Here is a 72,089-nt window from a genome sequence, read left to right as displayed (position 1 = left end):
TTTTTGCTTGTTTTTATATATGATATACGATATCTAAATTCATACTGATACAGTGGAAATGAATTCATTTTATTATATATAAACATTTCCTGATGACATATAATATAGATGTATTTGACAACTCATTCGCTGTCAGATAACTTCTTCCAGCAAAGTCCAACAAGCAAATTCGATGAATTGGTATCCCCCGCCGAAAGGGTTTGTGGTGAGGAATGGCAAACAAATATATCCGGCAAAACGTTACTAAGAAGCATAATTTCATTAGTCAAAATCAATTTAACAGAAAATGAATGTTTTAAGTGTATATAATAAATGTATGTTATGTTGATCCCGAGTAATGAAATTATTTTGAATGGAATATGTGTACTATAATAAGCTAAGCTTTTAGAATTAAATGGAGTTATTTGAAATGTGAGCTTGAAGTGTAACTAGAATGAAATATTGTCTTCGTGTAGTTTGGCAACATGTGTTGCTGTTTAACATGTACATTTGAACATTTGAACTTAAAAGAACAGATGTCCTTAAGAGAGCACAATCAAGTAAGTTATCTTGAACATGGCTGGCGGCGGGATGGGTGGTGGAGACCGGGTGAGGGTACAAAACTTCACATGTTGATTATAAATATTGATGGAAAATAAAAAATGAAAGAAAAAAATGTTGGGGAGGGGGTGGGGGTTGATGCATGATCGTGGTGGTGGGCATGACTGGCTGTGAGTAGCCAGGTGGGGGAAAGGTACAACTTTGCATGTTGATAAATATTCATGGAAGGTTTGAAATAAATTTAAAATAAAGAATGATTTTTTTTTGTGGGGGGGGGGGTGGGGAAAGGGGGAGAGGGAGGGGATGTGACCAAGTCAAGGGGCTCCAGACGTGGAATTTTCATTAAATCAAGGGCAATAACTCTAAGGAAAATTGACCAATTAAAAAAAATGACGGGCATCATCGAAGTATGTTGGTTCATATTTATTTCAAGTTTCATGAAATTCTACCAGCTTGTTACTGAGAAATGGCTGCAGACGTGGATTTTTCATTAAATCAAGGGCAATAACTCTAAGGGAAATTGACCAATCCAAAAAAAACTTGACGGGCATCATCGCAGTATGTTGGTTCATGTTTATTTCAAGTTTCATGAAATTCTACCTGCTAGTTACTGAGAAATGGTTGCGGACGGACGCACGCACGCACGGACAACGCCATTTCATTAACCCCCTCCCGATTTCATCGGCAGGGGATAATAATAACTTAAGATCAAATATATATGAGTGACTTCACAGGATGGACTTTCTGCAAAAGTGGTCACACTGAAATTCATTGGGCAAATTCGTTGGGCAGACGCCGAACGTCCATGTTTTTTTTGTAAACAGCGATGTTTTTTCTAACGGCCTAAACTTTCTTAAAACAAAAATTATATCAATATTTGTTTGATCAATGGAAAAGTTATAAAACAAGCAATTTATCAATTACTTTTAATTATTATTTCGAAATAAAATGGGTTTACTATAAACGCTTAACTTAGTGTTGTTTTTTTTTCTAAAAGTTTTGAACATCGCTTCACCGCTATTAAAACGACATGTCATTTAAACGGTAATTCATATTTAAAAAAGATATTTGAATACGAAAAAATGTAAGTATTTTCAAAACATTTTGAATATCCATGAATTTAGTTAGCTCTTGACGTTAGTGTTTTAGCTGTTATTCGTACTTTAAAGAGAACTGTAATTTTATATATTGTATAAATATCATTATTATCTTATAGCTCACTAATAAAAGTGACAATGGTTAAATGCGTTTTCCTGTTTTTTCCCCAAAACAACAACAAGTCACACTACTGCTCAGACTATATTTGTATTTAGCGCCGTTCTTCAGCAATATTTCGATTATGTATCGGCAGGCAGGTACCGTAACCAGTGTTTTTATACTGTACCGGTACCGGTACTTACCTATTGTCTGCAGTAACAGTCATTTTAACCAAATTGAATCAAGAGTGCGAATCACTTCAGATACAATGTCTTCTATCAAATCGTCAAAGAGAACATACGCCTTGTCCAGTGCACTGGCACCAGATCAGAAAGAAAATGCCTCCGTACGTGTTATACCCTACCCCTAGGTATTCTATAAAAACCATGGTCATGAACGGGAAAGTGCACTAACCCGTTTCAATCGTACATTTCTCAACTTAAACGCGCAGTTCGGTGAATGGGTACCTAGTATATTGAACAAGCGATAATTTATCTTCCATCGTGCACCAGTCACATTGTCTCAATATTCCATATTGCTGAGATTATCAACATATTTTATGTTTTCGTCAACGTTACTGAAAAAACTTGTTTGACCTTCCCTAATGAAGATCCGGTCTAGAGGTCACGGCAGTGTGCACATGTTTGGCGAAACGTACACAAACAAAAACAGAATTAAAAAAAAATCACAATTTTACACTAAAACTCGAAATGATGAATGAAATTCATCTTGTATATGACCTTTAATTTGAAATCGTACATTGGTCTTCATCTGTTCTGTTTATTTTATTCATTTTGCACATTTATGCTGCATTTTCACATTTTAGCGAACACGTGTAGTAAAATGACGATTGACATACATTTTCACAACAGCCAATCAGAATGGTTTTGTAATCTAGAACGGAACTTCACCAGGGAAGTTCAAGCAAGATTTTTGTGTAACGTTGAAATAACTATAAACTACGCGTTGTTTTTCTAAGATTTGATGTATTGAAAAAATGTGACTGGTACACAATGGAAGATAAATTACCACTTTTTTGATACCCATTGTACACATTTACCGCACTGCGTGTTTTAGGTATGAAATGCGCGATTGAAACGGGTAGTATATTTTCCCGTTCATGACCATGGTTCTTATAGAATACCTAGGGGTAGGGTATAACACGTACGGAGACATTTTCTTTCTGATCTGGTGCCAGTGGTCCAGTGATTGAACCAAAGATCTGTAGATCTGCGCTCACCCTACTAAGAGGATGGCCACACATGTATCCTAATCACCAGAGAAAATCTAGATATTAGGGTGGTTGCAATTTCATATATGTGTGTACATCCCTATACATTATAGTTAGCGTATGCTAACATTGTGAAGTAACTTTGATCGTATAATCGTTCGACACCGTAAATCTATATATTTAAAACTGTGTCCGTTTATTTTTACATGTACAGCTGTGTTTCATGAATAACCTGCAATATCCTCAGATGCTTGTTAAAATAAAAGAAGGAAATCTCACACAGTGACGTATTCGTAAAGTATGAGTTCACATGCTCTCTTTGCCATAATCTGAACAAATCTGACAGCTGATCACCTCAAGGAAGTGAAAATTTGTCTCTCAGACAGTTCTGTTCAAGAAACAATAAAAAAAGATAAATACAGATTTTCATCACATTTTATTGGATGAGCTCAGAAATCAGTCAACAAAAATAAACAATATACATCAATACATAAATTTAGAAGATCTGAATTAAGCATTACTTTTTAAGTGAAAAAAAAAAATTCAAAATCAAAGATTACGCCCATTCTTAAAACATGATCAGAAAATAAAAACTTTGCAGCCATGATCAAAATTATGAAACATACGAACATGTCTTTTAATCAGTCAAAGATAAGTTTATAAAAAAAAAACTTACTGATTAACTGCTGACCAGCAGATATCTTATTCTAAGACTACCCACAGCATTAATAAATGGGGGGAAAATCTTTTTCTTAATCCTGTGGAACTGCAGTACAAACAAGAGCAGTTTGTAAAACACATATGCCCCAAGATGACCTCTCCCAGGTAACTACATAATTTTCAGTAACGAGCACCCTGTGACCCTGAAGTGCACTAACCCGTTTCAATCGTACATTTCTCAACTTAAACGCGCAGTTCGGTGAATGGGTACCTAGTATATTGAACAAGCGATAATTTATCTTCCATCGTGCACCAGTCACATTGTCTCAATATTCCATATTGCTGAGATTATCAACATATTTTATGTTTTCGTCAACGTTACTGAAAAAAACTTGTTTGACCTTCCCTAATGAAGATCCGGTCTAGAGGTCACGGCAGTGTGCACATGTTTGGCGAAACGTACACAAACAAAAACAGAATTAAAACAAGAGGACCATGATGGTCCTGAATCGCTCACCTCTTCCCACATGACCCAGTTTTGAGTATGACGTCGTTTTTTCTATTATTTGACATAGTGACCTAGTTTTTGAGCTCATGTGACCCAGTTTTGAACTTGACCTAGATATTATCAAGATAAAAATTCTGACCAATTTTCATGAAGATCCATTGAAAAATATGGTCTCTAGAGAGGTCACAAGGTTTTTCTATTATTTGACCTATTGACCTAATTTTCGAAGGTACATGATCCTGTTTTGAACTTTACCTAGATATCATCAAGGTGAACATTCTCACTAATTTTCATGAAGATCTCATGAAAAATATGGCCTCTAGAGAGGTCACAAGGTTTTTCTATTTTTATACCTACTGGCCTAGTTTTTGACTGCACGTGACCCAGTTTCTAAACTGACCTAGATATCATCAAGGTGAACATTCAGATCAAATTTTATAAAGATCCATTGAAAAATATGGCTTCTAGAGAGGTCAAAAGATTTTTCTAATTTTAGACCTACTGACCTAGTTTTTGACCGCAGTTGACCCAATTTCAAACTTGACCTAGATATCATCAAGATGAACATTCAGACCAACTTTCATACAGATCCCATGAAAAGTATGGCCTCTAGAGAGGTCACAAGGTTTTTTTTATTATCTGACCTACTGACCTAGTTTTTTAAGGCACGTGACCCATTTCAAACTTGACCTAGATATCATCAAGGTGAACATTTTTTAAGTGAAAAAAAAAATTCAAAATCAAAGATTACGCCCATTCTTAAAACATGATCAGAAAATAAAAACTTTGCAGCCATGATCAAAATTATGAAACATACGAACATGTCTTTTAATCAGTCAAAGATAAGTTTATAAAAAAAAAACTTACTGATTAACTGCTGACCAGCAGATATCTTATTCTAAGACTACCCACAGCATTAATAAATGGGGGGAAAATCTTTTTCTTAATCCTGTGGAACTGCAGTACAAACAAGAGCAGTTTGTAAAACACATATGCCCCAAGATGACCTCTCCCAGGTAACTACATAATTTTCAGTAACGAGCACCCTGTGACCCTGAAGTGCACTAACCCGTTTCAATCGTACATTTCTCAACTTAAACGCGCAGTTCGGTGAATGGGTACCTAGTATATTGAACAAGCGATAATTTATCTTCCATCGTGCACCAGTCACATTGTCTCAATATTCCATATTGCTGAGATTATCAACATATTTTATGTTTTCGTCAACGTTACTGAAAAAAACTTGTTTGACCTTCCCTAATGAAGATCCGGTCTAGAGGTCACGGCAGTGTGCACATGTTTGGCGAAACGTACACAAACAAAAACAGAATTAAAACAAGAGGACCATGATGGTCCTGAATCGCTCACCTCTTCCCACATGACCCAGTTTTGAGTATGACGTCGTTTTTTCTATTATTTGACATAGTGACCTAGTTTTTGAGCTCATGTGACCCAGTTTTGAACTTGACCTAGATATTATCAAGATAAAAATTCTGACCAATTTTCATGAAGATCCATTGAAAAATATGGTCTCTAGAGAGGTCACAAGGTTTTTCTATTATTTGACCTATTGACCTAATTTTCGAAGGTACATGATCCTGTTTTGAACTTTACCTAGATATCATCAAGGTGAACATTCTCACTAATTTTCATGAAGATCTCATGAAAAATATGGCCTCTAGAGAGGTCACAAGGTTTTTCTATTTTTATACCTACTGGCCTAGTTTTTGACTGCACGTGACCAGTTTCTAAACTGACCTAGATATCATCAAGGTGAACATTCAGATCAAATTTTATAAAGATCCATTGAAAAATATGGCTTCTAGAGAGGTCAAAAGATTTTTCTAATTTTAGACCTACTGACCTAGTTTTTGACCGCAGTTGACCCAATTTCAAACTTGACCTAGATATCATCAAGATGAACATTCAGACCAACTTTCATACAGATCCCATGAAAAGTATGGCCTCTAGAGAGGTCACAAGGTTTTTTTTATTATCTGACCTACTGACCTAGTTTTTTAAGGCACGTGACCCATTTCAAACTTGACCTAGATATCATCAAGGTGAACATTCTGACCAATTTTCATGAAGATCCATTCAAGGGTATGGCCTCTAGAGAGGTCACAAGGTTTTTCTATTTCAAGACCTACTGACCTAGTTTTTGATCGCAGTTGACCCAGTTTCAAACCTGACCTATATATCATCAAGATCAACATTCAGACCGACTTTCATACAGATCCCATGAAAAATATGGCCACTAGAGAGGTCACAACGTTTTTTCATTATTTGACCTACTGACCTACCTTTTTGAGGGCACGTAACCCACTTTCAAACCTGACCTAGATATCATCAAGATGAACATTCTGACCAATTTTTATGGAGATCCATTCACAAGTATGGCCTCTAGAGAGGTCACAAGGTTTTTCTATTTTTAGACCTACTGACCTAGTTTTTGACCGCACATGACCCTGTTTCGAACTTGACCTAGATATCATCAAGATGAACATTCAGACCAACTTTCATACAGATCCCATGAAAAATATGGCCTTTAGAGAGGTCATAAGGTTTTTCTATTATTTGACCTACTGACCTAGTTTTTGAAGGCACTTGAACCACTTTCGAACCTGACCTAGATATCATCAAGATGAACATTCAGACCAACTTTCATATAGATCCCATGAAAAATATGGCCCCTAGAGAGGTCACAAGGTTTTTCTATTATTTGACCTACTGACCTAGTTTTTGAAGGCACGTGACCCACTTTCGACCTTGAACTAGATATCATCAAGGTGAACATTCTGACCAATTTTCATGAAGATATCATGAAATATATGGCCTCTAGAGAGGTCACAAGGTTTTTCTATTTTTAGACCTACTGACCTAGTTTTTGAACGCACGTGACCCAGTTTCGAACTTGACCTAGATATCATCAAGATGAACATTCAGACCAACTTTCATACAGGTCCCATGAAAAATATGGCCTCTAGAGAGGTCACAAGGTTTTTCTATTATTTGACCTACTGACCTAGTTTTTGAAGGCACGTGACCCAGTTTCGAACTTGACCTAGATATCATCAAGGTGAACGTTCTGACCAATTTTCATGAAGATCTTGTGAAAAATATGGCCTCTAGAGAGGTCACAAGGTTTTTCTATTTTTAGACCTACTGACCTAGTTTTTGAAGGCACGGTGAACATTCTGACCAATTTTCATGAAGATCTTGTGAAATATATGGCCTCTAGAGAGGTCACAAGGTTTTTCTATTTTTAGACCTACTGACCTAGTTTTTGAAGGGACGTGACCCAGTTTCGAACTTGACCTAGATATCATCAAGATGAACATTCTGACCAACTTTCATAAAGATCCCACAAAAAATGTGACCTCTAGAGTGGTCACAAGCAAAGGTTTACGGACGCACGTACGCACGGACGGACGACGGACACCGCACGATCACAAAAGCTCACCTTGTCACTTTGTGACAGGTGAGCTAAAAAATCACAATTTTACACTAAAACTCGAAATGATGAATGAAATTCATCTTGTATATGACCTTTAATTTGAAATCGTACATTGGTCTTCATCTGTTCTGTTTATTTTATTCATTTTGCACATTTATGCTGCATTTTCACATTTTAGCGAACACGTGTAGTAAAATGACGATTGACATACATTTTCACAACAGCCAATCAGAATGGTTTTGTAATCTAGAAGGGAACTTCACCAGGGAAGTTCAAGCAAGATTTTGTGTAACGTTGAAGTAACTATAAACTACGCGTTGTTTTTCTAAGATAAGGTGTATTGAAAAAATGTGACTGGTACACAATGGAAGATAAATTACCACTTTTTTGATACCCATTGTACACTTTTACCGCACTGCGTGTTTTAGGTATGAAATGCGCGATTGAAACGGGTAGTATATTTTCCCGTTCATGACCATGGTTCTTATAGAATACCTAGGGGTAGGGTATAACACGTACGGAGACATTTTCTTTCTGATCTGGTGCCAGTGGTCCAGTGATTGAACCAAAGATCTGTAGATCTGCGCTCACCCTACTAAGAGGATGGCCACACATGTATCCTAATCACCAGAGAAAATCTAGATATTAGGGTGGTTGCAATTTCATATATGTGTGTACATCCCTATACATTATAGTTAGCGTATGCTAACATTGTGAAGTAACTTTGATCGTATAATCGTTCGACACCGTAAATCTATACATTTAAAACTGTGTCCGTTTATTTTTACATGTACAGCTGTGTTTCATGAATAACCTGCAATATCCTCAGATGCTTGTTAAAATAAAAGAAGGAAATCTCACACAGTGACGTATTCGTAAAGTATGAGTTCACATGCTCTCTTTGCCATAATCTGAACAAATCTGACAGCTGATCACCTCAAGGAAGTGAAAATTTGTCTCTCAGACAGTTCTGTTCAAGAAACAATAAAAAAAGATAAATACAGATTTTCATCACATTTTATTGGATGAGCTCAGAAATCAGTCAACAAAAATAAACAATATACATCAATACATAAATTTAGAAGATCTGAATTAAGCATAACTTTTTAAGTGAAAAAAAAAATTCAAAATCAGAGATTACGCCCATTCTTAAAACATGATCAGAAAATAAAAACTTTGCAGCCATGATCAAAATTATGAAACATACGAACATGTCTTTTAATCAGTCAAAGATAAGTTTATAAAAAAAAAAACTTACTGATTAACTGCTGACCAGCAGATATCTTATTCTAAGACTACCCACAGCATTAATAAATGGGGGGAAAATCTTTTTCTTAATCCTGTGGAACTGCAGTACAAACAAGAGCAGTTTGTAAAACACATATGCCCCAAGATGACCTCTCCCAGGTAACTACATAATTTTCAGTAACGAGCACCCTGTGACCCTGAAAAAGATCATCTATCTACTGTTCACAGACAATTATGCTGTTAAGTTAGATGGCCTATGACCAGGTATTCTCCAGTAATAGATCAAAAATATTTTCGTAGAGGTCAATGTGACCTTGACCATAAACATCCTGATTAAATACGTTTTTCCTCGTTTTGTTTTTTGTTGGGTTTAACGTCGCACCGACACAATTATAGGTCATATGGCGACTTTTCCAGCTTTGATGGTGGAGGAAGACCGCAGGTGCCCCTCCGTGCATTATTTCATCACAAGCGGGTACCTGGGTAGAACCACCGACCTTCCGTAAGCCAGCTGGATGGCTTTCTCACATGAAGAATTCAACGCCCCGAGTGAGGCTCAAACCCACATCGGTAAGGCGCAAGTGATTTGAAGTCAGCGACCTTAACCACTCGGCCACGGACTAAAGAAGTATAATGACCTCAAGTGTTCTATATAATAATTTTAGTTTCTAAGTCAATGTGGCCTTGAGTTTTGGCTTACTGATCATAAAAACAATGGGGTTATTTAGTGACCACAGGCACTAAACCTATGAAGTCTTACAATCCTAGGCCAAAGCATTCTCCAATTACTGATCAAAAGCTACTTTCAGTTTCATCATCACTGTAACATTGGACCATTTGTCTCTCAAAACAAAAAGTGGACATTTAGTGACCACAGACAATCACCTTACGAAGTTTGACTACATTATGCCCAAGCCTCTTTGAGTTTTTAAAATCCTTTCCTGTCTAAAAGTCACTGTGACCAGACATTTGACCTACTGACCCCAAAAGTACATGAAGTCTGACAGTGCTAGGGCAAATCATATTCCAGTTATTGGACAGAAACCCTTTTCAGTTTCAACGCCACTGTCCTTGACTTTTGACCTACTGATCCCCAAGACAACAGAGGTCGTCAAGTGACCATAGGTAATCATCCTATGAAGTTTGCTAAATATAGCTCAAAGCATTCTCTACTAATTGGCCAGAACTCAAATGGTCTACAGATGGATGGCAGCCTCTTAAGTTCTGCAAAATTACATACCTGATTTATTTTAATATGAAGGTAATGCCTTTAAAACAACATTTCCCGATTTATTTATTTGGGTTTTACTGCGCACCAACACAGTATAGGTTATATGGCGCCAAACAGGACTACAAATTTTGGTTTCACATCTCATTTACATCGAAATAAAAACATGAGGTATGGAATCAAAATTTGCATACCTGCTGGAATCACAGAGTTACAGCAAAACCAAGTGTTAAGACCCTATTAGTCGCCTCTTACGATCATCCTGAACTTGATTAAAGCCATCAATTCACTGGTCTATACTTTTAAAGACATACCACAATAATTTAGATTATTTCTTAAACTTGATCAGTTACATTAATTTACCACACAACAGTTCTTAACTTTCATTAACTGGCACACTATTTGTGACTGTATATACAGTATTTCAGCATTTAATTCTCGTAACGGAAGATAGATACTATAGAACCTTTTTAAGGTATACATAGTATACATTTTTCTGAAGGTTGTGTACCCTTGACAAATTGAAACACTTGTAATACACATTTTTCTGCAATCCTGCATGACCTCCCTTTACACAACTATACTGCAATACTTTTAACAACTTGTCGTAACAATAAGTATACCTCAATATACTTTTTAACATTAAATGCTGAAATACTGTATATACAATCACAAAACAACAAGTATGCTCATAAACAGAGCTATAGGACTTAAGGGTTAAAGCAACATACTCCCAGTTCAACTGTTTGAAATTCAGTACAGTTCAAACCAAATGATACTGTGAGTTTATAACACTACTCCTGCATTCTTTAAATCATAAACAGAGCTATGTAGCTGCAAAATAAATATTATATATACAAGAGCGCCAGTAGGTCCTTAATTGCTCACCTGACTCGTACCTTCTGACCTTGCTTCTGACCAAGTTTGGTGAACATTAATACAGCTTCATGAGAAGTCAGTTTTGAAAGATTTTCCATTCTTAGCTGTTGCCTCCCTTACAGCAGTCAAGTGGGACTGATCAAATATTTGAAAGGTCTATGCAAGGTTCATACAGACAAGTTTGGGGACCATCCATCAAAGCGATTCATGAGATAAAGTGGTTAAAAAGTTTTTCTATCCCTAAATTCAGTCAAGCAGAACCATTCAATGAAACTAAAAGAGGTCAATGCCTGGATGAAACAAACTAAGTTTGGTGTAATTCTGATCAGGAATTCCTGGGGAGAAGATAACTATACTGAACAGCAAAAGAAACTATCCAGATGTATAACTGGTATGTTTTGAAATAAAAGTTTATTTTTCAAATCTGAATTGTTTCTTTATACTAAAATTACATTTGAATATCTTCACGAGATAAATTTTTAAAAATCAATCAACCGTTAAGTCAGAAGTCCCAAAATAGCAGTTTGAAAGGCTATAACTTCTGTGCGTCAATTGCATTGTAACATCACAATTGGGCGCTCGTGCTAAAATTGATTCAGTCTTGCAGTGCAACCAACAGTATTTTTAAAACTTTATGCTGTTTTTCAAGTTAGACAATTATCAATATATCCAATGACAATAAAATTTCACAAAGAAAATCCGTGCATTTCGTGCAAAACGGCTATTGTGGGACTACTGACTTCACGGTTGACTGATTTTTTAAAATTTTACAGGTGAAGTTCTTCAAGTGTACTGCGATATGAAAAACACAAGTGACTTATAGATTAAAGTTTTTTTAATAAACAAGAGGACCATGATGGTCCTGAATCGCTCACCTGTCCCCACATGAACTGAGTATGACGTCGTTTTTTCTATTATTTGAAATAGTGACCTAGTTTTTGAGCTCATGTGACCTAGTTCTGAACTTGACCTAGATATCATCAAGATAAAAATTCTGACCAATTTTTATGAAGATCCATTGAAAAATATGGCCTCTAGAGAGGTCACAAGGTTTTGCTACTATTTTACATAATGACCTAGTTTTTAAAGGCATGTGACCCAGTTTTGTACTTGACCTAGATACCATCAAGGTGAACATTCTCACCAATTTTCATGAAGACCTCATGAAAAATATGGCCTCCGTAGAGGTCACAAAGTTTTTCTATTTTTAGACCTACTGACCTAGTTTTTGACCGCATGTGACCCAGTTTCGAACTTGACCTAGATATCATCAAGGTGAACATTCTCACCAATTTTCATGAAGATCCGTTGAAAAATATGGCCTTAGAGAGGTCAAAAGGTTTTTCTATGTTTAGACCTAGTGACCTAGTTTTGGACCGCAGTTGACCCGGTTTCAAACTTGACCTAGATATCATCAAGATGAACATTCAGTCCAACTTTCATACAGATCCCATGAAAAATATGGCCTCTAGAGTGGTCACAAGGTTTTTTATTATTTGACCTACTGACCTAGTTTATGACCGCATGTGACCCAGTTTCAAACCTGACCTAGATATTATCAAGATGAACATTCTGATCAATTTTCATGCAGATCCCATGAAAAATACGGCCTCTACAGAGGTCACAAGGATTTTCTATTATTTGACCTACTGACCTAGTTTTGGATTGGACGTGACCCAGTTTCGAGCTTGACCTAGATATCATCAAGATGAACATTCTGACCATTTTTCATGCAGATCCCATGAAAAATATGACCTCTAGAGAGGTCACAAGGATTTTCTATTATTTGACCTACTGACCTAGTTTTTGACCGCAGTTGACCCAGTTTCGAACTTGACCTAGATATTATCAAGATGAACATTCTGACCAATTTTCATGCGGATCCCAGAAAAATATGACCTCTAGAGAGGTCACAAGGTTTGCTATTATTTGACCTACTGACCTAGTTTTGGACCGGACGTGACCCAGTTTCGAACTTTATCTAGATATCATCAAGGTGAACATTCTCACTAATTTTCATGAAGATCCATTGAAAAATATGGCCTCTAGAGAGGTCACAAGGTTTTTCTATTTTTAGACCTACTGACCTAGTTTTTGACTGCACGTGACCCGTTTCGAACTTGACCTAGATATCATCAAGGTGAACATTCTGACCAACTTTCATAAAGATCCCATGAAAAATGTTACCTCTAGAGTGGTCACAAGCAAAAGTTTACGCACGCACGAACGCACGCACGCATGGACGGACAACGGACGACGGACGCTGCGCGATCACAAAAGCTCACCTTGTCACTATGTGACAGGTGAGCTAAAAATACCCCAGTTATAAAACTGGATAGTTTCTTTTGCTGTTCAGTATAGATGTGTATGCATCTAACACTGGTGCCCCTACTTCCTCTCACCATACAGTCATATGTTGACTGCTGCTAATAGAAGATTAAGTAAACTTTTATATAACCTTGGGTTAGGGGTTGCTGGTCATCAGAGGAATGGGATGGAGACATCTTGCTGGATGGAAATGTGTATGGACAAGGGTAAATCAAAAAGCCTCTACTACTGCCCCCTCTAAAACAAATAGGGAAAGTGAAGGGTGCAGGGGAGGGGGGCATAAACATGTTGATGTACGACCTACAACAATGGGCAACTTACACCGGACCATCCACCTACGCTGAGCACTCATTGTGAACCTTTGGTTCCAGTGATATACATATGTAAGGAAACTCATTAAATATCTACTTCAATGTGACCTGACCTTATTTATTTGAGAATATGATGTGTATAAGGAGACATGTCCTTTAAAGCTGGTCACCTGATTCAGTATCAAAAATAGATTTTTTTACAATAATCTACAGCTCCATAAATTTGACAACAAACAGACCCATTATAGTGCATGACAAATTCTCCTCCTCCTATTAGAATTAATTCATCTTTCAATTTTCAATAAAAGATGTACAAAATACAGAAGTAAATAACTGTTAAAACAGAAATAAGGTTTGTCTGCCAATGTTAGTTTGCTAGTGTTATAAGAACTTGGGTGCCCAATAGGCATAGGAAATAGAGATCAATATAATTGCACCTTTACTAATCCTACCAGGTGTTCTGTATTACAAAAGTGGATCTATTGTGACATTTTGATACAAGCAAAACTGTATTATCTGCACTATTATTTACCTACTGGTACTTCGTTTTATTATTGGCTTGTTAAAAGTTAATTTTTTACCATATGTAAGATGACAGAATCATAGGAACCATGTCTTGAGGGGTAAATCAAACACAAATGAATAAACCCTTAATGATTTTGTTGTGCAAAAAAGTATGATATTGTGTCTTAAACAGTTTTCATTTTCCACTCAATTGTGTAATTGCAAGGGAAGTAAACTAATAGATCTCTACTTATAAGTACTAGCCCAAGGCAAGAGTTGTCATTCTTTGTGGATCACAACTTTAAATTAAAAATTAAAACTTCTGTTATTGATATTAACAAAACTATCATAAACTTCACATTTGTGAAATCATTTTTGGTTATTTCAAGGACTTGGAAATTAATTTCTAGACTTTAATTAATGTAATTCTATCATTGAAAATTTTAGGGCCTATCTCTATGCCCAACACATTTGCTGTATATTTAATAATTTTACAACATATATGTATTTATATTACCATAACTATTTAAGTAAGTTTAAATGTTTCCATTATGGAATTTGGCATAAAATCTGTAAAAATATCCTTTGGCAGTACAGTCTGCAACCAAGCAAAATAACAGCAGACTTGGTTTGACCTAGTCTGTTCATGAAAGGTAACTGAAAGTGCAACCAGTACAAGTGCAACCAGAGGCTTATTAACGGAATTCTATTACACAATATGGAATGGACTCCCAAGATACCAAAGGACCAGAAAATACAACAACACTGAATCCTAGTGCAGGAAGACTTTTTTACCGCCAACACAAGGCACTGAAAGATTGCTGTTGTGATAGTTTACAAAATCTGTAAAAACTCCTTTGGAAGCAGAGAATACAACCAAGCATATAAGTCATGAACACAATGAGAGTGGGTGATGGCATTTTTGCCATAACAATCAGCCAGAAAAATCTTAATACAGGGATTTTGTGCAGATACAGACACATGCACCAAATAAGTATCACAGTTCTTGTCCATGGCATCTTTCTTAGCCCAATAAATACACAAAAATGGAAGTAGTCTGTAAGCTGCATCAAGTGTACCGGTCAGCCCGTCTTCTTCGTATTTCATCTAAATCTGGATATAGTCTGTCCTGTTGACTGTTTTGCCCTGAAAAACACAAAAATATCTATTTGTTCTAAAAATAATATGCAACATCATGACTGCAATATGAACAAGAGAGCTCATCTGAATTTCACAGCTTGTTTGAACAGTTTTGGCAGAGGGCCATGCAAGGAAAGTATCTGTGAAATTATGTTGAAATTGGGTCTGCAGTTTCTGACAAGAAGATTTTTGCACTTTACACATACAGGAACAACTATACATAAACAATATAAGAAAAAGTGACTTAAACCTCTGCATAATTTAAATGCTTCCAATAACATCTGCTGGAAACAACATCCACTGTTATCCAACATATCCTCTGCTTATTTAAACTGAGACCTCCTTTACACTCTATGGGTCTATTCAGGCATAACTTGTATTTCATCACACTGCTTTAGCTGACACATCAATCAAACTTCTAATTACTTAGAATAAATTAATTCAGTCTAAATTTACTGAAAAAAAAAGGTTCTGGAGAAGCTTAGTGGATAGGTAATTTTAGAAGTGTTACCTTAAGCAAAAGTCAATAAGAAATCAACAAAAGAACTCTTTTTATAAACAGTGCCATTTAGAGATTTTTTCTCAAGTGCACCATGTAATCAAGAATTCAACAATATTTTACAGGTTTAGTCACACATTTAATATTTACATAAATGCATACCTTTGTTTTAACAAACACTCCATATATTAAATACTTATTTTTAAAATATATATTCTAAATGATTTTGTATGCTTGTTTTTGTAATATGATAACAAAGCAAAGGCTTGCAATTTCAGCAAACATTTTTTTGACATTTTTCACTTTAGAGAATTTTAAGGAACCAAACGACCTCTTACATATAGTTAGATCCCTACTATGAAAGTTTGTGATTACACCCCTTTAATATGAAAGTATTAAAAAACAAGAGGACCATGATGGTCCTGAATCGCTCACCTCTTCCCACATGACCCAGTTTTGTGTATGACGTCGTTTTTTCTATTATTTGACATAGTGACCCAGTTTTTGAGCTCATGTGACCCAGTTTTGAACTGACCTAGATATTATCAAGATAAAAATTCTGACCAATTTTCATGAAGATCCATTGAAAAATATGGTCTCTAGAGAGGTCACAAGGTTTTTCTATTATTTGACCTATTGACCTAGTTTTCGAAGGTACATGACCTTGTTTTGAACTTTACCTCAATATCATCAAGGTGAACATTCTCACTAATTTTCATGAAGATCTCATGAAAAATATGGCCTCTAGAGAGGTCACAAGGTTTTTCTATTTTTATACCTACTGGCCTAGTTTTTGACCGCACGTGACCCAGTTTCGAAACTGACCTAGATATCATCAAGGTGAACATTCAGATCAATTTTCATGAAGATCCATTGAAAAATATGGCCTCTAGAGAGGTCAAAAGATTTTAATAATTTAAGACCTACTGACCTAGTTTTTGACCGCAGTTGACCCAGTTTCAAACTTGACCTAGATATCATCAAGATGAACATTCAGACCAACTTTCATACAGATCCCATGAAAAGTATGGCCTCTAGAGAGGTCACAAGGTTTTTTTATTATTTGACCTACTGACCTAGTTTTTTAAGGCACGTGACCCAGTTTCAAACCTGACCTAGATATCATCAAGGTGAACATTCTGACCAATTTTCATGAAGATCCATTCAAGGGTATGGCCTCTAGAGAGGTCACAATGTTTTTTCATTATTTGACATACTGACCTATTTTTTGAAGGCACTTGACCCACTTTCGAACTTGACCTAGATATCATCAAGATGAACATTCTGACCAATTTTTATGGAGATCCATTCACAAGTATGGCCTCTAGAGAGGTCACAAGGTTTTTCTATTTTTAGACCTACTGACCTAGTTTTTGACTGCACATGACCCTGTTTTGAACTTGACCTAGATATTAACAAGATGAACATTCAGACCAATTTTCATAAAGATCCCGTGAAAAATATGGCCTTTAGAGAGGTCACAAGGTTTTTCTATTATTTGACCTACTGACTTAGTTTTTGACGGCATGTGACCCATTTTCGAACTTGACCTAGATATCATCAAGATGAACATTCAGACCAACTTTCATACAGATCCCATGAAAAATATGGCCTTTAGAGAGGTCACAAGGTTTTTCTATTATTTGACCTACTGACCTAGTTTTTCAAGGCACATGACCCAGTTTCGAACTTGACCTAGATATCATCAAGGTGAACATTCTGACCAATTTTCATGAAGATCTTGTGTAATATATGGCCTCTAGAGAGGTCACAAGGTTTTTCTATTGTTAGACCTACTGACCTAGTTTTTGAGGGCACATGACCCAGTTTCAAACCTGACCTAGATATCATCAAGGTGAACATTCTGACCAATTTTCATGAAGATCTTGTGAAATATATGGCCTCTTGAGAGGTCACAAGGTTTTTCTGTTTTTAGACCTACTGACCTAGTTTTTACCGGCATGTGACCCAGTTTCGAACTTGACCTAGATATCATCAAGGTGAACATTCTGACCAACTTTCATAAAGATCCCATGAAAAATGTGACCTCTAGAGTGGTCACAAGCAAAAGTTTACGGACGGACGGACGGACGGATGGACGATGGACACCGCACTATCACAAAAGCTCACCTTGTCACTTTGTGACAGGTGAGCTAAAAACACAGCATTTCTTTCAATTTCAATATCATTTCTAGCTTTACATTTCCATTTGACAGATTTCTGGATGGAACAGTAGATATTCACTCAGTCAAGGACCTGTATTCCACATCAATATATCAGCTTCAGAAAATCTAAAACTAGATGTGTATCCACAGGACAATGGTGCCCCAACTTCCTGCTGTCACTGCTCGTGGTTTCATGACTTGAGTCGAAATATTTTTCAGACATATGCAACACAAACGTTCAAGCCCTTCATGTGTACTTTTCACTAAGTTAAGGACCATAACTTTGGTCTAGTTGAGTAAAATCCCAAACAGAACTGCAGATGCACAACTTTATATGCTATTTAATAATCCTCTTATGTTTTATGACTCTAGGTCAAATAAGTTTTGAGATACATGGGACAAAAACTTTTATGCCCTTAATGCATATTTTGACTAGATCAAGGGCCATAACTGCAAAGTGAAATCCAAAACAAAACTCAGAAGCACAGATTCACATGCTGAATATTATTACTACATGGCTTCATGACTTTAAGTCAAATATTTTTACGACATATGCAAAAATAACTTTAAAGCATTTTATCTGTATTTTTACTAAGTCAATGACGATAACTCTGGTCTGGCTGTGTGAGATCCCAAATAGAACACCATGTGCACAACTTCACATGCTATATAACAATCCTCCAATCCTAAAAAAACACAAGGTGCAAAACTTCATATGTTGAACAATATCCCTAAATGTTTCATGACTTTAAGTCAATTTTTTTAAGATACATGAGACACAAATTTTTATGCATATTTTGAACTAAGTTAAGGGCCATTACTCTGCAATAGTTGTTAGAAATTCTGATTAAAACACCCGATGCACAACTTCTAAAGATGAATGACAATCCTGTCAGGCTCTTGGTGCTCTGACTTCAGGCAAGTTGTTGAGAACACTAGTGTAATTATACCTAGATTGATTCTATTTAAATGTTTTACTTTAAATAATCTGGCATTTTGTCACTAATGTTAAAGCCTTTCTCAGCAAGAAGTTATTTTATTTACACTGTCTTGAGTAACTTGTTGAAAGTATGAGGTTGGCAAGCCCTTAAAGCATTTAATCCCCCAGTTTCCTTTTTTTAAAGGCTACTGACTGAACTGTTCAAAGGCAGTGCCCATATTTTCAACTTGTTTTTTGTTACTTGTGTATTTCATGTTATATCCATTGTCTCGTTTGTTGTTAAGTGTTTCTTTCTACACTCTCCACTACCTGTTGCCCTCTTCCATTTATGCCCCCTCTCCTTTTACTATGACTGAAGTTAGGTGCCCACCATAATTTTGGTCGCTGGTTATCCGTGGGTGTATTTTTGTACTCTGCTTATAATTAAAATGTACTTGGTGGATTTTCGAAGCAACGTATCTGCTATATTTTTCCGCAACAGTTTCTTTTTGTTGTGGGCCTGCTTTGCAATGCATGGCTCTATGGCTGTATTTGTGGTGCTCTTTTCTTCCATGAAATCTAACCTTACCTTTCAATTTTTTGATTACCCTGGGTCATATACTTTTTGAGATATGCACAACACAAATTTGAACAAATGGACAAACAGACATAAGGTCAAGGTCAACTCTAATCACCCCTAACATTTTTGGGGGTCACAAAAAAAGTTTTGATCCCACTGATTTAGCTCTTTTGCTTGTCTCAACTGTTCCTCTTCATTGACAACACATGTATATACATCCTGTCTTATACTTATATCCCTACAACTACTGTTTCTACAGTTACCATGTATTTTTCTTACCTCTGTTATCCCAATGACTTTGTTCTGTTGCTCGTCTCAACTGTTCCTCCTCACTGAGACCACCTGTATATTCATCATATCTATTATCTCTGTAATTATCATTCCTATTATCCTCATAATTGGCTCTGTACTCTGCCCGTCTTCCTCCTGTGAGTGATATAAATACACAGTGCGAGTGCTCTTGGATATAGTTGTATTTGAGTGGGATAATGAGGATATTTGTTCATTTCAGTGTACGATTGAAATATTTTTCACAGACTGAACACCAGTACTGATGCAATATCCAGAAAAGTGGCATAGCCACAAGTGAGAAAGTAAGATCTGGTGTTCACAAGTGAAAGCCATTTGATCTAACATGTAAAATATACATACTGTGAAAATATAGTATTTGTTGGGGACTATTTTTTTAGCTTTCCAAATGAACAAATTCCTTATATATCACCCTCACTGGCCTGAGTTATTCATATAATATTAACGCATTAAAAAACAGATAACAGTGAGTTTATCCGAATATAAGTATTGTTATTTATTATATACATACTAATGAAATACTGGAAAATGTTGATGAAATATAATTCATATTTTCACTACCGGTATATTTATCTTTCACTACAGTGAAACATATTTTTCTATATTTTCACTACAGTGAAACATATTTTTCTATATTTTCACTGCAGTGAACATATTTTCTATATTTTCACTGCTATTACGGAACTACTTTGGTATTCTTGGGCAGTTACTTTGGTAGATTTACCATTTGAAGGGGAAAAAATGTATATGAATAGTGAAGCAAACTATTTCAAGTCAAAATAATAGAATTTACAATGATCGCAGCCCGCCTATGGTACATTCTAACTGGTATTTGTACGAGTACACGGCAATTAATCCCACGCAAAGGGACATTACTCGGGAGAACATTTGAGAAATGCCAGAAAATGACAACACAACAAATATGTCGAAATTATTGGGAACTGCAAGTTGTATGCAACTCATACAACTACACTTTCATATTTAATGTCTTTGTGGATGCTGTAAAGGTAACGTTTTATGTTTATTTCTAAAAACCAGACTAAATTTCAGCTGTCTTGAAAATGCATTGTTGTTTCTGTCGCTCGTTCTAACTTCTAAATTTAAACAAACAAAGTTTTAAATCATTTGTGTATATAGTAAACAGAAAATTCAAGTTTTTTTTGCATGAATATGGGTTTTATTTTCATCTCTAGGTATGGTGGCCCTAGGTTGCTCACCTGAGAAACAAACCATAACAGTGTAAACATGTTTGACCTAGTGATATCATGGAAACAAATATTCTGGCCAATTTTCATTAGGATTGGACCAAAAATGTGGTCTCTTTAAACTCAAACAAGCATTTTCTTTGATATGACCTAGTGACCTAGTTTTTGACCCTAGATAACCCATACTTTGATTTGACCTAGAATTCATCAAGGCAATCATTCTGACCAGTTTCATGAAGATCAATTGAAAAATGCAGCCTCTATCGCATACACAAGGTTTTTCTTCGATTTGACCTAGTGACCTAATTTTTGACCCCAGATGACCCATATTCAAATTTGGCCTAGATTTCATCAAGGCAATCAATCTGACCAAATTTCATAAAGATGAATTGAAAAATACAGCCTCTATCGCATACACAAGGTTTTTCTTTGATTTGACCTAGTGAGCTACTGTTTGATCCAAGATGACCCATATTCGAACTCGACTAGAATTCATCAAGGCGATCATTCTGACCAAATTTCATGAAGATCAATTGAAAAATACAGCTTCTATCGCATACACAAGCTAAATGTTGACAGACGACAGACAGACAGACGCCGGACATCGAGCGATCACAATAACTCACCTGAGCATTAACATATTTCACTCGTGGCTATGCCACTCGTGAAATATTTTATTTTCATGCCACATGATGAAAATAAAAACCATATTCATGCAAAAAACTTCAATATCCTCTATATAAACCACTTAAAAGCAAGGAAATAAAACCACAATTAGTTTAAATATCCTTGCTTTCAATCTACATACCACAGCCTTGTGAAATATGAAAACTACCTATTTTAGACTTCTTTACATATGAATGCGAAACCATACAGCATGCAATCTGACCTTAATGTCTTAGTTTACAAACCTATAGTATATCCTCTAGTATTAGGCCTCTGATACCCAGCTGTCCCTGCTGTATATCTGTAGGATGGATCTAAAAGTAGAAATAATTAACATTGAAATCATTGAAATACAAGCAAAGAATCATGAAAGTATATAAATGTGTGTACATGTATCCAAAAATTCCTGGCAACCTGCGTATGTATATAATAAGTGATAGCAGAAAATAATTAACAAGTACTTATGCATGTTTGTATGTGAAATTTTGGCTTACGGATGCATTACTCTAGAATGGAGTCAGTGGTTAAGTGGCTGGCAGGTTGGACTACAATGCCAGTGGTCGAGTTTGATTCTCCATTAAAAGCAGTATTCTTACTAATGTTCTGTGTTGGGTGCTAACTGATACTGTTTTCAGCAGTATCCACCTAAACAGGATACCAAACAGGTTAATACAATACTGTGTCATGAAAACAAATTGTTCTGTTGGTTCCAAGTGGAGACTTTGGTAGACATCCACGCTAAATAAAAAACATTCCAAACTTTACAGTAAAAATCTGCACTTAGTAAATCAAAGGGTTCTCTCTGAATTTAAATAAGCACATTGCTTTTTTCATAATCTTACAAATATAGAATTTCTTTAGAAATAAACAATTAATATTAAGGAATTGTTTTATTAAAGCAAAAATGTCATACTTGTATTTCTGAGCCATTCAAGTCAAGAATTTTATGAAAATATAGAGGCTGCAATCTTATACTTGTACACATACGTGTTGGATTTCCTTCTTTATTCAATAAGTCTCTAAGTAAAATCCAGAACATTGCAATTTACCTTACAGGCATAACATGGCTGTACATGTTTAATTGTACTTGTAAAACTAAAATAACAAGTTTTGAAAGTGTAGACTTATTTGTCCCAGACACAACACAATTAAAGAATAGATTTATTTGTACCTGGCAACTTGATTAAACATTTGGACTATTTCAGCACAGGTTTGCTGTTATATGTAGAGACTGATACATATGCAAATACTGACACTACAACCTTTCTCATGAATGATTTCATCAAATTCTAGCTTGAAATAACACTAAATAGGGCACAGTGCCAAATAACGTCACCCGCTAGTAGTAATAAATAAATAATTTTATATATAATTATTACTCTAACTAATATTAGCTCAATATTTCAACCTTCTTTCCTAGTTTTAGCCAAAATTTTAATACTGCACAGAATTCTAAGCTAATCTTTCACAGCTGACATGAAAATATAAAGCCGGCATTGGACTACAGTAAAACAAACCACTTGCTTGAGCATCACCTGGGCTCAAGCAATTTATTCGGTTCAGGCTATTTTTCCTTATACTTTGTTTGGATCACTCGAAACATTAGATAACTCAAGCATTTTACTCAACTCCATTTAATGTTTGACTGTATGTCAAAAATACCAAACTAAAATAATGCACTTACCTGGTGGCCAAAAACTGTCCATAATGTGTTTAAGTGGACCTTTAATGTAGAGTAAACCAACCAGGATACCTGCTAAATGACCTGAAATATGTAGAGGTAAACACATATAATAATGTTAAATATGTTTAAATTTATAAAATTATCAATGTGCAATAAAATCTAAAGTGTTCATCTTCAGTGCAGCCTCTATACAGCAAAACCACTAAAAAAGTGGAATTGTAGGTCATATAAAAAACCGATGCTCTAATTTAGAGGTTAACAAATCATAATCAATGTTTGAACTTACAATAGCAGAAATGGAATTCCTGCATTTGTAAGGAAGTATGTGCTCTTTAGAGGTTTTGTTATGAAATAGTTACACTGTATTGTCAATCATCAACATTGCAACTGTGAATAACCTCCCTTGGAATGTTAAACTTAAGTTATCATTGTTAAATCTTTATCAGGTTCTATTCATGGAGTGCATATCTCAAGTATGCAACAATTGTGTCAATCAACAAAATTCAAATGCAGTGAACTATTTTCCTCAAATCTGAAATTTGTCCACATGCCCTTAGCATTTAGTAAGACTGAAAACAAACCAAATCAACTTTAAACTTTAACATAAATCTGAACATGCCCTTTAACATACAAAATGAGATAATTTTTGTTACCTGTAAATGAGGCATTGGGATAGATAAGCTGGATTAGGCCCAGCTCTACCCAGTAGATATATTTGGATGGAACAGGTATAAATCCTAGGGCATAGTGGAGCCCGGTGGGCGAGTAGTGTATTGTCAACACCTTCAGGGCAAATATAACACCTGCAAACATAAGATATAAGAACAAAATATATGGTAAAATTGTAAACAAATACATGAAGTTAATATATTGCGAAATTATTTTGGATAAGTTTGGTTTGATCAATTTGTAATTTTTAACTTAATTTGTACAAAGTTCAAAGGATCAATACGTTTAAGAATGACTAGGGACAAGTTCAGACAGCTCAAAATGGTACTGTATCATCGGTATATGTTTCATTTTACTGTTGCGTAATATTTGCATTATTATGTTAATGTAAGGAAATTTTTGGCATTCTCTTGTAAAACTACAGTCTACCTTATACAACCCTGGACAGAACAGCACTCTAAAACATGATCAGAATCTGTAAATTTATATATAACTACAATAGAGACAAAGGTGAAATAAAAATTCCTTAGAAATAGTTTCAGAATAAAATTTTTCATAAGTTTAGAATTCCAGTTAGCTGCAACTTTGTAGATGTCATACTAGTATCAAGTTTAGATACTACGCATTCCAAGAATAAAAGGCAATTTTTGATATGCAGCACAATGTTTAAAGTATAAATAGCATGAAATTTGATTTTCAGTGTAGATTTACTTTAAGCAATATATAAAATTCTCAACTAACATATAATATTTTATCATCATGTGTTTATGTTTATAATAAGTGTCAGTCTACTCTTAATATGGGCTGAATGCCAAATAAATACAATGTCACTGTCAATGATTAAGGTGATTTTGCACATTTGATCACAATACTTCCTACAATGTAGAATTCAACTTAACTCTGAATTTTCAAAAGCATTATGATGTTCATAGAAAATCCAGCCAATAAAAAAAGACAGGGCCATGTGCTTGATATTTTGCTAAACTGATTTAAACAATTTGGAACTAAAACATGTTTTCATATTGGAATTCACTAATTTGATGACATTTTTGATTATTGTAAAAATCATACAATGTAGATTTTAATGAATCATTTCACAGATGTTAATTAACACAATTTTGTTCCATCAAATGATAAAATGAAAGCGTATGTCAGTGCGCTTACTTTTGAGATATTTGCCCATTATGACAGAGGTCTGCAAACTTACTGCTGATTCTATGATCTAACTTCGAATTATTTCATATGTCAATTTTTTTCATATACTCGATCTTTAAAAAGATAGAAATAATGCTGTTTTTATTAATAAATATAAGGGGTGTTATCTATTCATGGACTGATTTAGATTTATGTATGCCAGATCTGGGCTTTAATCTTTTTTACTGATAAATGATGTTACCCCATCACATTCGGATTTTAAAACAATTTTTATCTACCTTAACATACATCTTGTTTCTATTTATTTATCATTCTATTACTTGATTATTAACTCATATTAATATACAAGAGCTGTCACAGGAGACAGTGCACTCGACTATTTCGATGCTGGATAGTGAAACTGGGCACATCTGAGGAAACTGGAGCTGTCACTGAAGTGTTTAATTACTCCAATGCGGATGAAGATATTGGACAAAAGCTTAAGTCTGTGTCAAATGTAACAGTCTGTGTCTAACAGGGATAGAGAAGTGTATCAAAACATTAAATAAGTATAAAAGGGACATAATTCATGGAAATTTCTGCAAAAGTAATGCACCAGGACATTGTGTAATATCATGTGGCTAATAATGTGGAGCATCTATTTAAGTTTCAATCAAATAAATGAGACAGAACAGAAGTGCATCACAACTTGAACCTGAAAGTCTAGTACAGGAGGGTCATGATGACCCTGGACCGCTCACCTGAGTATTATGTGCTACATGTTTCAAATGTCAAACGATGCTAAAATATTAAGAAAGTAGGTCAGTAGGTCACATTCATGGTCAGTAAAAGTCAGTTTTAAGATCGATGTGCAAAACTATATAATTTATGTCATCCAAATTTCAAAGCTGTATCTTAAACAAGAGGGTCATTGACCCTAAAGCGCTCACCTGTGTATAGATACAACTCATATAATAACTAAGTGACCCTTGGGGCGGGGCCTCTTTTTAACCCCAGGGGCATATTTGAAAAAATTTGGTAGAGGACTACTAGGCAATGCATCACACCAAATATCAAAAGCCTAGGCCTTGCAGTTTCAGGTAAAAAGATTTTTAAAGTTTTTTCCTATATAAGTCTATGTAAAAAATTGGGACCCCAGGGTGGGGCCTCTTTTCACCCCAGGGGTAAAATTTGAACAGTTTTGGTAGAGGACCATAAGACAATGCTACAAACCAAACATCAAAGGCCAATGTCTTGTAGTTTTAGATAAGAAGATTTTAAAACTTTTTCCCTATATAAGTCTATATAAACCATGTGACCCCCAGGGCGTGGCCACATTTGACCCTAGGGGGATAATTTGAACAATCTTGGTAGAGGTTTACTTGATGATGCTACATACCAGATATCAAAGCCCTAGGCTCTGTGGTTTTGGATAAGAAGATTTTTAAAGTTCTCCCTTTCGGTTGCCATGGCAACCAGAGTTCTCCATGGAATTCAATTCTTTGAACAATTTTGAAAGTGGGCCACCCAAGGATCATTCCTGTGAAGTTTGGTGTTGTTCTGCCCAGTGGTTTTCAAGAAGAAGATTTTTTTAGAAAATGTTGACGGATGCACAACACACGACGTACGACAGACATTAAGCGGTCACAAAAGCTTACCATGGGCCTTTGGCTCAGGCGAGCTAAAAAATTGCTACATCTTCCTTAAAGAAAGCAGCTCAATAGTTAGATTTCCTTTCACCTGTGAGTCCTTACCTGAAAATCCTACAGCACAGCCTAGCATGTATGACCTGTCACCAAACACCTCAGCCATCACCCAGTTGAGTCCAACCAGAATCACACTCGACAACACAGTAAATACAGCCAACAGGTATGCAAAATACTGACTTTTAAACCGTCTCTCTAAAAACACCCCCTTCCATAGTAAAGACACCATATTGAAATAAAGATGCATGTCACTGCCATGAACTAATGTTCCGAGAATGAGTCGACTCCACTGTTTCTGTGTTAATACATAATGAGTACTGATACACACGTCTTGAACAGATCCAAACCACCTGTCTAGGTCGCCAATGCGAAGGAATATTGCAACCTGCCCCAATATTGATACAAGTGTGACCGGTGGTATTCTGTCAAATCCGAACTGAAATAACTGCAGGGCCAGCAGCATAACTCCGAAGTTTTCTCGTCTCCTTGAACGAAACATCTTTCTTGTCTGTTAACTGCAAAGATAGACAAAAGATGGTAAGAGTAAGAGTCCTTGAACACAACAAATTTTCTACTGAACCACACCAGATGAATATTATGCAGCTTTAGCAAATGATGTCATTTGGAAGAAATTTTGCTCATTTCCCTGGAAAAACCCATGGGATTTTTTCAGTTTAAACCTCATTTATATACTAAATAAATCACTCAAATGTGTAGCGGTTCTTGTATCGGGTGGCCTCGGTAGCTCAATTGGTACTACGGTAGAGCGTAATTGGCACGGTAAGCCAAAGGTCCGAGGTTCGAGTCCTGGTCGAGGCTGCACATTTTTCTTAAGACTGTTACATTTGGGGGCTCGTCAGGGATGCTCACCCTTGGAGCCCATGCGGGTGAATCAGTTTGGCTGGGGTGTGCATCTGAATTCGGTTAACAGTCTGTGGCAGACATTGGCCCGGAGTGCCAATGTCTCGCAATAAGAGGGAATGTGTGTAGCGGTTCTCGTATCGGGTGGCCTCGGTAGCTCAATTGATAGAGCATTGGCATGGTAAGCCAAAGGTCCGAGGTTCGAGTCTTGGTCGAGGCTGCACATTTTTCCTGTGACTGTTACAAATGTAACATTAACTTTTTAAACATTTTGTTTCCATATAAATTTTACAGTGTGAACAAAGGGCATAACTGAAACTAAATCGGATGCAAAACTCAAGGCAAAATAGGCATCTCTACTTGATGCTTACAATATTATACAGTCTCATTTCGACTGGATGGAACTGTAGGAGAAATCGAGTACACAATATTCTGATCTAGTTGTAATATATCAAAGTCCCAAAAAGGGCCTGAATTCTGATAATACTGAATATGATAGCCCTAACAGTCTTGTCTAGAGGCATGGATCCGTACCGCTAAAATCAGATTCTACACTAGACTACAGGTACGGATCTGTACAGCTACTATGACCTAGTCACCTAGACACTTCCAACATTAAAACGGAGTTAGACACGGCAGATAAATATCATTTTTTCTTAAAGAACCGAAGGGCGAGTACAAAATGCTGCAGAACAAAGAGAAAAATCTAAACAAGTCGTCATGCAGGACGTTTTGCTTTCAAACAGTTTGTCAAGCTCTGGTTTGACAAGTTCGAAAGATATTAGGGACGAAAGTCGCAACAAATTTTAAGTGTGCACTGATGAAGAAACTAAGATACAGCAGCCATTTGAATTGTTTTCAAGAATGGGACATTTCGTACTATTATTAGAAATTAAAATTTTCTTACCTTTCACTACTGACAAGTCTTACGGTATTCGATATTTACTTGTTATATACAAAATGCGATCATTTTATGGAGGGCGCCATTACAATGACGTCACCGGATGTTTACGTGTAAATCGCAGAAAAAAGTGTATTTTTGCAAATGACTGAAGTACACTACGCATTGACATCATTTTCCTTAATCTGTTTTTTGCTCGAACGTTCGGGCTTGTTGTTATTATAAACCGGTGTACTATAAACCAGTGATATTTGTTCCATTATTCTACTTTCGTTTTGAGATTTCTACTTTCGGTTTGATTAGTAGCTCCAAGCCACAAATACTGTTTATAGTAGAAATAAAAGGAAATTCGACTAAATAAACGTTTAAGAAGAGTGCGTTACAGTTTGGAGAAAAAGAAAGCCAGTGATATTTCCTTACATCCTACTTAAAACCTGATTAAAAGTAACACGAGATGCAAAATACCTAGAAGTAACACAAGAGGCAAAATACAGGTCTAGTCAAAAATAATTCCACGTTCAGATTGTTCTATATTTGTGACTGGCAATCTAAACGTCAAAACTTTGAAGGATCAAAATAATGGAGGATGAAATGAATCACAGTACAGTTATTGCTTTTATCGCTTTGCGCATATTGGCGTGTATACTGGCAGGGTAAACGTTAATCGTATATACAGTACATATACATAGGTTTAAATCAACAGAAAATTCGTAACTGTGGATATTATTTGACAATTTTTACATAAATCAATGAGGAATTGAATACCCTTATGATACATGTACCGTAAGTTTTATTTGAATTTATGGCCAATTCGTGAAATAATCGGCATTTAAACCTAGAGCATGCAAAGCGTCGGCAGCGATGAAAATTTCATCGGAAATTGCTTCAACTATTTTAGTCTTCCGAGTGTTTGACGCGAGTTGGGATATTGCCCATATGAAAAAAAAATCTCAATATTTCCTAGGATCACGTCAAATTAGTTGGACTAAATACAGGTCTATAGGCATAAGCCGTAACTATATTATAAGTCATTACCGTGGACCTAGCATATTGAAAATGTAACTTCAAAAGCAAATAGTTCCCTTAGATTCATAAAAAGAAATGTAAAAACTTCAAATAAAAATGCACTGTTCGCATGCCAAGGAAACAGCTAGCGTAGGCTATACTATAGACTAAGGCCTACATATGACATGCACTAGTAGCATTCTAACGTTTGCCATCCTTAACTGGTGCAGATATATTTAGTGATGACAGTTCCAGACCACAGGTGGCAGTAACGTACCTAGGATACAGTACGAGTCCATGAGCCATATGCACTTAAATTTATTACAATATCAAAATGACTTTTTGTCATTTTTTTTCTCATAAAACATTATATTTGTAATAAATTTAATTGTATATGGCTCATGGACCCATACTGTATCCTAGGTACATTAATTACTGCCACCTGTGTTCCAGACCGTAGTACCAGAGCTGCTAGGCTACCAGTATAGCTTCTTGTACAAATTAAAAAAACCCACCATGTTTATGTTGACCAATCCACGCCTTATGCTCACCAGAGACTTGAACTATCTAATACCTTACTCATAGCCTTACTTATTTGGCTTATCGGGATGACTTATTTTATGATCTGATATTTTATAGTTGTCATCCCTCGGGACAGCGACAGTCAAAAATTATCACGAGGTCCCAAAACGTCCTATTATTTGGACTACCTTACTCAAGGACACTGTACCATTTAAATTCTTTCTTTTCCTATAACCAATCAGTCTAGAGCCGAGGCCTAAACATCCTAAACCATTCTACGAAGTCCAAGTTTGCATACAGTTTTTAACTAAAAGTATAATGCGCCGGAGATCTAACCTACGCCATTGCAGTGACGTATGAAATGCCAACATCGGACGTAGCTCAACGCGCTGGCGTCTTTTTGATCTATTTGAGCTTGTGTGGATGGAAACCAGACTTCGGAGCTATATTCCAGCTGCAACGTGGTGAGGAATTAAATCCAAATTCGCTAGTCCAACTTCCACTTTTTTAAATGTTATTTTGGAGGGTCTGCGAGTATCTGCATGACAGAAGTAAGTGACATATGTTTATGGCAGTGTCATCTGCAAATAGGCAAATTATAGACTTGACATTTTACTATTTTAACGAGAAGTATTTATGTATGCCAGGAAGAGCAGGGACCACAGCACGAACCCATGTGGAACTCCAGAAGAGACAGTTCTGGGTGTTTAGGATTACGGATTGAAGAGCTCTTAATCTATTTGAGGGGTTTGCAACGTTTACCATAGTTGTGGATTTTAATGCTTCAGTAATCAGGCCAGCTTACTGATTTGAAAAGGTCACTTACAAGCATGATTAGTTACGCGGGATCTTTTTTCTCTCGGAAACTATGTTGGAGATTGTACAGAGTGTCAATTTTTAAGGATTGTAAAATGTTTTGTAACGATGGGGATACTACATGCTTCAATGTTTTGCGACGTACACATGTAAGGGATATGCCAAAAACATGCTACTGATACATCATGTCCAATAATATACTACTGTTAACTACAGAATTGGAGCTGGACATCCATAGGGCATTTATAGAGTGTTTAATTGTGTATTAAATTTTAGGACAGCTTCTACCACTTACAGGGGCAGCAACAGGAGGGGTAGAGCAGCACCAGACAGCCATCATACATCCTCCTCCAGGTCTTTGAACCGCTTCATTAGCGCCTGCATTTATAAATGCCATAAGGGTATTAAAGGCGGTCAATCAGTTTTCAGTTTTCACTCGTGGTGCTGCTAACATTTGATTTTTCCTATCTTAGTTGAGTTATTTTAGCATAAATATAAATTTGATAAACATAGGGGCTGTGCCAAGAGAATTATATTAAAATAGGACCTGTTGTAGCCTCTATTATATTCGATATTTGTTAAAAATTTGAATTATGATATCAACTACATGTATATTTATTTAGTTGATATTCAGTCTGAAAAATTATAACTATCTTGGTTGTGCAACTGAGATAAATCAGAAAGAAGTGAATTCAAAGGCTATGTATACACAGTTTTAAAATTCAGATTGCTGAAATATCTATCAGAAGAAAAATGTATTATATTGAAATAAAAGTACAAAATTGCCTTTAAAAAAATATTTTCGCATTTAAAGAGTGGGGGTGGGCGGGTGTGTGGGTGGGGGGTGGGGGGGGGGGCGGTGGTCGGTTATTACAAAATTTCATGAGGGGGGGGGGGGCGGGGGCGGTTATTACAAAATTTCATGGGGGGGGGGGGGGGGGGGCGGTGGCGGTTAATACAAAATTTCATGGGGGGGTGGGGGGCGGTGGCGGTTATTACAAAAGTTCATGGGGGGGGGGGGGGGGTGGCGGTTATTACAAAATTTCATTTGGTAGTCTAAGACTATGTATAGGCCTTAAATCTCTAATTAATAGAACAGATGAAAAGTGAAAAACAACATGAAATGTTGCTTAAATGTGGTTGACAATCTTAAAACATACGGGAAGATCTGTCGCCTCGGAGACAGAGAGGGTGTGCGATATTGTTTGAAACGTACGCGAACAGCCGCACGAAAATGAATGATTCATTATTTTCGGAAAATACAGATGAAAATAGCTATAAATAGACCATTAGATAATAGCACGTAAATCGAAAGTACACAGATTGGGATTGCCATTTTCGAAAAAAAGTATATTGAGGAATCTCCAAGACTTGGGTAAAATTTCTCTCTTACTGAAATCTTAATATCAGGAAGAAGTTGATTGTACTTGGAATACTTAGCACTACACATGTAAGTAAAAATGCCTATATTTAGTGTTAATTACGTGCGAATAGCGTAAAGCTCTAGTTGTCTTCCAGTACTCATATTAGTTTAATCTTTGTCACAAATGCGTTAATACGTCTTCTTATAATCATAATAACATTGATAAATGGCTCGTACGAAAAATTACATTAAAACAACAATAAAAATCCACTTTCGTTTTCCTATACTGTATATATTACATATAGACCTTGACTACGACCTTCCGTATACAGTATATATGTATGTACCTTATTTATCGATGTTTTCATTTAATTGTTTTTTGTTTTTGTTTTGGTGGTGCGGGAAGGGGGTTACATCTTCTCCACAAGTATTGCCAGCTTTGCTACATGGATTAAAGGTGAAGGGTGATTCTTCGCGGAGACATGCATTGCCTGTGTGTTTGACTCTCGGCCATATATTGTAGGTAAATTCCCATTTCCCCGCCCTATGCGATTTCGGCATTTTTCGTTTTCTGTTTATTTCCCGGAAAGTTATGTGCTTTTTTAGCTACTTTACGTCCAAAGACTGCCTAGTTAACTAATTTAAATACGTAATCACACGGAAATTACGGAGTGTCAATTGTAAGAGATAAAGCAAGGACGTATTGATTCATGTTCTTTGATAAAGTAAGCGAAAATATACAGATAGTAAATTAATTATGCATTTGTATAAAGGTAATTCATGGACTGTATTGATCCATTTCAGATTGGAAATTATAATATTTTCTGCTGTGTGAGTTAAATATTTGACAAATGTATGAGGAAACAATGATCAAAAATATGATGTGAGAACAAATCAGTATATTGTATGTCCATTGCTAAAAAAGGCAAATATACGAAATGATCTTGACCCCTTTAAACCTGTAAGTTACTCTTCGAACCTCTGTTTTTCCATAAGCTGATATGATCACAGTTAGTTATTAGTTCACAAACTCGGTATAGATCTACAATAAAAATATTTTTAAGATATAAAGTGTTTCAGAAATGTTAGCTTCAAAGACTGTAGTTGCCATAACACCATGCAAACTTCACCAGCAACGTAACCATGCCAGTGAATAATGTAAAATTGTGAGTGCCAGAAGAGGAGCCCCCAAATGTCAGTCATCATCAACAGTTCAGTGAAACTGTTATAGATCTAATATACAAACTAAATGTCTTTAGAATCAATTAGATTGAAGCACTTAACGTCTTAATATTTCTAAAATTCTTTTCGGTGGCCTCCCAAAACACCCCCAGTATAAAAGGGCGACCCCCTTCCCACAACCTCACCTAGCCCTGTGCTGTTGTTCGATGACTCCTTGGTATTACTAATTACTTTCGACAAAAAGAAAGGGAAATTAGAGTGGAAATTTCAAAGAAGGAATCATTTATGCAACAGCTACAGAAATATATACTAGTGCATGCTTAATATTTCCGTTCGAATCATGTCTAAGGTGAAAATAGCATACAGTGCTTTAGGGTATAGCGGATAGCTAACTAATTTTTCCTGCATTCCAATTCAAAGAAATGACAATAATATTTTTTTTTAGTATATCAGACAGAAAACATCTATTCTTCTTAAAACAGTCAGCTTTTCATAGAAATTCATGTGTTTTTTTCTCTCCACGCCATTGTTTACATATAAGCTGATTTAGGGTGTACAGGATAGCTTTGGTCATTTTTTACATTATTAGTTTAAAATCCACATCTTAACAAACTTTCCAAGATTTCTTTACTATAAATCAGAATAATAATGTATTCTCTTTTCAAAAACATTCAGCTTTTTAAATTTCTATCAAACACTTTTCATTCACTGACGTTTTTTACATATGCACTGATTTAGTCTATAGGGGATAGCTTTATTTTATATTTGATGACATATGAAAAATAACACAACGAGCAAATATTTAAAATGTATGTCAGAATGTCTGTTTGCATGCCAGTAAAAGAATGATATGAAAATTTATACAATAATTCAAGTCTAAATATAAAATTTATCAACCTATCCTCTATACCCTAAAATCCGCTATACCCTAAAGCACTGTATTAGTTTGGGTTCAAATTTAAAATGTCCAAACTACAGCGATAACTTGATAGAAATAAAAATGTTTTGTTGTCGTTGTTTTTTTGCAGAAATTCAAAAATTTACACCATTGTCTACAGAAAATAGGACAGTATGGCTGATGGGCGGGATCGTGATGGGTAAGAACAAAATCAAATTTAATATTTTATGGCTTGGTTCCCAAACATATATCATGCATTTATAGTTATATAGTATGCTCTTAAACTATATAGAACACATACAATAATAAAATGTAAATAGGTAAATAGTTCACTTTTGAAAAATATAATTTCCGAAAATAATTGCAAATTAGTTAAACCTGCCAGTTTGTCTTACCGACATTTGATATTTGAACCATTTTGATTTTTTAAATAAATAATGAAATGTTCAATAACATCAAACAAATAAATCGGTATTTCCATTTAAACGAATGTTGTAAGGATATACACATGTGTATTTATTTCGATATTACAGGTTTTCAAGAAGTTAAGATACCGTCATTTTCGAAAAATGTGACATTAAAAAGATTAATTTCAACAAGATATTTCGAAAAACAAAGAAATCAGATGTAATATGCATGTATTATGTTTCAGCCCATCAAAATAAGTGATGCATTTTATGGTGTAGGATATGAGCCTCCTGAAAACTCAGAATATCCCAAGGGGACCCCTTTTCTGAAATTCAGGTTGAATCTAGACTATTCCTAAAAAAATTCACATAGTCACGTATTTTTGGTGATAGAAAAGGTCATCTTTACTTGATCGTAGCCGTGATTTAGTTTGAAAATGGTTGGATGATTTTTTTTAATATTCAGTCTATATTTTTTGTTTCTTAACACAAACGTTTGTCTCGATCGAAAAACCAAGGGCTGAATGTTCACATGTATGGATATAAATCATACAATTACGTATATATTATTAACGGTAGAACGTCTTTAGGGTCCGAGACTTATGAAAATATCAGAAATGTAGATTATTTTGTTTGTTCGCGAATACTGTAGAAATACAAAATATACAAATGTTAGTTTATTTATTTATTTATTTATTTGGGTTTTCACAGTATAGGTTATATGGCGCCAAACAGGACTACAAATTTTGGTTCCACATTTCATTTACATCGAAATAAAAACATGAGGTATGGAATCAAAATTTGCATACCTGCTAGAATCACAGAGTTACTGCAAAACCAAGTGTTAAGACCATATTAGTTGCCTCTTACGATCATGCAAGGGTAAGGCAGTGGTTCCAATTCTTTTCATACACAGATCGTCCCAGAACCACATGGGGCTAAATTTTAATTTATAGCAGTTTATACAAGAGCAGTTTATACAAGAGATCTAAGATCTAAGTAAGAAAAAGATCAATATATCTGTTTGAATAAAATATACATTAGATTTAAGAAAAACTAAACAATTATATCATAAAACAATGTAAAATTTGGGGTAAAATGTAATTATATCCCGCATGAGGAACTTCTTTACAAGACTCCATCTCAGGAACTAAAAATAACCAAAACAAAAAGAGAAACTGCATGCAATAGAATGATTAGCAACTGCAGAACGGAAAGATGTGATACTACATGCATCTTGTGCTTCTTACCTTGGGACTTAAGATGTGTTCATATCTTTAAAAGAAAGAAGTATTTTTTTTTTAATTTTAATTGTCTTGAAGATAAAATTTAATGGCGACTGCTTATTATTTAAAAAATTTCTACTGTCATATATCTTTATCTTCAAATTTCCAACGCTGGTAAATGAGACTGAATGAGAGTCTTAGGTTACTGTACGTTATTTATCGGATGTGCACTATCTTACCAGTGTCATTTTAAATCTTATAATCCTTGAAGACCATATACTGCATAGAAACAGTGTAAAACTATATGACGAAGGAACTGCAAATACATTGTTAAAAACAAAGTTATTTAAATTATAAACGACATAAGTTGTATTGAAAGTAATGATTCGTTATTTTCAGAAGAATTAAATGATAAGCAGTCCCCAAATTAAGAAGTATTTTAGTTACATTGCATGTAAATCTTTTCACACCCAAAGAGTAATTTTCTCGGAGTCTATTTATTGTATAAAGTAAGGTAGACAGTTGGATACAAAACCAGTTTAAAATACAAAAGTCGTGCATGCATATAATAGGGTATTACATTTTTGTAAAATAAAGTTACACAGACTTTAAATTGCAGCATTGATAATTTGAAATAACTGGGTAGGTCTAACCCAAAAAGTACTGGATAATATTGTAGGACAACAAGATAGTAAGTGTAGCACAGACCTGCATGAACTATACCAGTAAGTACTGCAAGGATGATGATAATGAAAATGAATGCGGAAACGAAAGCGACGACTCTGCTGTTGTCATATTTGAAGAACTGAATAAACACATTACTCAAAAAGAAATTGAAAATGCGCTCAAATATTGATAATATGTTTGTATTAAAGTGAAGGGCAAAGTTGTTCTTATGTTCATATAAATCATTCATGACAATGAAATAATTCTCAAAATAAGCTTTAAAAATGAGAGTTATGAACATTTCAATAATTGGTCATAGTGGCAGTAATTTTGTTTACATGGCGCCGTAAGATAAGTAGTAGTATAGGGGCCGGTTTGGGGCCACGACTGCGCATGCGTGAGAATGACGTTATGCGCAGCGGCCATTTTGAATTCTATTTTAAGAATGACATCATCTTTCTATTTTAAGAATGACTTCACTCTGCTATTTATATCTCCCAGAAGTATATAGAGCTGACTTATATACCTATCTAGGGCGTGATCGCGCACATTGAGGGTCAGGTGCTCAGCCCTAGACGGAGAGATACCATGAAAAAATATATAGATATATCCATAACCTTAATGAATAAATTTATTTGATAATAAAACGAACAGTATTAGTAAATAACGAACGAATAAATAATAGTTTAACAATATTAGTGAAAAATGAAAAAAAAATACTTTAAAACAAAATAATTGTAACATGTCTAATTAAATTACAGAGAAATTAAAAAGAACTATATATGAGTACTATTTAAATATCATATAGATTTATCCATCAACTAATTGAATTTATACATTTTATATAAAAAAAAGAACAATATTGATGCACAAATAAATAATTATTTAAAACGAAATATTTGTTCCATTTAAACTAAAACATAAAACATTCTTTAAAATAAATACATTATAACTGAAAATAAAGTATTACATTTTTGTCGACGATGTTTCCTCCTTGGCGTCCACTGACAAAATGACTCCAATCATAAGCGTATTTTCCCTAAATGCGCATGCTCGGACCTATTTTTCATAATGACTTCATAAGCTATATTTAGATAAGGTCATGAGTGCATCAAACGTGATCATGGTCAGAATGTCTAGCGTGTGTTGATTTAAGGCCGGATAGACGGACAATAAAAAGTAAACATGTCAAAGTTAATCCCTTTAAAGTCGCCACAATGACTGGCGTGTATTTATTTAAGAGCGGATACATTAACAAAAGCGTATTCAACTATCAAATTTAATCCCTTTAAAGTCGTCATAATGTCTAGCGTCTGTTGACTTATGGACGGATGCATTATCAATAGCCTATTGATCTGTCAAAGTTAATCCGTGTATTGAGTACGGGAAGGGAGGCGACATCAGGCCTGTGTTACATATGGACCGAAGTGTCTCTTCCATACCATCAATGATATGATGTTAAAGAATATTTTTCTTAAACAATTGCCAACATTTTTTATGACCATCCAGAGTTTTAGAACCAGTAAAGGACTTTTTAAAGAAAGTTGCTAAAATCATCAAAATAAGACGTTTTAGGGTCCATTTTAACATTTTGGTATCTGACATTTTGAAAAGCCCAAGAGTGCACTTTACCATAAACTAGGTGCCAACAGAAATGAAGTCATTAAAATTTCAAAGTCATCGTACAGACTCGGGACCGGTACCGTTAGAAAGATCTTTTCAAGTAGGTTCAGAAAATATGTACAATTACGTGTCTATCTCTATCCGTTTTCCAGATATTGAGGTTTAAACCAGAATCATTCATCCGGAAACACTCGGCTTCATGCCTTTATTATTAAGATAACCTAAGCATGTTGGGTATCTAACCGAAGGTTCGACTAGTACTATAAGTTGGTACACTCAAACGGAAGTGAAATCAATCACGCGAAAAATTCACATTTTCTGCACGTCCCTAGACTCGAACCTAAAACAAGCACAAGCAAAAGCACACGCGTACACACGAGAACACACACACACATACACGCACACGCACTATACACCCGACACACACACACACACCCCACACACGCGCAATCACACACACACAAGCACACCCACACGCGCATTCATGCATGCACGCACACACGTACGCGCCATTAAACAATATATGTAACATCATCAAAATATTCAAAATTATCAAAATCTTTCGTGCCTATTACCCTAGTACACAGATTGTGTCTGCAACTTCATTAACGGGTATCACAATAAAAACTTCCTTTGTAACTTTACATTTGTCATCTATAGTTATTACAACAACATCATAGTCTCCGAAATTGAACATGCCAGTTCCACTACGGTGTAGATACTCCAACACATCACAAAATATTTCATATATATAATTTAGAACATCCAGAATTTTGAATTAACAGAGTATACACTTAAATGTAAATCGTAAAAGTCTATGCATGAAATTAAAACTTCAGCGGTTTTTAAGTATTAATATTTTTGGACTTGAGATCGGCTTAGATAATGTATGAAGAGAACTGGCAATGTTGACACTAATACTTTGAAAACTGAAAAAAGCGGATTAAATTTCGGTCAATTTTTATGACTTTTAGGAGAAACTTATAGAAAAGAGTTTTTTGTGTTTATAAAACTTTTATAGTCCTTTAGGATACTGTCTTAAGTACAGATAGGTTCTAGAAAACATATTTCGACCATTCTAGGAAATCGTCAAGATTTTCAATGAACAGAAATACAGTTAACATTGAACAACCGGTTTTTCCCATTTCGTGACACACTTTCTATTCATCAGTTCTGAGATGTTAATTTCATGTGATAGAATTCGTAAAAATCTTTCATTTACATCCCCCATTGTCGATTCGATTTTCAACCGTTAACGAGTTATGACGTAACAGCGATTTTTAAACCTTCTTTCTTAAACTTTGCAATAAACTCTTGAAACAGGTAGCATTGGAAAGATCTCCTCGTATAGGTTCAGAAAATGTATACATATTTACCTCTATCTTGATCCGTTCTCAAGATATTGGCGTTTAAAGATAGAAGTGACGTCAACTTTTGGCGGTAAATTCAAATTTCGCAACCAAAATTTTCAAAATGTAATTTCTCCTCTATTTGTGGACCGATTTTGATGATCTTGGTGGCAAACCAAAACGCTTGGCGAGACCTAAGTGTTGGTAGTTTACAACCGGAATGAAATCACTCGTGCGTAAAATATCGATTTTCTCCTTTATTACTCAACCGACTCTACCCGTGTTTGGTATCCTACTAAAGGTTTTGACTAGTACTATTCCATTGTTTGCACTAAAAGAATATTGGGTCACTCACGCGTAAAATGCGTAAAAGTAAGCTTACCTGATCCTACACTTGAGATCAAAAATGACAATGAAACCCGAATTCACAGGGTCATTTAGAACTACTAGAAACGCTTATTGCGAAGCATGATATAAATTTGTGAAGCGATGTTGGAGAAATAAAAACAATAAACGAATATGTTGTTTTTTTTGTGTACACCGCAACACCTACTGCGCTTCTTCTTTTCTTTCAAATCAAATTCAAACGATGGGTTATAAATAACAAAGACATATTGTTCTTTCAATCTTTATTGCCAAAGCTTGTATCACTAATACAGGTTACATGTATCAACTAAAATAAGACAAAATAAAGTCATCATTCAACTTCTTGAAATACACATCAAACGTTTTACAATGTCCTTCATTTTCGTCCAGAACATGGGTTTTCATAATGAAATATACGCAATACAGCCCGCATATGTTTGAATCTGTATCCTGTATTTGACTGAAGTTCATCCAGTAACGCTTCTTTAACACTTGCTCAAAATGAACTTTGTAGTGCTCTGGTCTTTACCTAGTGAATCGAAAAATTCGTCGTGTCCCCTTTTTGGAAAATAAAGGCCACCCAATTTTTTTCCCTTTGATCCCTGGCTGTGTCTGTATTTGAGAGACGTATTGTCCTCTACGTATCTGAAGTTGATCCGCAGCACATATTGTCACAGGGTACTCTTTTAACATTTCCTCGAGTTCATAGTTATACATTTTAAAATGTATAGGTGTTCCAACCATAGTATCTTGGGTCATATTTTGGCGATTTTTCTTACGTCGGGGGCCCTGTCTAAATCACGACTCATAGGTGTGTCCGTGTATTCCTATGTCGCTTTGATCACTATGCTTTTGTGACCGTCTTAATTCCGACCTAGCAATATCAACCGCTTGGGCAAACGGGTGTCACAAGTTTTACTACGGGGAGATCTTCCCCTTTTTGTTCTTGGCTTCTTTTTCTTGTTTCTCTTTTAGTTCAGCCATTTTTCTAAGATGAGCACCGCACCCACGATGTAACGCCCCATATGATCAGGATACACATATCCGTCCCCCAAGTCTTTGAAGTGTTGTTTCCATTTTTCCGGGTCCGGTTTATCCGGTACCCATTTTTCTTGTTTATAATCGTATACCTCTATCGTACCCATTTTGCATGGGAAAAGTTAAAGCACGCCAATCCTTCTTACAACGTTCATTCATCATCATCCGATTCTTCATCGTCATCACTTTCTTTATTATCATCCATTAAATATTCTTCTTTGCTTTTATGATCGGGCCACAACTCATCAAATAGGTTTTTTTCTAAGGCAATGGCTTGCCGAACTGATTCTTTGACAGTCATGCCGTGCTGACTTCTTAGTTTTCTTAGCCGACTGTAGAATCTGCTGCTGAGTGGGGTCGTTTTGTAGCTCATAAAAGTCAATAGAAATCGGGCATAATTTTGTCTCAGTCTCTTTTTTAATTGAGGCAATTCATCATTAGCAGTGCGACGGTACGCTTCTTTAAAAAAGAGCCCTTGTTCTGTATAGTTGTTAACTTTAGCTTTAAATTGTTCTTTAATAGAAATTTCCTGAGAGGATCCTGAAAAACGCTTATCCCCTATCTCACGGCGTGATCGCTGTTCTATAATCTCAACTTTTCTACGTTTACCTGGAGGTCTCTTAATCAAAGATCGTTTCTTTACAAAAGTATCATTATTTCATTTTCGTTTCATCATCACTATCATCATCATCATGGTCATCAGAATCTTCCTCCTTTATTCCCAAACCCTTTTCACATTTTTATCAGATAAGTATCCTTCACCACTGAAATAGTCTTCTTGTTTATATTCATCATCTGTTCGTTTTCTCTTTTCTGGATTTTTTGCCTCAAAAATGTTTTCACGTAACGGTGTTGTTCTGGGGTGCTCGATTTTAAGTCTATTACTAAATAACCGTGAGGTCTTGATGTCGCTCGTTCAAACCGTTTCATAAAGATGTTACTAGACGAAGGATAATTCTTCTTGCCAATGTAGCTACTAGCTGTCTATCAATAGGATTATTAAATAGCACCAGATACTGCGTATTCAAAGCGATATCTCTGCAGGCTTTAAACCCTTTAGGAAACAAATTTTGGTGAGATATACGACAGATATGTTCTGTGGTGACTGCCCTTGGTAAAGAGATCAGCAATTCTTTTATTTGCATTTAGCTTCAGTCATCAAGTCGTCAAAGACCAGCAGGTTCCCTTTGACTAACATTTATATATTGGAATCATCCAAGTAGTCTGGAATACCTTGTTCAAATTCGACACCGGGATTTTCTCGCTGAAGTTCATCATACAATGGCTGCCATTGTCCAAAACACCATATGAACGCTGAGGCTGAGGTCTTACAAGATTTGATGATAGCAGTTTTTCTTGTCCATTCAGTTTTTCCCACTACCACTTGGTCCTGAAACGACCATAGAAAATGGATGTTGAAACGTCGTCTCTCTTGAGATGTCCATTTTTGTAATGGCGGTGAAAAATTGTCAAATGTGGTCGTCACTCCAATGCTTATTTCGTTGATGTCTCAGCTGGCGTCGCGGCTAGAGAATGACTGGTGACATAGAGGGGACTTATTCATTTGTGAAGTAATGTAAAATTATTTTCATACAACAAGACACTGCTTTGTGTTCTTACAAATTTTAAATGCCATTCTTACGCTTATTAAACATATTTTTGCTGTCAGAATTATTGTCGGTAATGGTGTGGTGTGTGGTGGTGGAGGACGTGTTGGGGGTGGTGGTGGTGGTGGTTTGGGGGAGGTGGGGGTGGAGGGGTGGTGGTGGTGGTGGTGGAGGTGGTGGTGGAGGTGGTGTTGGTGGTGGCGGAGCTGGAGGAGGAGGAGGTGGAGGTGGAGGAGGTGGAGGAGGAGGAGGAGGAGGAGGAGTGGAGGAGGAGGAGATGTGGAGGAGGAGGTGGAGGAGGAGGAGGAGGAGTGGAGGAGGTGGAGGAGGAGGAGGAGGGGGGAGAAGGTGGAGGAGGAGGAGGAGTGGAGGAAGAGAGGAGGAGGAGGGAAAAGATGTGGAGGAGGAGTTGTTGGTATATACAGTAACTCGTAACACCTTCAATCATGGTTTTAAAATTTTCTTTACGACTTATATATGACGTGTGATCCCTGAGTGATTAATCAGAATGCGTCATATCATTAGCCAATCAGAGCATTGCTATAAATTAATGACTAATCAGTACGTTGCTTTGGCTCTATTTATTTACTTTACCCTGTGAATTCGTTCATTGTCATTTTTGATTCAAAGTGTTTGGATCAGGTAAGCTTACTTTGACGCATTTTACGCTTTAGTGACCCCAATAAATTTTTTTAGTTTCAAACAATGGAATAGTACTAGTCAAAACCTTTCGTAGGATACCAAAACACGGCTAGAGTCGGTTGAGTAATAAAGGAGAAATCGATATTTTACGCACGAGTGATTTCATTCCGGTTGTAAATACCAACACTTAGGTCTCGCCAAGCGTTTTTTGGTTTTTCACCAAGATCATCAAAATCGGTCCACAAATAGAGGAAAAAATTTACATTTTGAAAATTTGGTTGCGAAATTTGAAATTTACGCCAAAAGTTACGTCACTTCTATCTTTAAACGCCAAAAAATCTTGAGAACGGATCAAGATAGAGGTAAATATGTATACATTTTCTGAACCTATACGAGGAGATCTTTCCAATGCTAACCTGTTTCAAGAGTTTATTGCAAAAGTTTAAGAAAGAAGGTTTAAAAATCGCCCGTTACGTCATAACTCGTTAACGGTTGAAAATCGAATCGACAATGGGGGGTGTAAATGAAAGATTTTTACGAATTCTATCACATGAAATTAACAAACTCAGAACTGATGAATAGAAAGTGTTCACGAAAATGGGAAAACCGGTTGTTCAAGTTAACTGTATTTCTGTTCATTGAAAATCTTGACGATTTCCTAGAATGGTCGAAATATGTTTTCTAGAACCTATCTGTACTTAAGACAGTTTTCCTAAAGGACTATAAAAATTTTATAACAAAAAAATACTCTTTTCTATAAGTTTCTCCTAAAAGTCATAAAATTGAAACCCAAATTTAATCCGCTTTTACAGTTTTCAAAGTATTAGTGTCAACATTGGCCAGTTCTCTTTCATACATTATCTTAAGCCGATCTCAAGTCAAAAAATATTAATACTTAATATCCGCTGAAGGTTGAATTTCATGCATAGACTTGTACGATTATATTTAAGTGTATACTCTGTTAATTCAAAATTTTTGGATGTTCTAAATTATATATATGAAATATTGTGTGATGTGTTGGAGTACTACACCGTAGTGGAACTGGCGTGGGTTCAATTTCGGGGACTATGATGTTGTTGTAATAACTAAAGATGACAAATGTAAAACTACAAAGGAATATATTATTGTAATACCTGTTAATGAAGTTGCAGACACAATCTGTGTACTAGGGTAATAGGCACGAAAGATTTTGATAATTTTGAATATTTTGATGATGTTACATATATTGTTTGCATGCATGTATGCGCGTGTGGGTGTGCTTGTGTGTGTGTGATTGTGCGTGTGCGTGTGTGTGTGTGTGCGTGTGCGTGTGCGTGTGCGTGTGTGTGTGTGTGCGTGTGTGTGTGGGCTGTGTGTGTATGTGCGTGTGCGTGTATGTGTGTGGTGTGTGTGTACGCTTGTGCTTGTCTTGTGTAAAGGTTCGAGTCTAGGGACGTGCAGAAAATGTGAATTTTACGCGTGATTGATTTCACTTCCGTTTGAGTTTTACCAACTTATAGTAATAGTCGAGACCTTCGGGTTTGATACCCAACATGCTTAGGTTATCTTTAATAATAAAGGCTAAGCCCGGGTTTTTCCGGATGAATGATTTGGTTTAAACCTCAATATCTGGAAAACGGATAGAGATAGACACGTAATTGTACATATTTCCCGAACCTACTCGAAAAGATCATTCTAACGGTACCGGTCCCGAGTCTGTTACGATGACTTTGAAATTTTAATGACTTCATTTCCGGTTGGCACCTTAGTTTATGGTAAAGTGCACTCTTTGGGCTTTTCAAAAATGTCAGATACCCAAAATGTAAAATGGACCCTAAAACGTTTTTATTTTGATGATTTTAGCAACTTTTCTTAAAAAGTCCTTACTGGTTCTAAAAAATTGGATGGTCATAAAAATGTTGGCAATTGTTTAAGAAAAATATTCTTTAACATCATATCATTGATGGTATGAAAGGGCACTTCGGTCCATATGTGACCCAGGCCTGATTAGCCTCCCTTCCCCTACTCAAAACATGGATTAACTTGGACAGATCAATAGGCCTTTGTTAATGCATCCGTCCATAAGTCAACATAAGCCAAAACACTACGGCGACTTTAAAGGGGTTAAATTTGATAGTTGATAGGCTATTTTAAAGTAAACCGCTCTTAAATAAATAAACGCCAGCATTTGTGGGGACTTTAAAGGGTGTTAATTTTGACATGTTTACTTTTATTGTCCGCCTATCCGGTCTTAAATCAACACACGCTAGACATTCTGACCATGATCACGTTTGATTCACTCATGATCTTATCTAAATATAGCATGTGAAGTCATCGTAAAAAATAAGTCCGAGCATGCGCATTTAGTACTATTACGCTTATGATTAGAGTCATTTTCTCAGTGGACGCCAAGGAGGAAACATCGTAAGAAAAATGTAGTCTTTAATTTTCAGTTAACGTTACTTCTAAAGTAGCTATCTTAAATAAAGCTTAATGGTTTTAATTAAAGATATAATAAATATATTGCTTTAAATTATCATTAATAAATTCTTTGTTTACCATGCAATGTATATTACGTTATAGATAAATCTATATGATTATTAATTCAACATTATTAATATATAGTTTTTGTTTTCGTGTATAATCTCCCTGTCTAGGGCTGAGCACCTGACCCTCAATGTGCGCGAACACGCCCTAGATAGGTATATAAGTCAGCTCTATATACATCTGGGAGATATAAATAGCAGAGTGAAGTCATTCTTAAAATAGAAAGATGATGTCATTCTTAAAATAGAATTCAAAATGGCCGCCGCGCATGACGTCATTCTCACGCATGCGCAGTCGTGGCCCCAAACCGGCCCCTATACTACTGTGGCGGATTTAATTTGTTTTTAAACATTTTTATGACTGCATCTTTTTAAATTCTGAAAAAAAATCGAACTAGAACAAAAGAAACTATAGAATAAGATACATTTTAAAGCGTATTTGCTATTTTTCTTTATAGGATATAACGTCACAGGTCTTTACTAAATGAATAACTTCTTAGAGTGGAAATGACATCATATACACTAAAATAGCTGCCTCTATGGTTAAACATTTTTGTTAAATGTCAAATAACATATCTTTCTTGATAGTGGTCGGATTAAAAAAAATCAGTCTGTGTTTTCATACAAAATCAGCCCGCTTAGCTTTATGGGGAGAGCGCAGATCTACAGATCACGGGGTCGCGGGTTCGAGCCCTGGGCGAGGCGTTTATTCTCCGTGACGATTTGATAAAAGACATTGTGTCTTAAATCATTCGTCCTCAACCTCTGATTCATCTGGGGGAAGTTGGCATTTACTTGCGGGAACAGGTTTGTACTGGTACAGAATCCAGGAACACTCACTGATTAGGTTAACTGCCTTCCGTTACATAACTGAAATACTGTTGAGAAACGGCGTTAAACCCGAAACAACCAACCAACTTATATTTAGGCATTCCTTCACCACTTACTGACTTATATATAAATAGTAGAAATAAATTGTTAATACTGATTTAAAAAGTGTCTTTGACAAAGTTTGTCAACCAATTGTTGTCAGAAAATATCAATGTAAAACTTATAAAGATTGTAAAAACATATATAAAAATGCAAAATTATGTGTTATGTACAAATGGAAATAGGTCATTGTATTTTGCATGTTATAAACTTGTACTACTGTTACACTGTATTGCTTTTTGTAATATTGAATGTATAGAAAGAATTCAGCTAGATGTTTTGAAATTATAGTAGGTTTAAAATTAAGTATACACCCAAATATATTGTGTACAACGTTGATGAAGTTATATAATGTTATCTATATTACACGTATTGAACACATTTTATTTGCTTTGTAATGCTATCTTCTGTCCCTCATATATATTTCCAGTCGCCGGCCAGAAGCTAGGAGAGGTATGCGAGCAGGTAGGCCGCTTGTCTTTGATCGTGATGACTGGGACGATGAAGGTGAAGGTCAGAATTTACCCCCGCGCAGAGAACCACGTGAAAACCGGGGAAGATATGATCGATACGACCGTGACGATAGAAGACATTATGATGACAGAGGACGTGGGGATAGAGACCATGATGATAGGGGCGGGCGATGGCGAGATGATCGTGACGATAGAGGAGGTGGTCGTGACGATAGGCGTGGCTATGGTAACAGAGATGGTCGTGATCAAAGATTTGGTGGTCGTAACGATAGGGGTATGTTTGTTGGAAGAGGCGGCCAAGGAGATAGGGAAAGGTTTGGTGAAAGAGGAGGTAATAACAACAGGGGTGGGCGCGGAGGAGGGGGGCGTAGAGACAAGCCGTTGGTTGTCGGCTTCAAGTTCCTAGAAAATCTTCAACAACGGGAACCGCCTGACATTGTGTTGACTCTATCAAATCCAAATACAGGATTCAGAGAAGGACTATTGCAGTGTGTTGAGAAACCGGAGATGCTTAGATTAATGCTTCATGTATTAGCTAAAGCATTTACGTGCAACTCAACGCCAGAACAGTTGCTCCGAGTCTATGTTATTATTAAGGAATGTCAATTCTTTGATACGTCTATGGCCTACTTCTTAGAAATGCAAAATGAAGATCGTATTTATGCGCAGAAGTCTTTCAGACAACCAATAAAAGATATGATCACGATCATGGAAGAACTGGCTCAGAAGTACCCAACGTCTGTAACCCAGTTTGTAGGTAAGCAACAAACGGACAGCAAAACGTATCTGCGACCCTAAACACGCATCATAAAAGACGAAAATAACTGACGTACATAGACATGAACATTTGATACCATACTTTTTGTATTGTTCAGTCGCGCTTTCTGTCATTAGGATTATAGTGTTTGAACTGTCCGTCCGTTGTGTATTCAACGCATCATACAGTTACCACCCAATTGATGTGGACGTGTGCATTTTATCGGGACTTTCATGTCTAATGTTTTTTAGGAGTTATGGCCCTGTTTTGGACTTTGAATTATTTCAACTGCATCAGAAAAATGTCCCCCCAACTCCATCCAATTCAAAGAAACTTGGTATACGCGGACAGGCGCATATTGTCGGGACCTATCTGTCCAGTCATTGTTCTGTTCAAACTTGTTTGTCTTTTCTTACATTTGAGATGTCACTCGAGAAAAGGCATCACGTGAAGAAAAGTGTATACGCGCACGAAAGGTGTCATTATTCACAATATTCCGTGTCAAGAATCTTACGTTTGCATCGATTAGTATATATGGATAATTCCAGACGTTTCTGGTCTGCGCTTTATTAGATCAGGTGGATCGGAAATGTGTCATTTCGTCCGCTCGTTCTGAGTGAAATGTATCACTTAACGTTTGGACCACCTGATCTGATAATGCTATGGCCAGTGTGATAATGGTTTATTTAACTTTGACTTTAAAGAATTAAAATGTATGTAGGTCTTCAGTTAGTGGTTTTAGACAGCATGAAGAAAGAAACTATGTTTTCTCTTTAGGAATACATGCGGTCTTGAAAATGGTAATTGACGATCTGAGAGAAAATTCGGATGACGTCATAGACGACGAACTTCTGAAAGGTTTTCGTGAATTTACGGAGCACAGAGACAGGTTGATAAAGCGTGGAACAAGGTTTGTTTGTTTATTTTCAGACGTATTTCAGTTTGTAACGTACGACGAACTCCAGGTCTCTTGTATTCTTAAACTATTCCACTTTTTAGCTCGACTATTCTAAGAATAGGTAGAGCTATTGGACTCACCCTTGCCTCGGCGTCGGCGTCCCGATTTGGTTAAGTTTTTGTATGTAAGCTGGTATCTCAGTAACCACTTGTGGGAATGGATTGAAACTTCACACACTTATTCACTGTGATAAACTGACTTACATTGCACAGTTGCCATAACTCTATTTTGCTTTCTTTTTTTACAAAATTATGTCCCTTTTTCGAAGGTTTTGTATGTAAGTTGGTATCTCAGTACCCACCAATGGGAATGGATTGAAACTTCACACACTTATTCACTGTCATGATCTGATATATAGTGCACAGGTTCAATAACTCTACTTTGTCTTAGAAGTTTTTTTGTAATCTGGTATCTCAGTACCCACTATGGGAATGGGTTGAACCTTCACACACTTGTTCACTGTCATGATCGGACATGCAATGCACATGTTTCATAACTGTACTTTGCATTTTTACAAAATTATGCGCCTTTTTATACTTAGCAGTTTTGTGTTAATTTTTTGTATGTTAGCTGGTATCTCAGTACTCACTTATGGGAATGGATTGAAACTTCACACACTTGTCCACTGTCATGAGCTGATTGGCTCTGTGCAGGTTACATAACCCTGTTTAGATTTTTCACTTTCACAATATTACAAAATATCAATAATTGAGCCGCGCCGTGTGAAAACCAACATAGTGGCTTTGCGACCAGCATGGATCCAGACCAGCCTGCGCATCCACGCAGTCTGGTCAGGATCCATGCTGTTCGCTTTCAAAGCCTATTGCAATGAGAGAAACCATTAGCGAACAGCATGGATCCTGACCAGACTGCGCGGATGCGCAGGGTGGTCTGGATTCATGCTGGTCGCAAACCCACTATGTTGGTTTTCTCATGGCACGGCTCATATCTTTATTGTCTTCCTATAGACGCCGGGAAGATACTGCTAGACACAGGCAAGATGATGTTGACGAACCTCCTGACGATTTTAGAGAGATACAGATATTTCCTCAGACAGCTGATATGCAGGTACATATTATTGTTTTATCATCTGTTACACATACAAAGTAAATGGTTTTTCATGTTCATGTATGATCCAATGTTAAGTACAGTGTATATTATGTATATCCATTTTCTAGTTGAATATTTTGTCAGGAGAGCTGTGACCTGCCGCGTCGATAATCAAAGTATATGAGGACAGACTGGGACAGACAAATGTACCAAATCTGAAATTGTTACCTAACATAATATTTGTTTAGGGTTATTTGTTTAAGTAAGGTGTATACATAGCGGCCCACGTCAACGACATCAACTTTGTTTAAGATATTTTTCGTAATCAGTCTATCTTTTTTATTCTATAAACGTACACTGAACAACTTTTTTCATTAAAACCAGTTTATTATTTGATAAATGATAATATTCATTTTCAACATGATATGAGTCTAGGTAATTGTTGAAAAAAAAACCATTTAACTGAAGCATGTAGATATGACAGTGTTGTCATTTATTTCTCTGTAAATCATGAAACAATCTTTATTTAGGTGTATTATGCCTTATCAAGTTATTAAATTATTGCCAACTGATAGTTTAGCTATCTTTCAAGATGTGTAAACTGAAACTCTTCTTTTCTACACAAAGTCAGAAGTTTCTGTCGCAGTTTACCCAAGTTCTTTCACTATTTAATGTCTTGATAACATTTCTAGATGTTCTTGTGTCGTCATTTTTATGACAGAACAAGTATGACTGCCCTAGAAAAAAAATGTTGTTTAATTCAAGCACGAATGACCGATGTTAAATTTGTAGGAGACCACTTAAATGTTATAGATTATATTAACGGAGTTGCGGTGATTTTCTGTAGCAAAAATGTATGTAATTTCTTTTTAAGTTACTGATGATTTTTGCATTTAAGACCTCATATGCGTTAACACATGAGTCAAGAAATTACATAACTTTAATGTTCGTCTTGACCCGAGTCAGTGATGTACCCATTGGCTGGATTACTGCCTTGATCTAAATGGTCAGCTTGAAAGCAGTCAGTGGTGGAATTTGCTCGAGATAGCGTTATATCACTGTTAAAGGGAAGTTAATTATTTATGAGCAGAATTCACACTGTTATGCCTTTGACCGGTGTGAATGGACTGTTTTGGTAGGTCATTGGTCACATGTCAAAATTAAAATATAGATAAATGGCTTTTCTTAAAGTTTAGTGTGATTTAGTAACTTGTTCAAGTTTAAGGCATAATACAGGTTCAAAATAACACAGAAAGTTTATGAATTTGCTACAAACACGAAGTTCTGAACGCTTTTCAAATGCTTAACGTTAAGTTAAAGGTGTTTTTAGGATGATTTTAACAGTAGATTTCGCTGTACTTTTGTTTGACTTCGATGAAAAATGTAACAATTATCACTGCTTGCTTTTTTCTTTAAATTTAAAGCAGAGTGACATAATCGAGATCCTATTTTGGTCTATGTTTTATTATATAGAATTATATTTATAATTATTACAATACAACAACCAGAGATTGACAGTACAATGTATCGTTTTGTTTTGTATGTCAAGGTTAATCAAACCATTAACGTTATGCATGAAGCACAAATTTTCACACTTGTCGTTTGCATTAACACTCAAAGTTTTCTCGAGTAAAAATTCGCACAAAGTGAAGGACGTTGAAGTCCGGTAAAATTACAAAAAGTACCGTACGGTGTATATGTATTTAGACACATTGATCAGTCAAGGCTTGAAAGCTAGTACAATGTATAACGAACTGCACATATGAATACTGTAGTATGTGACACATGCAATGGAATCTTCTGACATTTGCAAAATTGATAAATATGTTACTTTATTTCTTTTCGAAAGAACACGCATGCTAAACATCATTTATTATTTTCAGTAATTACATTTAACACCAAAATTGGTTCGTTACAAAAAAAAATCAAATATTGTATGCACTATTACATTTCATTTCAGCCAAATGATGATCGGTATCTTAGAGTTAATAAAATTGAGGGCCACTACAACGATCTTGATCATTACCTAGATGTCCAGTTCCGCCTTCTGCGTGAAGATTTCGTCGCACCTCTCAGAGAAGGTGTAAGCGATTACATTCAAGTGATGCAAGAAAGGGGAAAGAAGAAACGTAAAATACAGGATGTTCGTATTTACAACAATGTAAGATTAATCGCTCCTGATTGTGGCGAAAGTGGCCTCTGTCACGTACTACAGTTCGATGTTAGTGGGTTTAGTCATGTTCGTTGGAACTCGACAAAAAGACTTATATATGGGTCGTTAGTTTGTTTGTCCCCAGACAATTTTGCTTCGTTTTTCTTTGCAACTGTTGTGAACAGAGAACCAAAACAGTTGATGAAAGGATTGGTGAATGTTCGCTTTGAACACGACTACCAAACAGTGAGACACTTATTTGGACAAGTTTTCACAATGGCCGAAACAACAGCCTACTTTGAATCCTACCGACATGTTCTGACAGGTTTACAACGCACAAGGCAAGGTGATCTGCCTTTTGAAAGGTACATTATCCAGTGCGAAAGTAGAGTCCGTTCACCTGCATATCTCCAACGTGCACCGGATACAAGTTATGATCTGCGCCCTCTAGTAGACGAAGACATTATCTTAAAAGATGATAGAAGACTAGGTGAGAATATTGGAGAAATTGAAGCTGCCGATGCTCATTACCAATTCACTGATCGCTCAGATCCAGCCAAAGATATCAAGGTACTGGAACGTTCTACTTGGCCACCGGCAGACCTACTTCATTTGGATGATTCGCAATATAAAGCCATTCATACGGCACTCACAAAAGAGTTTGTCATCACTCAAGGGCCACCCGGTACGGGCAAAACTTACATTGGTCTAAAAATTGTCAAAGCACTTTTGCACAACAAGGAAGTTTGGTCCAGACATCCTGAAACTGGTGCAAAAGACCTCCGTCCAATGTTGATAGTTTGCTACACGAATCACGCACTAGACCAGTTCCTTGAGGGAATCGTACAGTTCTACAAAGGCGATGTTCTTCGTATTGGCGGTAGGAGCACCAGTGACGTACTGAAAGAGTACAACCTTTACAATTTTAGGCAAAGATTTCGACATGCTCAGAAAATACCAGTGGCTATATTCCAAGGAAGACGCGAAGCCAAGAATGAAATGGATGCAGTCACTGCTGAGATCAATAAAGTTAGTGCTAAAATACAGATTGCAACAACTTGCATACTTCGTGAAGACTTTTTGCAGCCTTTTATGGGTCAAGAGCATTTTTTACTTTTAACGCAACAATTTGATATGCTGATGCAAGTGTATCCGGAGGCTAGACAGTTTGTTGGAAAAAACCATTCGATTATAGTGGAATGGCTTGAACTTGGCAACCTTTCACCCATCGTGGAAATGGAGGGAAACTTAGCCCCAGAAATAGGGGCACAAGAAATTCCAAACGACGAAGAGCAAGATGAACTTATTGACGTGGAAGATGAACTTGACGCAATTCAGGCAAATAGACAGATAGATGCTGGTGACGATGAAGATGCAGATATGGATGATTTGTTTGATGAAATAATAAATGCAGATCATGAATTGACCAGAAAAGAACTCAACGAAATCAGAGTAAGACTAGCTGTTAGCGAACAACAAAAGGCAGTAGCATTAAGTGTAGAAAGAATGGGCGATAAACCTAAACATGTCCAAGAAGGGGAATGGCAGACAACAAAACAGCAACGAAAAAAGTTGAAACAGAAAGTTCTGAGAAACCTTGCATCAGGGGACAAAATGACTGAAGAAGAGGCTCAGAGAATTACTGACATGTGGAGACTGGCGATAAAAGACAAGTGGAGACTTTATAGAATGTGGGTACAGAAGTATTGTGACTATTTAATGACACAAATTGGAGCAAAACAGGAAGAGTTCGAAGCGGCGGCCGGTAGGTACAGAGAGGCTTTAATGCAAGAGGATAAAGAAATTATGAGACATTCAACTATAATTGGAATGACTACAACAGGAGCAGCAAGATATCAAGCAATACTTCAGGAGATAGGACCCAGAATTATTGTGGTTGAGGAAGCTGCCGAGGTCCTTGAAGCACATATTGTGACAACTCTTAGCAGAGGTTGCGAACATTTGATACTGATTGGAGATCACAAACAACTGAAACCTAACCCGACAGTGTACAAATTGGCCACTGATTATAGTTTAGACGTGTCTCTTTTTGAAAGGATGATAAAAAACGGAATAAAGTGTGACTGTCTAGAACTACAACACAGAATGAGACCAGAAATAGCAGAACTCATGCACCACATCTATACCAGTTTAAAAGACCACGATGATGTGAAACAGTATGCCAATATACAAGGAATATCTAAAAATATTTTTTTCGTCGATCATAAAAACGAAGAAACACATGATGAAGATCTCAGAAGTCATTCTAACAGGTACGAGGCAGAATATATTGTGGCCCTTTGCAAGTATCTTCTTTTGCAAGGGTACAAACCTACACAAATCACTGTCCTGACACTGTACTCAGGACAGTTGTTCTGTCTCAGAGAAATGATGCCAAAAGAGGATTTCGATGGGGTAAGGGTGACAGTTGTTGACAACTATCAGGGTGAAGAAAATGACATTATCCTTTTATCGCTCGTGAGAAGCAATGAAGAAGGGAATATAGGATTCTTGAAAATAGAAAACAGGGTCTGTGTTGCACTGTCGAGAGCAAAGAAAGGATTTTTTGCGATTGGAAATTTTGAACTATTAAGGGACAGATCGAAATTATGGAATGAAGTTGTGATTGATATGAAAACTAAAGGAAGGTTAGGAGATGGCCTTGTTCTGTACTGTCAGAATCACCCAGATGAAGACGGTTTAGTTGCCAGGCAACCTGGGGACTTTTTAAAAGCACCAGAAGGAGGATGTAACAAGAAATGCAACTACCGCTTAGACTGTGGTCATGTGTGTGAGATGTATTGTCACGTGATTGATCAGGAACACAAGGAATACATCTGTCGTAAAAGATGTGGTAAAGTGATCTGCCAGAATGGACACAGATGTAGAAAGATTTGTGATCAGAAATGCGGCCCTTGCTTGGAGAAGATTGCCAAGAAGATACCAAGATGTGGACACATTCAGCAAGTTCCTTGTTCTATGAATGCAAGCGAGTTTGAGTGCAAAGAAGAATGCAAAGATACTCTACCATGTGGCCACAAGTGCCAATCAAAATGCGGGATGGCACATACAGAGTATTGCAACGTCACTGTTGAGAACACCTGGCCTTGCGGGCATAAAGGAAACATTAAATGTTATCAGAGATACGAAGCCGCTTGTCCTAAACCATGCGATGCGATACTTGGTTGTGAACATCGTTGCCAGGGAACTTGCGGTAAATGTTTCCAAGGACGTCTACATATGCCTTGTAAAAATGATTGTATCCGAATTCTGGTTTGTGGACATGAATGCAGCGATACCTGTAATCAGTGTCCACCATGCAAAAGGAAATGCGAGAACAGATGTCAGCATAGTAAATGTAATAAAAGATGCGGAGAACTTTGTGTTCCTTGTATGGAACTATGTACTTGGAGATGTGAACATTACCGTTGTGAGAGACTTTGCAGTGAGCCTTGTGATAGACCAAGATGTGACCAACCATGTCGAAAAGTTTTACCTTGCAATCACCAGTGCATTGGACTTTGTGGTGAGCCATGCCCAACCGACTGCAGAATATGTGACAAGCAGAAGGTAACAGAACTTCTTTTTGGAGAAGAAGATGAACCATGGGCAAAGTTCGTTTTGCTTGAAGACTGTAAATTAAGATGCATCATAGAATCAAATGCAATGGATCGATATATGGACATGGGAGAAGACCGGGGAGAAATCAAGCTCAAGGATTGTCCGAAATGCAAGACACCAATTCGAAAAAGCAACCGATACAGAAAGATTATCAACAAGACACTTCAAGATATCGAAGCCGTAAAAAGAAATGTCCTTGTTAATAAAGACAGAATCACTAAAATGGAAACAGAACTAAAAGATGTTATTGCTGAAGAAACGAGTGCAGGGATTCGACTGTCAATGAAAAGACGGCTAAATGCGATGCATGAGCCAAAGGCCGAAAATGAATTAGCTGCTATGTTGAATCAAATGATGCTTCTTAAACATCTAACTAAAGTCGAAGAGAACTGGAAAGAACTACATGGAATAGCGTTTGCCCAAGATAAAGCCAAAGCAGTCAAGTTTCTCGACCAGTTCCGCGAGTGGATTCTTGTCGAAAGGACAATTATGACTCCACAGGAAACAAATGATGCTGAGTTAGAGCTGGCAAGATCAAAAGCTCACTTAAAGCTTTTATTGCATCAACAGAAGGCTCGGGAACTTGGAAAAACTATTGATCATAAACTAAAAGTAAAAATTACAGAAGCTGAAACACTTGTTACAGGAAGTAAAAAATACGAAGAGCGAATTAGAATTACTGTAGAAAAATGTTTGGCTGAGTTGAAAGAAGCCTTTCCGTTAAGTGCTCTTGGTATCTCCGACGATGAGCGCCTGATGATTGTCAAAGCAATGGCCCTTCCACAAGGACATTGGTTTAGATGCCCAAAAGGTTGGAAAATGTTTTAATTAAATTTCAGTTAGAACGTTAAATATTGAAGTAGTTTTTTAATACACTGAAAGAAACAAATATTGTGTTGATGCATATAACGACTTTGCATCTACTACTTTAAGACATTTGCAGAGAATATTTGTTTTACATAAAAATGTTTTATCAAGATTTTCAGTTTGATTAAATATTTTTCCGGAAGATATATTTCATATGACGTTCGAACTTGTTTGCAGGACACGTGTATGCAATAGCTGACTGTGGAGGGGCGACTGTAGAAGGACAATGTCCGGAGTGTGGAAGTACAATTGGAGGTAGTGGGCACCGCCTTAGGGACGATAACCGGTTCTTTGGAGAAATGGATGGCGCGCAGCATCCTGCTTGGTCGGAACAAGCAAATCTGGGAAATTATGGATTTGATGCCCAGTTTTAAATAATGAAACAGTGTTTTTTTTTTTAAACATTTATAGCAATGATTGTATTGTTATTGATCATTAATATTAACATTATTTTTTATATCTTAATATTTTAAGATATTCTGCTGAAATAGTTAAGGAGTTTGACATTTCAAGTTCCGGTTTACGTTAATGGAAAGTTTTTATATATACATAAGTCAAAATGTTGATTTTTTTGTTTTTATTGTTCAACTTCAACTTCATTGGGGGTACTCGACAACATCCACTACGTAGACATCGACGTCGAGGAAAGGTGACAGTACATCGGTGTAGAGCGAAGTGTTCCGACATTTTTTAAAACTATGCACACGTCCGCAGCTTCAGCTGTCCCTTCAAACTGATGTTACGCACTACACCATAAAATAGTCTAATGACCAACATGTATATACACTATATAATAATGCTGTGATCCTTTTAAACACTGGATGGCACAAGCGGGACGAGTTGGATGGAGGATTTGAACGCATCCAGACTCGTAGAAGTGACACAGGATTCCGGAATCATGTTCCATGTGATGACAATTCTTGGAAAGAATGAATTTTGATATATATTAATCCTTGATTGATAATGAATGAATTTCAAGCTGTGACTCCTTCTAGTAGATCGAAATATAGCAGTGGTGGGATGGTAGTTCACTGGTACAGCAATTAAACAGTTAACAACTTTATACATAAGTATGACATCCGCACAAGCTCTGTGTTGTTGAAGGCTTGGCCATTCTAATTTCTTAACCATTTCACTAACACTGGTCGGATTTTATGGTTTGTTCATCACCCATCTCGCAGCATTTCTTTGAATCTGTTCAATTTGTTTTGAGTTTTTTGGGAAGGGTTCCAAATAGGTGACGCATATTCTAACTTTGGCCGAATTAAACTTTTATATGCATTTTCTTTTACTTTTGGTGGACAGTACCTTAGATTTCTTTTCAGAAAACCAAGAACACTTGATGCCTTTTTCGTGATGGTGTCAATATGATCGTTATATTTCAGATTGTTACTAAGTCAACTCCTAAATATGGGTAGTGGTTTACAGTTTCCAAAGTATCACCTTTCATTTTGTATTCACATTTCCTTTACGAACAGAAGATGAGAATTGCCTGTATTTAATTGCACAGGCATCATTCTGCTAAATAAAACACGTTCGAATACAGCCTACAAGGTTACTTCTGGGCAAGTTATCAAACCCTGTAACCCATACGTTACTGGGTAATGAGTTCTAAAAAGAAGCGAACATAATTTATGATATTAGTGCTATAGTTAAGGATATTGTAAAAACGAGAAATCAATCTTTTAAGTGTGTAACAAATACATTTGAGTTAATTTAGTTATAGGATGAAAGTGTTAACGTGAAATTATGATAGCGGTCAATGATAAGAAACAACTATTTTAAATTTAAAGCAAGCCCATGGAGTATTTTCAACGTTTAGTGAAAGCGTTTGGGCAGTTAAACAGTAAATTTTAAATAAAACTGCGGAATAACTAAATTTCTGCGACGAATAAGAAAAAAAAATCAAATTACGCCTTGTCTGTATTCTATAGATAAATTTGACCTTTGAATTTTAGTATCACCGTACACGTTGACAGCTTTTCGATGACTTTTACGAACTTTTTGTGACATACAATTACTGACAATCAGATATGTCTTGTATTCGAACAGTGAAACACTTGTACACGTGATCTTCCACCTACCTCCTTATATTCTTAGAACCGATTATAATCAACTTGATGACAAACACATGATATGGTAGAAAACTAACTTACATGAGATTAAACTTGTATGTATTTATTTGAACCCCAAAGACGATCTGACATCAAGCTATAGAGAAAAAAAAGAAAAACGCCTGGTAAAAGAAAGGCGTCAAAAAGTTTTGTATACGATTTTTTCTTTAAATTCTTGTGACCTAGTTGTGCAGATCCCTTGTCCAACACCAGCAGTTTCTACACGAACACTACTTAATTCCATCAAGAAAGTCTATATGAAAAAGCGCCCGACTACTTGTTTTAAAAGACATTTTCCCCTTCATGATAATGCTTGGAGGCGCAATCCAACAGTGCAGAGGCAGACTGCTCTGACGCGTTTAGACAATGGGTATCGAGTCTGCAAAAAAAAGGATTTCTGTCAAGGGGTAATACGTTGAGTTGAGCCCAGTTACAGCCTCGTAGATGCGCACACTTCTGACACTTTGTAATATTTTAACAGGCCATATGTATAAATGTTGAAGTTACTTCCAAAATGTTTTTGGTTATAAATGACACCTGTTACTTGTGACGTCGCAGACTATTTACGTGCTTTTTAGTGTCAAAATTTGATAGAAATTGTTGTTGTTTTTTTGTTGTTTTTTATTTTGTTTTTTTTTAATTTTACTTGTTTAGCTTCTGTTATGAAACTATCATCAATTTAAGCGCAATAAAAGTTCTTACACATAGAAAAGTTTTGTTTCTTTTAAAATTGCAGTTTTGACGTTGAAATGGTACTTCGTACAGATATACACGCACAACATCTCTTTCATTCTAGAATTGTTTTTGAGAAACTTCCAAATATATCCATTAGGATTTCATAATATAGGATTTATTCGCTGTCAACGGAAAATTAAGAGTTTGAAATGAAGCGTTAGTTTCATGTTCATACATATCATTTGTGTCAGTAAGTTTGATGACACAAGTGGTTTATAGTTTGTGCTACTGACCGTACAATAGTCCAAAACTAAAAGTACAAAATTTAAAGATAGAAGATATAAAAATCCATTTCTGATATAATGTGAGAATACAGTGTATGGCTTACCGGTGCTAGGGGGCGTGAAAGGTGTTGCACATTTCATTACCTCTCATGAAGAGACTCAATCAAACCGAGTCTACTATTATTGCTCTTGGTTGCTTTCTATTGACCATCGGTATACTATATGATAAGTCAGTAGTTCTCAAATTCACTTGCACGGTAGGTATTCTTTTGAGCTTTTTTACGCAGACGGCAAAGAAACGATATGGACTAAACGATTTGCGGGAAAAGTTTTTTTTAAAGATACTGTTTTACAAAAACATAAATGGGAAGTGAGTAGAGACATTCAAATCTATGGAGATCGCTGAACACAAAATGACTTTAAAATACGTTTTTCTATTTTTGAAAAAAAAGTTTTGAGATGGGGTTTCATTTTATTGAAACATGTATTGAAGAGAGTCATTGTTGTTGATTTTCTTTTTCATCTAATAAACTGAATCAAACTTGGCACATGGCAAAAATTTGTTGGACTAAAGTTAAAATTTGAAGAAACCTCGGACCTCGATCAAGTACAACTATAGTCGGCGAGCAATGTTTTGTTGCAAGACAACTTTTCAAAGACTTTTGTTTAGATTTGACTTTACTGTATGGTCCACATAAGTTACCACGGTGTTAACGCGAACTCCGAATATAATAATATGGCCGAAATTATGCGTCCCCTCCCCTCGAAAAAGCAGGCAATGCTGATCAATCTAGCAAGTTCTTTTTTATTTGATTAACACAAAACTGGGTCATATGTTAGATGAGAGAATGATCTTAATGTTTTAACCTGTCCGATTGGTAATTGGCACCAGTTATGCGACCTTAAAGTAGCAGTAATTGCTAACTTTACAGATAACCAATGGCCATCTAAAATATTTCATCTTTAGGTACTTCTTTCAAAAGTATTAAATCCTCATCACATGTATTGAACTATATTGTATATATGAATTAAGTTTGCAAATAGAGCTATATTCATAATTAATGTCGCGAAATAACAGTTGGTAGAACTACGGTGTTCCGTTTGGACAATCGTGACTTTTTATTTAATACTAAACCGCGATGCACGATGGTACGATGACGAAAACGCCATGGCACGATGATGTAACAACGATGGTACGATGGTGAAAACGCCATGGCACGATGATGAAATCGCGATGGTACGATGGTGAAATGTCAATGTAATATCGCGTTTTCATCATCGTACCATCGCGCCATCGCGTTTTCACCATCGTACCATCGCGTTATCATCATCGTACCATCGTGGTTTCACCATCGTACCTTCGCGTTTTCACCATCGTACCATCGCGTTTTCACCATCGTACCATCGCCTTCCGGTTAGAAATGCGTAGTCCCGTACACTTGCTATTTTTGTCAACAATAGATGAATGTATCTCAATGTATTTTGAGAGACGAAATTTACCATTTAGATTCTGCTGTTTTACAAAATGTTCAGTGCTCAATTCATTAAAACTGTAAAATCTTCAAGGCCACGTCCTTTATATTTTATGTATGCATGAAAGTAAATAAAAAGCTGAGTGTACGTAATAGTCACATGGTATTATTCAAACTCAGCTTATTATCGTTAGGATGTAGAAGGTACATAGTGCAATGTGAAAATGAGATGGTATCAAGCCTGTATTTTACTGACACATATACTGTACCACTGCGCATGACCACCGGAAGGCGATGGTACGATGGTGAAAATGCGATGGTACGACGGTGATAACGCGATGGTACGATGGTAATAACGCGATGGTACGATGATGAAAACGCGATGGTACGATGATACGATGGTGAAAACGCGATGGCATGATGATGAAAACGCGATATTACATCGAAATTTCACCATCGTACCATCGTGCCATCGCGTTTTCACCATCATACCATCGTTGTTTCATCATTGCGCCATCGCGTTTTCGTCATCGTACCATCGTGCACGCGGTTTAGTCACGATTGTCCAAACGGAACACCGTACAGAACACATTTACCCTGTGTTTATCTATACGTGTAAACAGTGTGTACTACTTTAAGGGGACGCATATTGCTACATTCATAGTTCATACAGAAATGCGGAAGGGGTGCATATTCAAGAAATCGATGGTGGGAAAATAAAAAACATATTCCTAAACTGATATAATACTGATGGACACCTGTAATATTCAGTATTTTGTGGATAAGGATGTGGTACTATGAATGTTATAGGAAAACAGAGGTCTTTGTGAAAGTACATTCAACACAAAATATTAAGCTTTTGTATAAGGAAATAACAGGTTTTTTACAATAACAGTGTTCCAAATAATGTCGAAGGGATGAGATTTTCTTTCTAACACACCAGGTTTGCTTAAACATGTAAAAATTTAACGCCACGTCATTTCAGCTCGGGATGGACGCCATATTTCTCATTGAAAAATGTAAACAAAAAAAATCAGAGTGGGATTAGCATTGCAAGGGCATAACATGACATTCTACACAATGAATACCTTAGAACAGATATCTAAGATGCTACAAAGGTCAGGCGGGTTAAATGCATAATGGCGATCACTTGAAATTCATCTTGAAAAGGTGGTTAATTTTAGTTTATTTACATGGTTTTTAATTTTCCCACGACTTCTCGGCGATTCACTGCAAATGTATTACTGCGCCGGACGAAAGGTAACTCTAATAAACAACGGGAGACAACTTAGGTGTCAGCACGTGTACGATTTTTAAAAAAAACATGTCGATGATTATAATTTCTTATCAAATAATGAATCCTATTCAAATATTCGTCTTTAATATTAGAAAATTATTAATTTCTGTGGACATTTGTTGTTACAACATTATACATGTTCGTTACGTTATGAGATAAAGTTTATCTTGAACTGCATAATCCATTAATTACGTTTAGATGATATTGCATTTACAACTTATTTGACCCCATTTTTTACGTGAATGACAGCATTCTCGTGCAACTCGTGCAAACAGAGTTATGAAAAGTATGGTGGAGAATTCAAGGACAAATTATAAATGACATTAAAGTGAGGATAACTGTATATTCGTCCAGTTTTGATCATTGACATGCCTGCTGTGTATTAGTAACTTTTGTGAACAAGATTAGAATGTTACTTTTGCACATATACACATTGATTGGACCTCTCAACCAAATTTCATACCTTATTTTAGGGATTTTTAAGACAATACATTTTCAAAAGTTTGTTGAATGTGTTTTGATATTTAAGTGCATTGTAGTTCATGAATACCAAGTTAAAAATTAATAATGGCAACATTTCTAGGCCCTTATTTTAAGCCACTAGACTTCTGTAACGATAATTGTTTAATGTATTAAGGGGAATATACTCTTTTAGTTTTGGAATGTGGCATTCCTTGACCACCGTATCTTTTCTTATGCACTACTTTGTAAACAAACTAAATAATGTGTTTTAGCTTACATATGCGAAATGAAAAGCAAGACAGTGACCATATTTTACATTCTTTCTTTAAATTAGAATCTGTAGGACATTGATAAATGTTTGGACAAGGTGAAGCACTATTATTTTCGCACCAAAAAGTCTTAATTGTTGACTTTGAATGTACACAATAAGTCTTATGTATTTCAACAATAACTTTCTTGTTTCAGTTTTCTCATTTTTATTTTAGTGAGCAATCCTTTATGTACTTATAACAGTTGAAACAATACCCATTTCATGTACCAAAACCTTGTACTTTTTTGCAGGTAAATTTTATCATACCCCACCCACTTTTTTCTAATTTCAAAGTATGCGTCCCCTTAAACCTAATTCATGGTAAACTTTTTAATGTTATGTTTACATAAACTATATGAAGGAACCGTTTATGTTTTTAAATATGAAATTTGGATCTAATATACCTTTTAAGCTTATGTGCAGCCTAGATAATTTTTATCAGCTGGGTGAAAGATACAGGTTCCTTTAGCCAATAAAACACATTTAACCACGGATGTAGGAGTTGTTGCCCGTTAAATATCAAATACTTGTTTGCACACTCAGTAGAATCTCAGTCGGAAAACATGAGCTAGATAAGTTTTTGCACGAAGAAATAAACCATTGTGAGGTGCCAGATCTGCATATCTTTTATTCTGCAGCAATGTTGGTAAAATGGTTAACCCATGGAAATTGCAGACTTTATTAGAAAAATGTCAGTACAAAAAGAAGTAACGGCACTGATGTTCTAGATGGGTAGCTAAATAGCAGACTGTTACTGGTGTGTTGGATTAAGTTTTTTTTCTGCAGTGAACGGCTGACATCATCATCGAAACCCAACTAGTATGCTCAATAGATCATAGGTTTGATCCCCAGGTGGGATGCACCCCTTGTGTCGGGATTCGCTACGAATCTTTTTATACAGCCATTTTCACTCTACTTCGGTCTATGAAACAAAACAAAATGGTGCTGTCATGTTTACATTTGCAATATGATAATGTGTTAGGTTAAAAGACCACTTCTTGGTTGTAAAAGCTGAAAGCCGTATGTACATGTGTAACAAAATTATGCTGTTGGCGACAAGTAGTATATTGTCCAGAAAACGCTTACGAAGAAGGCGCCCTCGCTAAAAACAGCACCGACGGATGTCTACCGAATTTTACATCAAAGGCATGCACTGTTTACTTTCTCTATTCCTTTTTCGTCGAATGTATTGTTTTACGTCTTTCTTGGTCTGTGCATTTATAATTCAGTGTGCTGCCGCAATGTTTTGTATTGTGCAGGCTGCGTTCTTGGACTGTGTCTGTTTCTAAAAAAAAACAGACCATTTGTTCTTCTTTGTTTACGGATTTATGAAACATGACAAAACAGGACTTGTTTACATCGTCTGGTGTTATGGCGACTTTGAAGTCAAAACCTAAGGTATTTGCTGTCTTGTCTTCTGTAGGCAATGAATATTTAAAATGATCTTTGAAAGGAGGCAGTATTCGCTGGTATAACAGCTAGATCTCTGTAAATCTATACCCTTGCCAATAAAATCTACTGGGCTACGGTATACCAGCTAGATCTCTGTAAATATATACCCTTGCCAATAACATCTGCTGGGCTAAAATAACCAGTATATGCAGTTAATACGTTCCACACGCAAGCTTTGCAAAGCAGACAACAGATTTTATAAATTGCTTTTTTTTTATAAACGCATCGAATGTCATTGCTGCTCAATAATAAGTATTAGATTATTGAATTATAATAATGTAATATTATGTTCTACAGAATGCGTAATAAGCGAGTCGTCTGCTAAATACTAGGCAGTACATATACTCTGCATTTATAATTATACCGTTACTCTGCATTTATAATCACAGTCAAGTGTTTTTGTTTGGAAACTTATCCGTTGGCCACATCTAGTCGTTTTCTTTAACTGATGATTTATTTGTTGGTCTTTGTTATGTTATGCCCGAGGGGAGTAGCCGATTTAATGCAACTGAACAGAACGTTTTCGACCGCTTGTTAGATTCTATTGCTTTTATTCACAATAGTACCAACAGCAAGTGCAATATAGTGTTATCTGGCGATTGTAACAGCCGTACATCCGATAATCTTGACTATATATCTTTTGATACAAATGAACCTTTTCTTTCTCTACCAGAAGATTATACAACTGATGTTTTTTATCCAAGATTTTCGCAGGATAAAGGCCATTTGAACAGTAATGGGACTGCATTTATTGAGTTTTGCAAACAGACTGGTCTTCGTATCTTAAACGGTCGTGTAGGTGATGACGCCGGCATTGGAAAATATACATTTGTGGGTCACAGAGGCTGTAGTCTAGTAGATTAATTTATTGTATCCGAATCATTGTATCCTTACATTACATCCTTTACAGTCCATGACCCCAATCCGTTATCAGATCACTGTGTTATTGAATTTGCTTATGAAAACATTGTTATTCGTCAGCATGAAAATGGATCTGATGATAGTGATTATTTAACGCTAGACAGTAAATATGTGTGGAATAGTGTACTAAAAGATGATTATGTTAATGCTTTAAATGATACAGTTGTAACTGAAAAGCTAAACGATCTGATTTTGAATACTGGACGAGCTGAAAATTGTGTTGACATTGAATCAAGTTTGAACGATTTTGGAAGTATTATGAATAGTGTAACTGATAAATTGTTTAAGAAAAAAATTAATAAAAACTTTTATAATGTTACATCACAAAACAATAAAGCATGGTTTGATGATAATTGTGAAGTAAAAAGAAATGAATTTTATGTGTTTTTAAATCGCTATAGAAATTGTAAAACTGACGAAAACAGAGTTTTGCTTTCTAAATCACGCTCAGATTATAAAGCAGCTTTGAAATTTGCTAAAAGAAAATACGACGATGAACGTACACGAAAGCTTGAAACTTATCGTCAAACAAACGCCAAATTGTACTGGAAGTTGTTAAAAGCTGCCTCACATGTAAAAGATCCAAATATACCATTGTCTGATTTTGAAATATATTTCAAAGCTGTAAATAATCCTGACGATCACTTTTTTAATCCTGATGAAGACGTTTTGTACTTTAATGAACGTTTTCTTAATAATGAATTTCAGGTTATGTTCAATGAGCTTGATGTACCTTTAAGTAATGTCGAAATCACATCTGCCATTAAGGAGCTAAAGACTGGAAAGAGTGCGGGCCCCGATAATTTATTAAATGAATTTTTTACGCATGGTGCTTTTCGATTATTACCTTACCTTAACACATTGTTTAACGCGATTTTTAACACTGGATGTTTCCCTGAATCTTGGTCTGAAGGATATATCATTCCATTGCATAAAAAAGGTGCAGTAAATGTTCCTGATAACTACAGAGGAATCACATTACTTAGTGTTTTAGGAAAACTGTTCACTAGAATTTTAAATAATCGGTTAACAAATTGGGCAGAGTACTATAATATATATATAGAAGCACAAGCAGGTTTTCGAAGTGGCATGAGTACCACAGATAATATTTTTGTATTGCATGGTCTTATAACTCATATTATCAACAATGGAAAGAAGCTGTACTGTAGTTTTATTGATTTTAGTAAAGCATTTGATTATGTAGAAAGAAATAATTTATGGTATAAGCTGATTAAAATTGGTGTTCGAGGTAAGATGTTAACTGTTATTAAAAGTATGTACACTGGTTTGAAATCTCGTGTGAAATATAATAATACACTTAGTAATGAATTTACATGTATGCTTGGTGTACGTCAAGGTGAATGTTTGTCGCCTTTTCTTTTTTCTATGTTTTTGAATGATATTGAAGAATATCTCATTTTGAACAATTTCGAGGGTGTAGATACATATATGACAAAATTATTTCTTTTGCTATATGCCGACGACATTGTCATCTTCTCTGAAACAGCAGACGGACTACAAAAAGGATTAGATTTACTTCAAGAATATTGTTACAGATGGAAACTGAAAATCAGTGTTAAGAAAACTAAAGTTATTGTTTTCAGAAAATCGGGAATGTTACCGAGGAACTTGAATTTTGTTTTTGATAATGAACAGATTGAAATAGTTAAGTCTTTTTCGTATCTTGGTATAGTATTTACACAAGGTGGAATATTTAGCGAAACCCAAATTACGTTGGCTAGTAAAGCACAGAAGGCGATTTTCAAATTAAATAGATACTTACTGAATTTTTCAAATGTTTCTGTTAATCACAGACTAGAATTGTTTGATAAACTCGTTTTACCAATTCTTAACTACTCTTGTGAAATTTGGGGATTTCATAATGCTGTTAACATAGAACGAGTACATACTTTGTATTCTAAACGAGTTTTAAAAGTTAAGCGCACAACACAGAACGATTTTGTATATGGTATCTTAGGAAGATTTAGTCTTATTAATCATAGATACATTAGAATTATTAGATATTGGTTTAAACTTATATGTAGCAGTGATAATAAGTATAATAAAATTGTATATAACATGTTAATGGCTGATGCAGATATACATCCAAATAAGACTTCCTGGGTTACTTTAGTCCGAGACTTACTGTCTTCAATGGGATTCCATGATGTATGGCTTGCACAGGGAGTTGGTAATTTCGATGTTTTCCTACATATTTTCAAGCAACGCCTCCATGACAATAGTCTTCAGTTATGGCACGGTCGTTTAGAAAATTCAACTCGAGCAATTTTCTTCAGGGAGATTATTGATTTTGATTTTCAATTTTTTCTAAAATGTTTAAACGTACAGAAATTTAGGATAGCGTTCAGCAGGTTAGTTGTTTCCTCTCACAACCTTAAGATTGAGTCTGGCAGGTGGCATAGACCAAGAAGTATTCCAATAGCAGATAGAAAATGCACAGTTTGTGATAAACTTGAAGATGAGTTTCACTTCATTTTAGAATGTTCATCCTTTTACGATTTACGTAAACAATACATCAACAGGTACTTTTGGATTAGACCAAGTATGTTTAAATTGAAACAATTGTTTCAGTGTAAAAATGAAAATGTAATTAAGCGTTTAAGTATATACATATTTAAATCGTTTGAAATTAGAAACACTATAAATGGCACATAATATATTTTGTCATTATACCTTGTCTCTACATATGTTGAGTACGATATATGTGTAAGATAGCGATGCAGTATTGTATATTCATATGTTGTACAAATATGTAAATTTGTGTTGATATAATCTCATACTCAGCTAGTCAAAACAAAATAAGAAATGACACCTTCTCCGCATACAGTAAATTACTTGACGATCAGTTGAACCCTTAATCTTTCTTACTTTTGCTAGTTAAGAATGTCCCGTTGCTATTTATTTTGAGCAGAACGTTGTGTTTATACATGCACTTTTTAAAGCTGGTTTATATCAACACAATTTTTGTCACGTGACTTGCTATTGTTATGTAATTGTAATTCATGTATATGTTCACATGGGCCTATGGCCTATTGAATCTGAAATAAAATCTTCTTCTTCTTCTTCTTCATCTCACGAGGAAATTGATATAAAAGGTTTCCCCTAACATGTTTAAAATGTTTTCTCAATGTCGTCTTTGCAAAATATCACACAATTAGATTTTAGAAAAACTTTTGTGAACATTCACAATCTACAGGTATGGCAGTATTTTTCAGAAACATTATTTCTACTGTTTTAAGACAATTTTTAAAAAGGGCCCTGGTCCCTGCTGTTTATAAATAGTAAAGCCTGTCCCAGTTCCAACATGTAACTTGTATACTCAGTTCGCCCATTAAGGATATGATATTTCATCATCGCTTACATTTGCTGCAGGCATTATCACATATGCAAAGTTGTCTTAATGTTTGTTTTTACGTCCTATCAGATTCTAGCATTTTCATGGAGTAAAATGTGGTCGCGTGGTGAGCCCCTATATTTCTGTGGAGGGTCGTCGTTCTAGGCTATTAATGAGTGGTCGATAAAACAAACGAATTACAGGGTTTGTTAGTGACCGTCAATGAAAATATGTGGGGTCAGTATGATCATGTGGGGATTTTGCTAGAGCATCGCCTACTCAAAACACATACACCTCCCCTTTTATCATAGTGGTCCCACATATTTCATGGAGGGTCACTAACAAACCCAATAATTAATCATACTATGTACATTATTAAGGGGGCCTAAATGAACCCGCATTATTCAAGATGCATAGAGATTTTGCGCTACAAAGTCGAGAATTTTCAGAATGATCGAAAGTCGATTATTATACATTGAAAGGACCGTTTTTCTAAACTATCTTAGACTACAACGTACACAATAATGGTTTTAACTTTTAGTGATCAGTGTTTCACAAAAATAATATTTGTAAGGATCATATCAAAAATAGCTTGGGTAATTGTGACATTTTATGTTCTGAAAATGATCAACAGACAGAAAACTGTTATAAAATGATAAAACTCTCATACTTTACAAGTGAGCTTCTTTGCATATAAGTATATAAACAGACCATATATGCATATCTCAAATGGATTGCTTGGCGGTTATTCAATAGTGGAAATAAATATTTCATTGCATACACCAATGTTAGAAATTTGAGAAAACAAATAAAATAGTTCCAGAAATGTTAACAGTATAGCGGTGTTACATGATTATACTATCGCAGTTATAACGTATTAAAGGTAGGACAAAATTACAAAGTTACAAATTGTACATACAAATAGATTTACAGTTGAACAAAAGTATTGAACATTATCATCTGTGTTTCCCTTGAATAGAAAAAGTTGAAAACCACAAGGTCATGCCAAATCACAAAATTTAAATAATATATAATCAACGACGGAATCAAAGTGGTCTGAAACATTTTCTACGTTTGTTCTGAGACCTTTTAGCGAAATCGATAATTTCAACGTTGCAAACAAACTTCAAATGGTGTTTTGAAAATTGCTTCAGAATAAAGTATACTAAGTGTTACTTTTAATAATAAGAATATAAGCTTTCACAAAATATTTTCATCATATCATTTTAATTCTTATGTTACTGTAATATCACGATCCAGTTGAAATACCCCGATCCTATGGTGGCTGATTAAGGGCATTTTCGATGGTTTTTTTTTTTTTTTTTTTTTCCCTTGTTTTTTTGACGGGGTGGGGTGTGCAGGGGCGTTAACGTCGCATCGACACAATTAAAGCTCATATGGCGACTGTCCAGCTTTGATGGTGGAGGAAGACCCCAGGTGCCCCTCCATGTATTATTTCGGGCGGGCACCTGGGTAGAACTATCGACCTTCCGTAAGGTAGTTGTATGGCTTTCTCATATGACGAATTCAACGCCCCGAGTAAGGCTCGAACCCACATCAGTGAGGGGCAATTGATTTGAAGTCGAAGTCAGCACTTTAACAAGTCGGCCAAGGAGGCCCCGTTTCGATGATGTGCACCCAGTTGTTTTAGCACATTTAAGCACATTTCGTTTTGTCGTCTTGACGCACACCTGATCGGAATATTTTACCCTGGTCATTATTTTGCCCGGATAGAAGAAATACAAGAACAATAGAAAGATCACAAGAATTTCAGTATCTTTAGAAAAGTGCTAACATTTATATTTTATATAGTTTATATTTTTATTTAGTTTACCTATATATCATCAATAAAAACACACATGTGTACAATTTAATGAACTTTTATGCATGTATCTTACAAAGTTGTCATGATGGTATGAGCATTAGCAATTTCTTAATAAAAAATTATCAAAACTTTTTTGTTTTTCTATTGTTCTTATGTTACCACCATTACACCGATCGGTGTATACTATTTATCCCGATCGAGATGATATGATAAACCCCTGGGAGAAATGCCCAGCCTGCTAAGACCATTTTACAAAAAACAACAACAAAAGAACACCAAAGAACCCAATTATGCTGTTTGTGTGTAACGTCATGGCCACGCGCCACTAACGTGATTCGGATGACACGCATTTATTTTAATAGTGTAATTATATATATGTATAAATACATTTATACAACAATGTATATTTAAGCAGCAAATTAAAGAACTAAATAAAACTTACAGTTTCTTCGAATACCGGGTATGTCAGAAACTGATAAAATGCCATTCGCGTCAAATCTGACCAACTGACAAGACACACATTGCTAACCTCATGCAGAGGCTGAGTTCTCGAGGAAGCACTGGGGTTGAGTAGAGACCGACACAATGTGCGGGAAAAAAAAGGTTTACATATTTCCAGGGCCCAGTTTCTGATTGGTCAGTTACTTTACAGGTGGGAGTACGTATCATTTACACAAGAGCCTACTCTTCCCTAGGGCTTCGACGCGAAGTCAGCCAGAAAGAATAGATCTTCTTAATGTTTGCCAAATGTGCACGTATTTTTCATTCATTCAGACAATATTAAATTGATGTCATGTCCTAATTGCTGACAAATATATTTACAGGTGCGTAACAAGTTAGACATTTTCTTATATTATTGTTTGTTGGGTTTAACGTCGCACCGACACGATTATAGGTCATATGGCAACTTTCCAGTTTTGATGGTGGAGGAAGACCCCAGGTGCCCCTCCGTGAATTATTTGTTATCACGAACGGGCACTGGGTAGAACCACCGACTTTCCGTAAGGCAGCTGGATGACTTTCTCACACGAAGAGTTAAACACCACGAGTAAGGCTCTAATCCACATCGGTGAGGGGCAAGTGATTTGAAGTCGGCGGCCTTAACCACTCGGATGCCCCTTTATATTAAGGGTATCCGATAAATTGTAGCATACATCGTCTTTTTCTTTCTTTCAATTTTATTTTAACTTGGGAAGCATATAATGCAACCACGCTTACTTCTTTATTATACATGTATATTATATACCCTTCTCAAATAAGCTCATTTGATTGGTCGGAAGGGTCCGCAAAAAGCGATATTGACCCGCAAAAGTGATAATGACTCTTGTCATTTCACTTTTATATATGTAT

At 35.9% G+C, this 72,089-nt stretch overlaps 2 protein-coding genes across 5 annotated transcripts; one reads left to right on the top strand and one right to left on the bottom strand.

The window, feature by feature from the left end:
• Window positions 1-14,861: 14,861 nt before the first annotated feature.
• On the bottom strand, window positions 14,862-28,660 carry LOC123554011 (rhomboid-related protein 4-like). Its single transcript, XM_053548576.1, has 7 exons — window positions 28,536-28,660; window positions 26,816-27,282; window positions 23,912-24,061; window positions 23,259-23,339; window positions 21,820-21,888; window positions 19,674-19,820; window positions 14,862-15,237 (listed from the first exon to the last, which is right to left on the bottom strand). Exons 2-7 carry the CDS (start codon window positions 27,264-27,266, stop codon window positions 15,161-15,163), a joined length of 975 nt encoding a protein of 324 aa, XP_053404551.1. The 5' UTR covers window positions 27,267-27,282; window positions 28,536-28,660; the 3' UTR covers window positions 14,862-15,160.
• LOC123554012 (NFX1-type zinc finger-containing protein 1-like) lies at window positions 28,638-58,118 on the top strand. 4 transcript variants are annotated; one of them, XM_053548574.1, is made up of 7 exons: window positions 28,638-28,682; window positions 34,446-34,514; window positions 47,125-47,924; window positions 48,702-48,834; window positions 49,851-49,950; window positions 51,893-56,516; window positions 56,750-58,118. In XM_053548574.1, exons 2-7 carry the CDS (start codon window positions 34,489-34,491, stop codon window positions 56,944-56,946), a joined length of 5,880 nt encoding a protein of 1,959 aa, XP_053404549.1. In that variant the 5' UTR covers window positions 28,638-28,682; window positions 34,446-34,488; the 3' UTR covers window positions 56,947-58,118. The 4 variants fall into 4 exon arrangements, with proteins under 4 accessions (XP_053404549.1, XP_053404548.1, XP_045199760.2 ...); XM_053548573.1 differs by lacking the exon at window positions 28,638-28,682 and adding an exon at window positions 32,165-32,247; XM_045343825.2 differs by lacking the exon at window positions 28,638-28,682 and adding an exon at window positions 32,168-32,322.
• The last annotated feature ends 13,971 nt before the right edge of the window (window positions 58,119-72,089 follow it).

The sequence above is a fragment of the Mercenaria mercenaria genome, chromosome 7, assembly GCF_021730395.1.
Source record: "Mercenaria mercenaria strain notata chromosome 7, MADL_Memer_1, whole genome shotgun sequence".
Lineage (NCBI taxonomy): Eukaryota > Metazoa > Mollusca > Bivalvia > Venerida > Veneridae > Mercenaria > Mercenaria mercenaria.
This window is presented reverse-complemented; position numbering and strand designations above follow the sequence as displayed.

Coding starts and splice junctions, on each gene's coding strand:
- LOC123554012 (XM_053548574.1), top strand. CDS start 34,489: ATGGCTGATGGGCGGGATCGTGATGG. Junction 48,835..49,850: donor TTGATAAAGCGTGGAACAAG/GTTTGTTTGTTT, acceptor GTCTTCCTATAG/ACGCCGGGAAGATACTGCTA. Junction 56,517..56,749: donor TTGGTTTAGATGCCCAAAAG/GTTGGAAAATGT, acceptor ACTTGTTTGCAG/GACACGTGTATGCAATAGCT.
- LOC123554011 (XM_053548576.1), bottom strand. CDS start 27,266: ATGTTTCGTTCAAGGAGACGAGAAAACTTCGGAGTTATGCTGCTGGCC. Junction 24,062..26,815: donor CTGTGCTGTAGGATTTTCAG/GTAAGGACTCAC, acceptor TTATGTTTGCAG/GTGTTATATTTGCCCTGAAG. Junction 19,821..21,819: donor TACTAGAGGATATACTATAG/GTTTGTAAACTA, acceptor TATCACTCACAG/GAGGAAGACGGGCAGAGTAC.